A 71,857-nucleotide genomic window follows, 5' to 3' on the forward strand; every position below is an offset into this window, starting at 1 on the left:
TGTTCAAAACGACACCAAACGGAGCACTGCTTGTGAAGACCACAACTAACCCAAAACAAAATTATTACAGTTTCATCCAAACTAACAAAATTACAAAATAAAAACTGAAAGACAGTAGTTATGAATCACACCTCAGTTGTATAAAATTTATTTCCCAACTATCTAAAGACAACCGGCGCTTAAACGGAGAAGAAAACAGGAAACAGATCCTGCTAAGATTTGCGAATCCCAGACAAAGACGAACGCAAAAACTGCGAAATATTTACCTCCCGATCGCAACTCTAGAAATAGAGACCAATTTTATGAGGCTGGGCAAAACACCCACAACTCCAGGTTTAAAAAGATGCAAAACCCTCATCAAATTAGAGAACAGAAATAAGTTCCCTTAAAACACGAAAAGCAGGAACTTTCCCCCAATATTTTTCGATGCAAAGACCACAATATTTAAGAAGAACAAACAATCGCAGAAGAACACAGCTAGAATACTCTCGAACTCGAAGCCGAGATATCAACGATGACGGACGCGTGGAAAGAATGGGGCAAAACCGTCTTTCCACTGTACGAAGCAGGCAACAAAGCGGGAAGCGAGGAGAAACTGAGGGGCAAAAACGTCAGCTCATTGGTCATCCACAGTATCCAACCCCTACGAGTTTTAGTATATATGATATTTTATATTTTGAGGTGTGAAATTCAAATTTGAGTGTTTAATCTGCACTTCGACGTAACATCTTTCTTTCCAGTTCTGGATGTATCCAGAGAAGTATGGGGGATTTACCATTTTGTTTTGTTGCCGCATCTCGATTGCGCCCCGACAAAAGACATGAACTTGCATGGATTTGGACTTCCTATTACAACCACCAATTTTCTAATTTAACCCATAATTTCATCCTCCAAAATATTTCCATCACCCGTCCAACTTTCACTGGAGATCTTCTTTTGGCCAGGCACATTTGATGAGCGAAAGAAAAATCTTACCACTTTGCACGTTGAATATTTTTTTCTCGGGTAAATTATACTTTACTATTTCAGGTTTGAGGTTGATTTCAATTTCATACAACATATTTAAAACATTTCACTTTCATACCTCAAGTACTATTTTATTTCAATATAATACATCCGTTACATTTTCCATCCATTGATTCGTTAAGAGTTGACGTGGCTGCCACATTTGTGCCACGTGGCAAAAAAAATATTTTTTAAATTTATAATATAAAAAAGAAAAAGAAAAAAGAGAAGCACTGATCCCCGCACCCCCGCCACAAGCAAACCAATAAACATCCACCACCCCCCCCCCCCAAAACTCGGACCCAGTGCTCCCCGACGCATTGCCGAGTGGGCTCATCGGTTCGTTGGTCGGCTCAGGCAACGAGGTATGTATTCAAATTTTAAATTTTTTCGGTGCTTGGTTGGTGGTGGTTTGAATGGAGTTAGGTTTGCTAAGGGTGGGTGGAGTTGCAGATAAGAGAAGGTCAAAGAAGGTGGGGTAGGGGTGGGGTGGGATGGGATGAGTTTTTGGATGGGAGGGGAGGTGAAGAAAGTGGAGGAGAGGGAGGTGGTTGGGAGGCTTGGGAGGGAGAAGAGGGGTGTGGTGGGTTTCTGCGTTTTCAAGTTTTTTTATTTTTTTATTTTTTTTTAGGTTTAAAAAAATTAAAAAATTATTCTTTTTGCCACGTGGCACACATTTGGCAGCCGCATGGCACAAATGTGGCAGCCACGTCAGTACTTAACGGATTAATGGATGGAAAATGTAACGGAGGTAAAGTAAATAGTACCAGGATTGACATTTTAGTGTAAAAATGTGATTTTTCATTAAAATGAACAGTACCATATACTTTTCGTTAAAATTTCCTTTAAATTATGGAACCCGTAATTAGTATTAACTTTTGAAGTACTATTACATGAAAGGAGAGTTCTTCCACACTCGCTTGGGGGCGAGTTCCTTAGCATTTCCCTTTCTTTTGTCGTTGCGATGGGGGTGGCTCACCAACTTGCCAGGTTTGCTCTAGACATTGATCACAATGTAATTTGAAGGGAGTATCTTTTCAAGATGTTTTTCTCCAAAAGTCTAAGTTGTGGTCATTTTTCTATCGATTCTCTTTCAAAAAAATATACAAAAGTACGTAACTACTTTGAGATTTTATGACTCACTCGCGCATATGATACTTGTGTAAACTGTTGGAAAATATTAGTATTTATGATTACTTTAATGTTTGGTTTTCGAGGCTTAGCCGTTAGCTCTAGGGTTTATGTTTCTTACCTTTTTAAGGTTATGGTTAATTTATTATAAATAACATGTTTGTTATTTAGTCGATAATAAGTTAGTTACAATGTAGTCTCTTCAGTTCATGTAGTATTCTTGGCAATACTTTCTAATAAATCTTTATATTCAATTAGTTCGTTGCATACTCTGATATTCAATTTGGTATCAAAACAAGTTAAATCCTTCGAGAATTAATTTGTTTTGGGGTTGATATCGATTTGTTTGTTTGTTGTTCATTATCAGTTTTTTTTTTTGTTTGAAAACAAAAGAAAAAAGTTGAATCTGTTTGCTTGGGAGGCACACCGCGCAAAACCCAGAACCCAAACTTGTTGCGACCGTTCATAGTTTGTTATCTGCTAGAACCCAAACCGTATCAAAGCTGCCATTGGCACCCATTACAAGTCCGTCAAATTTTATGTAGCCACCACGGCACTGTCGCACCTAAAACCTCGCACACCTTCTGTCCTCGCTGCCCCGAAACCACCACTGTTGTTGAACCACTGCCATTTAGACCTTTTTGAATCCGTCCTAAGTTTGAGACCACCACCACACCTAATCGATTCCGCTTATACCCTAGATCAGCATCACCATCGCAGAACCAAAACTACCCTGGCCGTCGTCACAGCTGCCTTATATCTTTGTCTGAAACACCACAACCAAACCCTAGCATCCACGAGTTTGATCCTCTTGCCTCAACCTGTAACCAGAAGTCCAGAAATTCCCGGTGATCCTACATGCTGTTATTGACCAAGGTTCTAAAAGACGTTAGGTGCTAGTCGGGCTATGGGCTAGGGCCTAGGACCTAGGCAGCTAGGCGAACGTCTAGGCAGACTAGACATATTTAAGTAAATCTATTATATTTTGTTTAAATAAATGTTTGCTTATACTTCAAAAATATATAATTTCATCACAAACTACAATATAGAATGACATATATAATGAAGTATTGGAACATAATGAAAACATAGGGACAAACATATAATGTGTGTTCATGTAAGTATGTAACAAGTCTTTTACAATTTATTGAAGAAAATAAAATAAAATGCAAAATGAAAGTTATCTATTTTCTGTCTAAGTGAGTCGAGACCAAGGCGGGTGCCTAGGCGATCTAGACTGCCGCCTTAATAGGTCTAGACATCATTTCTTAATCTTCAAACGTCTAGACATTAATTGGGACAGTAACCAACCGCCTAGCGCCTAGATGGAGATTTTTAGAACAAAGCCATTTACTGAACCACAATTGCTGCATTCCATGGTTTGCATGATCGGGGAGAAGACCCCCCACCAAGAAAAAAAGGAAAAAAAGAGGAACAAGAAAAAATAAAAGAGAAGGAAAAAAAAAAAGAAAAAAAAAAGAGGTTTCTTTATGAGATAGGCCCACACGGGCAAGGAGAAAAATTGTTAGTTTTTGAGTTTCTGAGAGGCCCACACCAGCAATGTGGCATGTTGTTGAAATCTTCTGTTGTTGGTGTTAGTCTATTTGGGATTTTTTTTTAACTGTCACTTGAGTGCTTGGACCTGCGGCCATTCGAGTGATAGTATTTTGTTTCAGTTTGTTTGTGCACTTGGGATATGGAAATCTCGTCTATTTAGTGACGAGAGCACTTATATGCTTATTTCGCCAATTTGCCAGTCAAGTTCGCCAGTCTACCTAACGGAGCCAGTCCACCTAATGGAGCCAGTCCGCCCAATGGAGTCAGTCTACATCTGCTTGTTTAAAACCCATGTCATATATCGACATGAGTTTGACGAGGGTGTTGAAAAATATTAGTATTTAGATTTACTTTAATGTTTGGTTTTATGGGCTTAGCCCGTTAGCATTAGGGTTTCGGTTTCTTACCTTTTAAGGTTAAGGTTAGTTTATTATAAATAGCATGCTAGTTATTCACTCAATAATAAGTTAGTCACAATGTAGCCTCGTAGCATTCTTGGCAATACCATCTAGGTGCAACTTGGGTTAGGCCAATCCGAACCCGCCCATGTCTAACCGGACTTTAAACCCAAACAAGTGAGTATTTTTTTTTTAGTTATAACCCGCCGGAACCCAACCCAATTTCAACATATTCATTGATTGGGTTGAGTTGGATTGCTCATTTGCCCATCTATCCCCAACCCAACCTAACCCGATTAACCAGACCCTATCTAATCAGATTGTAACCCGTATCAATTAATTCTCATACTACACCCAAGTTGACTAAGTCCAAAAATCAACGCCTTTTCTAATATTTTTTTAATAAATTACCCTTTATAATTACTTAAGTTTTAGAAAATAAGAGGCTTTGATTAGTCAGCTCATATTTGTAGTCTCTAAATCCTAAAACTTTATAGTAGATTCTTAGTCTCCAAAACCTAAATTTTTTGTGTCTCAAAGCAATTGCTCAGTAGCTTTGATTGATTTATGAAATTAAAGTTAACTAGCTTTGATGCCACTTGGCTTAATTTTTTTAGGAATTCTTGAAAACTAAGTTGTTGCAAGATTAAACTCGAAAAAGTTGGGCTACCTGAACCGAACCCAAGTAAACCCGAACCCAATTAAACCCAAGCCCAAAAGAACCCAAATAAAACCCAACCTAAACCCGAGCCCGAATTATAAAAGTTGAGTTAGAATTGGATTGACCTTCCAACCTGCCCAAGTTGCACCCTTAATACCGTCTAATAAAATTTTATATTCAATTAGTTCATTGCGTAATATGATATTCAACTTAACAACTTGTCAAATCCATTCTCGACTATTGGATTTTCTTTTTGGAAAATTGAAAATATTCATTACCTCGACAAAAGCCCAAGATTACATAGAAACCCAAAGAAAGGCTGACAAACAAACGCAAGATAAACAAGAACATAGAATTCTAGCAGATGTTGCCGTTGCTAACCCAGACGTCTAGTTGGAAATATTCTCAACTGGTCATTAAAGTCAACATATTTTCTAGAAGACTAATATTAGGGAGATCAAAATTTTTAAATCAAATGATGTGTCATCAATTAAAAATAAGTACGTTAATCGATACTTAATTAATAATTCAATAATTTACAACTACATCATTTAGTTTACAAATTTAATTAAAAAAATTTAATCTCTCTAGTATTACTCTTCCTAAAAATTAAACTCCATAATATCCAATGCATGCTCGAAAATAAATCATAAAAACTTTCAAGATCTAACTTACAAACATCACATGATCATGAGGATAGTGGAAGACTAGACAATGTGTAGACATCCAAATTGTCGGGGTGAGGGGTTTTACCGCCGAGGCATAAATCATCAAAATTTCCGTTAATCATTGTATAGAGGCCACTTTGCAAGTGAATGAGTCGGCAGCGCGTGATTCGGTTGCTGCCGTCGGGAGTTCCGACACTCTCAACCTTGAACAATGTGCACTCCCAATTGTCTATATTTTCATTTCGGTCGATAGCCGCGGCTAAGATCTGTACCCTGTTTTGGTCCGCCCTTCTCAAGTAGTTGTCGTTGTAGGAGCATTTTGTTGGAAATTCAAATCAAAACAGGTTGCTGCTAGCTATTGTTGAAAATCAATGTCAAAGTTAGGCAATGTTAGGTATGGTTGAATAAAAATTATTAGGTGCAATTAATGTGTTTTGTGTGGTAATAAATAATCTTAGTTTAATCATTTGGTTTGCTATAAATACCCAAGTTCTCAAGCATTGTAAATCATCCCATCCGAATCCCACTTCCAATTGTGAAGAAGCTTGTAAGCTTTCTTATTCCAACAGTTTGTAAACCTTTTTCATATATCAAAGTCCAAGTGTTTTGCCAAAGCTTGTTGCTTCCCTCTTTTCTCTATTTCTTTCTTTGTCCAATTTTATTTGAGAGTGCAAAGTGAAAGAAGTGTGATAGAGTTTGTAAACTTATCACCCACATATTTTGGTATTGAGTTAGTAAACTGTAAAATACCAACAATTGGTATCAGAGCCAGAATACCATTCTGGCAGGTGCAGCAGTTATGGCGTCCAACTTAGTGCAACTCCAAGTTCCCACATTGAAGAAAGAAAATTATGAAAGATGGTGCATCCAATTCAAAGCATTGTTTGGATCACAGGAGCTATGGGAAGTTGTCAGTAGTGGGTATGTTGTACCCACTGCCGAGCAAGAAGCCGTATATACTGCGGATCAAAGGAACACTCTCAAGGACTTACGAAAGAAGGACCAAAAGGCGCTGTATCTTCTATACCAGGGTTTGGAAGATTCAACGTTCGAGAAGGTTGCAGAAGCAACAACGAGCAAGCAAGTATGAGATACACTCAGTACAATCTACAAAGGAGTAGATCGAGTCAAGAAAGTGAGGTTACAATCACTTCGAGCAGATTTTGAAACTGCTCATATGAATGAAGGGGAGAGCATCTCCAACTATCACTCAAGGCTCATTGTGATAGTAAATCAGATGAGGAGAAATGGCGAGAGACTCGATGAAGTACGAGTTGTGGAGAAGATACTCCGGTCACTCACATCTAAGTTTGAGCATGTGGTGACTGCCATTGAGGAATCCAAGGATTTGGAGGTGATGAGCGCAGAAGAGCTACTAGGATCCCTCCTGGTTCACGAGCAACGCATTCAGAAGAATGCAAGCCCCACAACGCTAGAGCAAGCTTTGGAGTCAAAGTTGAATATTGACAAACCAAATAAAGGTCGTGGGCAGTGGAACTCACGTCGTGGGAGCTCATCCAACCGTAGCCGAGGACGAGCCCGAGGAAGAGGTCGAGGCTATGCACAAAATCAAGGTCAGTCTCAGGAGTGGAGATCTACTCGAGGAAAGGCACATATCCAGTGTCACAACTGTAAGCAATATGGACATTATGCCAATGAATGTTCACATAAAAATGGTGAGCATGTCAACATGGTAGAATCAAGTGGAAATACTGATGAAGAACTTACAGTCTTACTAGCACACCATGATTCCAGTAGCCAACAAGATGTTTGGTATTTGGACTCTGGTGCAAGCAATCACATGTGTGGAAAGAAGGAGTTTTTTGCCGAACTCAAAAAAGGGGCCTATGGATCTGTAAGTCTTGGTGACTCTTCAAAGTTGCCAGTTGAAGGCAAAGGGAAGATCAAGATCATCCAGAAGAATGGAAGAGAAGAATACATCTCCGATACCTACTACATACCAGGTATGAAGAGCAACATTCTGAGCATTGGTTAACTGCTCCAGAAAGGGTACATTATACATATGGAGAACATGCTTCTCACTCTCAGGAATGCAAGGAGAAAGCTTATTGCACGTGTTCGAATGTCAAAGAACCGGATGTTTCCGTTGAATTTGAACACAAGGATTGGAAGCTGCAACATCGGTGTAATGGAAGATGAGTCATGGAAATGGCATCTTCGATTTGGCCATCTTAATTTCAATGGCCTAAAGTTGCTGTCAAGTGGAGGAATGGTTCGTGGTCTACCCCAGATTGAAGCCACACGCCAAGTATGTGAAGGTTGTGTGCTTGGCAAGCAAGCACGACTATCGTTCCCTGTTGGTGATACATGGAGAGCAAAGGTACCACTGCAGTTGGTGCACACAGATATATGTGGTCCATTGGATCCCATGTCTTATGGAGGTAATAGGTATTTTATTACCTTCATTGATGATTTCAGTAGAAAGACTTGGGTCTATTTTCTCAAGGAGAAGTCAGCTGCCCTAAAAATTTTCAAGGAGTTCAAGGCACTCACAGAGGCAGAAAGTAATCACAAGCTTGTGGCTGTGAGATCAGATAGAGGTGGAGAGTACACCTCCAATGCTTTCCAAGCATACTGCAAGGAGCAAGGAATTAGGCATCAACTTACTGCTGCCTATACCCCACAGCAAAATGGGATAGCCGAAAGAAAGAATCGAACCATCCTTGACATGACAAGGTCCATGCTTAAGGAGAAGAATTTGCCAAAAGAGTTATGGGCAGAAGCTGTAGCTTGTTCGATTTATTTGTTGAATCGATGTCCAACAAAGAGTGTCAAGAGGATGACACCACAAGAGGCTTGGAGTGGATACAAGCCGAATGTTACACACCTAAGAATTTTTGGGTGTGTTGCATATGCTCAAGTTCCAGAAGCCAAGAGGAGGAAACTTGATGATAGAGGTGAGAAGTGTGTCTTTGTGGGCTATAGTGAAGAGTCCAAGGCATACAAGCTCTACAACCCACTAACTGGCAAACTAGTGGTTAGTAGAGATGTCATCTTCAGTGAGGAAGAGACATGGACGTGGAACAACAAAGAAGTCAGTAAAGAGAAGATCGTCTCCACTGATTTTGAAGAACCAGAAGTTGTACCACCGATTGAGCAACAGCCTGCTCAAACAATCACAACAACTCCAGTGCACAGAATTGCAAGGAGTGGTCCTACATCTAGTGAGGAAAGCAGCTCCTCAACTGCAGTGAGGTTAAGGAGTCTCACAGAGATTTATGGACAAGAAGAAAAAGAAGAAACCAACTTTTTCTGCTTGTATGCAAACCACGAGCCTTTCTCATTCAATGAAGCTGTGGAAGAAGATTGTTGGAAGAAAGCCATGGAAGAAGAGATCCATGCCATCGAGAAGAATGACACTTGGGAGCTGACAAAGCTCCCACCAAATCAGAAGGCTATTGGTGTCAAGTGGGTTTACAAGATCAAACGCACTGCAGATGGGAGTGTGGATCGATACAAATCAAGGCTTGTAGCAAAGGGCTACAAACAGAAGTATGGAGTGGACTATGATGAAGTCTATGCTCCAGTTGCGAGACTTGACACGGTAAGATTGCTAATCTCTCTTGCCGCACATCATAAATGGAAAATTTATCAACTAGATGTCAATTCAGCTTTCCTTAATGGAGTACTTGAGGAAGAAGTGTACGTGGAACAACCGGAAGGCTTCCAAGTACAAGGAGAAGAAGATAAGGTGTATCGTTTGAAGAAGGCTTTGTACGGCCTCAAGCAAGCACCACGAGCTTGGAACTCAAGGATCGACAACTACCTTCACCAAAATGGATTTCAGAAATGTCTATACGAGCATTCAATTTACATGAAGAATGGTGAAAAAAGGGAGTTCTTAATTATTTGTCTCTATGTAGATGATTTATTGTTTACAGGAAACAATGAGGCAATGTTCCATGAGTTCAAGCAATCCATGTTCAGTGAATTCGAGAGACTGACAATGGATTAATGTCATACTTTCTTGGCATAGAAGTGAAGCAAGAAAGTGATGGTATCTACATCTCTCAACAAAGGTACATGAGAGACATATTGAAGAAGTTCAATATGGACAAGTGCAACACTGTCAATACCCCAGTCGCAACTGGATTGAAGCTGTCCAAAGGAGGAGAGGGTGAGTTTGTAAACTCAACAGTGTACAAAAGCCTCGTTGGAAGCCTAAGGTACCTTACAATCACAAGACCTGATATAGTTTATGGTGTTGGACTCATGAGTCGATACATGGAAACACCAAGGGAGTCTCATTGGCTGGCCGCCAAGAGAATTTTGAGGTACATAAGAGGTACTCTAAATTATGGTCTATTTTATAATTTTGGTGAAGATGCAAAATTATTTGGTTATTCAGATAGTGATTGGGGAGGTGACCAAGATGAAAGGAAAAGCACAACTGGCTATGTGTTTTTTCTAGGATCAACAGCTTTCTCATGGACTTCAAAGAAGCAATCAATTGTTGCTTTGTCATCATGTGAAGCCGAGTATGTTGCTGTAGCCTCAACTGTGTGTGAGGCAATTTGGTTAAGAAATCTGTTGAAGTCAGTGTGTCATCCACAATTGGAATCGACTGTGATTCATGTAGATAACGTGTCTGCAATCAAACTTGCAAAGAATCCTGTTCAACATGGAAGGAGCAAGCACATTGATACCAGGTTCCATTTTCTAAGGGACCATGTGAAGCAAAAGACAATTGAACTTGTCTACTGTCACACCAAGGAACAAGTGGCAGACATCTTCACAAAGCCATTGCCAATTGAAACATTCCGGCTACTGCGTGAAATGCTAGGAATGAAGGCGTTTTGATTTGAGGAGGTGTGTTGGAAATTCAAATCAAAACAGGTTGCTGCTAGCTATTGTTGAAAATCAATGTCAAAGTTAGGCAATGTTAGGTATGGTTGAATAAAAATTATTAGGTGCAATTAATGTGTTTTGTGTGGTAATAAATAATCTTAGTTTAATCATTTGGTTTGCTATAAATACCCAAGTTCTCAAGCATTGTAAATCATCCCATCCGAATCCCACTTCCAATTGTGAAGAAGCTTGTAAGCTTTCTTATTCCAACAGTTTGTAAACCTTTTTCATATATCAAAGTCCAAGTGTTTTGCCAAAGCTTGTTGCTTCCCTCCTTTCTCTATTTCTTTCTTTGTCCAATTTTATTTGAGAGTGCAAAGTGAAAGAGGTGTGATAGAGTTTGTAAACTTATCACCCACATATTTTGGTATTGAGTTAGTAAACTGTAAAATACCAACACATTTGATATGCACAAAATTCTTGTCAGCGTAGTTCTCATTGTTTGGCTTTTCGGTGGTGAACTTTATGAACTGGCTGTTAGAATTTTCTTCAGAAAATCGGAGAATCTCGTTAGTGCCGCTTTCTACATCAAGTTGGTAGCATAAATATTTGTTGTTGGTGTCAGCTTTCAGAACAAAGGAGCTTAGTGAATTTTCCTCTGTCACTACGCCGAGGCACGATTCGAATTTTCCTTCAGTAATTGGCCTTACATAGAGCCCGCTTTGCACGTGGACTAATCGGACTTTGTCGTTGTCGTGGTATTCTTTTCCGGAAGGCTCAAGCTTGAACAATGTGCACGTCGGTTGGTTTCTGTCTTCAACTGGTTGCTCGGCCGCGGCCAGGATCCATGGCGTCCCTTTCTCCGGAGCCTTTTTCAAGTATTTGCGGTTGGAAGAACATTTGATATGCACGTACTCCGGATTGGTGTTTGACATCTCCACCAGGAACCTTGCGTCCTCGCCGTTCTGATCATTTCTGGAGAACTGGAGAATCCCATGAAGATTTTCGATAGGTTCAGGCACGTGCCTCAAGTACATGCTGCTCTCGTTTGATTTCAGCGCATAAAATTCCATCCTCTAAACTCCAACGATCTCTCTCTCAATTTTTGACGTGATTTTCTAGCTTTCTAATGTTTGCTCCTTAGCTCCAAGTTAACCTGGTATATGTCATATTTTAGAGCCAGTACAATCCCCCATGCGATGCAACCGTCTATTTCTCTTTCTATTTTTTTATTGACAGTTACGTTTTAACAATCCAACCATTCAATAATTTGTATATTTTAATGACTCATTAAAAGTATGACTTGTTCATTGACATTTCAACTTGTATTATGTTTTTTTATCAACAAGAATTATGTTAAAATTTCTTGACTTAAACGTCTTTACTCGTTATCATTGAAAGTATAAATCTCATGTAAAAAAAAGAATAAATCATGCGTGTGCTTTATAAAAAGTTGGGCTCTTTATATTTTTAATATAAAATGTATACATTGTTCGAAATCTTAGTGAGGAGTATGACAAAACCATTTTCAACTTATAATTACATAGTACCATTCATAAGTACGCACTCATGCTGGACAAGTAAGTGAATATGTAATTAAGTTGAAAACAATATTAGTGTAAGACCGTGCACCAATCCCCGATTCTGCAAAACCTCAATGAGACCAATTTCCAGAAGGTTAATGACGTATAAAATTGTGACGTAGCTACAGAGTTTAATTGACTTTGTAACGTGCAGTCGATAGCTGAGTCATTGTATAAACTTTCAATATTACAGTTGGAAGCTGTCAAGTTTGATTGAATCTGAGGCACATCTAAAAGTATCCTCCTAGCTGTTCTCTCACAACATTTCCTCATTTATCTAGCAACTTGCAAATAATTAATCATGTGCAACACACACACATGTATAGTTTTAATGTCTGGCATGCACTTAGGAATTAATGAGTTCTAAAAAAAAAAGACTAATGGGTTCAAACAGAAAGAAAACATTAAGAAAAGACAACCGAGTTCTAAAAAAAAAAAAAAGACTAAATGTAGAGGTATTCAATCAATATTTTAAAGTGATTATTTGAAATTCAACATGTATTCAATTAGAATGTTAAAATAATTTATTAAAATCTTTAAAAATCCGGGTATAGTCAATAAGAACTTTATAACACTCCGGGTGTATTCAATTAAGAATTTATTTGAAAGAATTTAAAAAGTTGAGGAATTGGAGAAAATTTGAGAGATTTCATATCATTCACAAATCTCAACTCCTTTATGAGATTTCGAGGGAATTGAATCAAAATTTCATATAGAATCTCTACTAATCAATTAAATTCTAACAAAATCCATATAATTTATAAATCCATTAAAATCTCTCAAAATCTCAATTGAATACACACCCCTAATGATGGACAAGTTGTTTATCAACTTTACAAATTCAAGGGTATTCAATCAAAATTTTAGTAATTCTTTGAAAGTCTAGATGTATTCATTCAGGATTTTAAATGAGTTTTTAACATCCTAGGTCGATTTAATTAGAAACTAATTTTTTTTAAATTTTTAAAAAATAGGGAATTCAACAGAATTTAAGAGATTTCGTAATATATTTTAAGTCTTCTCAAATCTGATATCTCTCTCCTAGGAATTTGAGGAATCAAAATCTATATATTTATAAATCAATTAAAATCTCTCAAAATTTTCATTGAATATATGCCCCTAAAGTAGTAATATTATTTGTAATAAAAAAAAAATATTTGAACTCATAACTTTTATCTCTATACCCAACATATTATTTACACCCATATTTAAATTGACTTATTTATCAGTATCTTTCTACACCAGTGGTGGGTTCCTAAACCGCCATCACTTGAATTTCCTCGTCTAAACGAGTCACTCCAAAAAATAAAAAAGAATAATAAAATGACAACTTGGGATAAACTAGTGAAACCCCGCCCCATGACGTATGTTGATCAAGTTTAGACGTTAGTTGGACAACGGGTTGGAACTTAGTGTTTAGATGGCTAGGTAGGTTCTAGGCAATTAAGCCGATTTAAGTATCATATAAATTATAACTTATTTATACTTAAAAAAATACATAATTGTTTTGGAGGACATAAATTGTAAAATAAAATTACATATAAATTATAAAGTATTAAAATATATTGAAAACATAAAAAACAAGCATATAGTGAGTGTTCACTCTCGAGTACTCAACAAGTTTCTTACATTTTATTGAAAAAATAAATGCAAAATGAAAGTTATTTATTTTGTATAATAGTGAGAGTCGCGAGTTAGACGGGTTCCTAGGCGGGTCTAGATGCACCATTTCTTAATTTTTAAACGGCTAAAGATTAATCGGAACGGTGGCTAGACGGAGGATTTATAGAACAGTGATTGTGACTTGTGAAAAAGACAGAGACAATGAAATTTTGTTAGCCATGAAGTTCCGGTACGCCATGGTGTGTTCGTCGAACCAGAACTGGAGCATAGAGGCTCGCTCACTCCTCAAGCGACAAGGCTTCTACGTCGATTTGTACGGCACCGAAGCCTACGTCAAGCTCCCTGGTCCATCTCTAAGACCATCTCTAACCTTTGGACTAAAAGTTAAAATTTTTAGCCTAAAAAATTTAGCTTTTAGCTCAAAATTAACTTTTCTACTCCAATCATTCTAGTATAAAATTTTAGCCCCAGCTTATTAAAGAATGAACTTAGGCTAATTTTTTTCTTAAATTAACTTTAAAAAAAAAATTATGTAGACTATCGTAAATTAATTTTATGAACATTTTAATTTAAAAATATTTAAATTTTGATAAATATTGAAAAATCACTAAATCAATACATGAAATTCATGAAACACTATAGAAGAATATGAAAATCATGATAGAGATGTATAAACACTGACGAGAGAGCTTTTTGAAAGCATCTTGAACGCAGTTGTCAATCATGACCATTGATTTGAAAGGAAGATAGATGTCGTACACCGACAAAGTCTATCACCTCATCAGAAGCTCACATCTGCATTTTGGATGCTAGCTAATAGGTGCTCTGCAGATTCAACTGACGAGTATTGCCGACTTGCAGAGACTACTACTATTGAGAACCTGAAGCGCTTCTGTAGGGCAATTGATGTCACATCTCGGCCCAGGGTCCACCACATCCCGGGCCCGCTCTACCACCGTAATACGATATTGTCCGCTTTGGGCTCCGACCACGCCCTCACGGTTTTGTTTCTGGGAACTCACACGAGAACTTCCTAGTGGGTCACCCATCATGGGAATGCTCTCGCGTGAACTCGCTTAATTTCGAAGTTCCGATGGAACCCGAAGCCAGTGAGCTCCCAAAAGGTCTCGTGCTAGGTAGAGATGAGAATATACATATAACGCTCACAGGATCCAGATTGCCACATGAGAAATGGTAGAAAGAAAATTGGAGGAATTGTAGGAGAAAATTGAGTTTTGTGTAGATGTTTGAACAAATACATAGGTATTTATAGAGTTTTTAAGTGAATTTTGAGTTAAATAAATCAATAAATAAATTTAATTATTTTAGGCGTTGGATTTAAATTTCAACCGTTAGATCTTTTTTTTTTTACCGTTAGATTGATTATATTTGATCCAACGGTCCAAATATATCAGTCGTTGAATGCAAATTAGAGCCATTGGGCTCCTGCAAGTGGCCGATTGCTGCCCTGGCAGTGGGCCCCCCCATGTCGGACGCTGAAGGCTTGATGCCGCGTGGGGCAATTAGGGCGAGTGGGTGGGCTGCGGCTGGGCTTGTTTCTAGTGAATCCACTTGCATTTGGGCTAATTTTTTTAGGAGAATTTAGCTTTTGTTTGGTTTTTAGCTTTTTGTTCACATATCTGGCTTGAGTTGGGTTAGGTTTTTTGGTGTTTTGTGGGCTGACATCTACGACTTTGGCACTCCTTACAAGCAGATGTTCGACGATCTCCGGCGAAAAGACCCCGAACCGTATCCTCCTCTAAACTTATTCTTCTTTCGATTTTATTCAATTGGGTTTTTTGGAATTCTGGGTTTGGGGACTTTGATATTTTAGTGATGAAATAAATTCCTATAAATATCCAGAAAATATTGCAAATAAAATTTTTTGTAGGAGCTAATTGGTTAACAGAAAAGAAAAAGAACTTTGAGATTCTCTGTTGAAATATGCAACTGGGATTGTAGGCTCAAAGCTTCAATCTTTGGAAATTAAGTGGGCAGTCTGATAGATTTTGTGTGATGAACTTACCCTTGTGGCGTTTATGCGCAAAATTCGATATTTGTGGATTCTACGTGTTTATCGAATAGTTTAGTTGATGACAACTATTGATTGGTAGGTCTGAGTAGCAATGCTCTTGATTGGTAGGTCTGAGTAGCAATGTTCGAGTTTTGTAGGGTGTATGAATTGAAATTTATGTGCGTACATCGCATTCTGAACTGTGTTTTCTATATAACCAAAATGAAACCTTGACGACGATTACAGGTACAAAGCGTAATGGTATCTTGCCTATGCTTAAAAGAGACTCGGGAGTCAAACTGGCACATCAGCGATGGCAGGACAATGCTGCCGACAGTTCCTTTGATGTGGTGATAACATTTGAAGAAAAGGTTTTTGACATGGTTGTTGAAGGTTGGTTCTAACTCCCTTCTCCCAAGTTTTGGCTGGTATCTTTTGGATTTCAATAGTAGCAATTCGAAAATCGATCAATTATTGCTCTTCTTGTGTTGGTAATTTTGTTTCTCGGCAATCTCTTTCTATTGAGCCGTTGGAATATGAATTGCTGGTAGAGTTGATTTTAGTTACCTTTATCAGTCTACGTGTTTTAGACTAGCAATGTAGATGATTTGATCAATTGCCAAGTTAACCTTGAGCTCTTAAGTTATACGCATACGATTCCTCTCAGCTTAACGTAATCATTGGAGATGGTAACGAAAGCAGGGCAATGATTGATATTTTGAAATGGATTCTTTTCCAAGGGGGAATTGTAAGAAAGTAAGAAACTTGGAGTTTATAGGTTCCCAGGATTATTGGAACTTATCATACAACAGAGTTGCTGGTTTTAGAATCTTATGCTTAAATGAATCTCAAGGAAACGTAAATTTTAAACCTTGATAGAGTTTTTGATAAAAATCTTATCGGATGGTTGAAATTATCTGTTTCTTTAGTTGAGCTTGTGGCAGAATATGTTTTGAACCGGATTTTGAACTTGTAGGATAGTGTTAAACCAGAACTGGACAGTCGGGGAGAAAGTTGAAATTTTGTTGGCTTGAGACTGCCTGCTTCAAACTTGATGCAAGAAGGCTGTCGGTGTGAGGGACTACTCTTCTTACGATTAAAAGATGACAATTTAATAACTTAATGAGACTGGATTTGTTCAGAGTTCTCTACGAATTTGATTTCATTAATCTTTCGCTTGAAAGACCTCACAAAACCAAATCTTTCCATGTTTAGTCTTCTACTTTTGGTAAATAATCTAACTGTGAACGGTTCTTTAATTTAAATTGATCAAAGCTGTTGTTTTAGGAGTTGCTTTTATGTTAGTTAGAAATGAATCATGTGGAACTTTGAACTTGTGTCCCAAAATCTAATAGAAGCTTCAAGAGTTGTGGTACCATTTGCTTTTGTTTATCTTTTAGTTTATGAAGTTTATCTGTAACTCGAAGATGCCATCCTTGTTTGCTTGTCTGACCCGTGTGCAACACAATGTATAGATCTCAACAACCGGGACCATGTTCTTAGGAAGTGTGTACTGATACTCAACTTGGAGGTAAAAGATAAGCACGAGGAGGCGGCTGTAGGAGCTCGTCTTGCTTTCGATCTTTGCTCGGAGGTCTGTATTTATGGTTGCATCGACTCCCAATAATCTGTAACGCAAAATAGTAATGCTGACGGGTACATTGTCGTTGAATTTTTCCAGATTGAAGCAGCTGAATCGTGGGAGGAAGCAATTGATGACATTGTGTCCGGTTTTGAGAAGCAGCAGCGGCAGAAGTTAATGTATACCATCTCATTTTATTGAAACGGCACTAATGCCATGTTAGGGAGATTTCCACCAACGAAGTCCAATTGTTGGTGATAAGTACCGTACGGCTACTCATGACGTGTCGACCTACTAAAAGAGTAGTATAACTCAATGTATAAACTTAGTGCTCGTTTGGATGTGCTTTTAAAATAGCTGAAATCGTTTTTACATAAGATGTTTTTGGGTTCCAAAAGCACTTGAAGTGCTTTCGGTACCAGTTATATACTTCTTTCAGGAAACACTTTTAAATGTTTTTTTAAAATTTACTTGTATTTTTAGTAAAAATTAATTCAAAAATATTTTTAATCATTTTAAAATCATATTCAAATAAGTCGTACGCTACCTCGCCGTCCCGTGCCAAGTTTTTCCTGGTGTCAGCCGTCGAGGAATATTGTCTGTCAAATTATCTCTCTCTTCAAAATTGATATTTTATTTGTAAACAACCAAAAACACCAATTTGAAATCTCAAAAATTGTCGTCGTTATCGTTGACATCTCTCCACTCTTCTGTTAGTAACGGAAACGGAATCCCTCCATCCTCCACTCTCCCTCCACCAACTTCCCCCCAACTGCTCCGCACAGCAAAGCAATCACCTTTCGTTTCATTCTCCCGAGCTTTTTTTCTCGGGAACCAAGCACCCCATGGCTTCCGAACCGGAGGACGAGAAGAGCTGGGAGGGCCTCCTCAGAAAGATGCTGCCTGCCGGCGCACCATTTCCCGACGAAGAGCACCTCGATTACTCCATCGCCATCGAGTACGAAGGTCCCCCGCTGCCCTACGACCTCCCCGAGGTCGATCCAGTTAACATCGACTCTCCCAATCTTCACTCTTCTTCCGTGGCCGCCGGTTCGGTTGAAGCCGCGTCTTCGATTCCGGTGGCTTCCCCGGTTGGTCAGAAGGTCTCGCGGTTCAATCGGGCGAGGAACGGCGGCGTTGTGAAGGAGACAAGTAGAACGGTGTCGTTTCCGACTCCGAGGAGGCAACCGGAGCTGCGGAACAGCAAGGAAGGATCGGAATTTGAAGGAGCGGAGGAAGGTTTCAGCTCTGAGTTGCCGGTTCAAGACTCGAACTTGGAGCAAAAACCGATCGGCGGCGCCACCGGAGGAAAGAGGGCGGCTGTCGTGACTTTCAATGAACCAAGAGATTTGGAGAACGCGGACGACCGCGAAAACGATAACGACGGCGGTAGGTCGTCGTCGCCGCAATCAAGCGCCGCCACCGAACAGGTGGGGTCGCCGGTTGCATGGGCCTCTTCGCCCGGGAGGCGATCGAGTAAGAGAGGAATTTGCAGCAGGTGCGGGAAAGGGAACAGATTGAAGGAGAGAGAGTGGTGTTTGGTGTGCGACGCCAAGTACTGCAGTAATTGCCTTCTGAAGGCGATGGGGTCGATGCCGGAGGGCAGGAAATGTGTAAGCTGCATTGGGCAGCCGATAGACGAGTCGAAAAGGTCGAGCTTGGGCAAGTGTTCGAGGATCCTGTCGAGGGTTTGCAGCCCTTTGGAGATTGGGCAGATAATGAGGGCCGAGAAGGAGTGCCACGCCAATCAGCTCCGGCCGGAGCAGTTGGTTGTGAATGGGAGGCAGCTGAGGGAAGAAGAACTGGCCGAGATTTTGGGATGTGAATTGCCTCCTCAGAAGTTGAAGCCGGGGAGGTATTGGTACGATAAGGATTCTGGTTTTTGGGGAGAGGTGAGGTTTTTTTTGCTAATGGATGAGCATTTTGCAGTAGGGTTTTGTGTGTTTTGTATGTTTATAGTTCTGTGTGTTTGATTTCAGGAAGGTGAGAAGCCGGATAGGATCATTAGCTCGAAACTCAATGTTGGGGGTAAGCTTCGGTCCGATGCTAGCAATGGGAACACCAAAGTGTTCATGAATGGTCGAGAGATCACAAAGATTGAGCTTAGGGTGTTGAAGGTATGCTAATGATTACCTAAAATTTCATAATGAATGTGTCTGTCTGTAGTACAGCTTCGTATTCAATACAAACAAATGCAAAGCTAATTTGGAAATCTAAACCCTAAACCTCTACTATGAAATAGTGAATCCGTCATTCCAACGGTTACAAATGTGTTTGTATTGAATGTGAATTCGTACTACAGGATTTTCCCATCATAAATAATTCTGTAAGATAATCATGTGTTTAGGTTAAAAGTCTTCTCACAAAAGTTAACAATAAGATGACAATTCTTGAAATTTTGTGGCGACTACATAAATCATTTGATTACAATACGACAAAGCTTATGATTTTCCATTTCAGCTGGCCAAAGTGCAGTGCCCTCCTGATACTCATTTCTGGGTGTATGATGATGGCTCTTATGAGGAGGAAGGTCAAAATAACATTAAGGGGAATATATGGGGAAAGGTTCTTTCGTTACCTTGAATGTTGGTTATTTGTTGTTTGGTGCATGTTTGAAATTGTGTGTGACGGATGATTTTGAGTCGAATTTTTATACAGTTGCAGTTTGGTTTTTGGTAGGCAGGCAACCACTCGTTTCATTTGTTCATTATTCTCATTGCCCGTACCATCTGGTAATCAAAGTGGGGCAAAAGAAGATCCTACGACACCTTCAAGCAGGTCAGTTCTGGAATACTTGGAACAGGGAAGAGTTCAGAAACTTCTGTTATTTGGCTTGGAGGGATCTGGAACTAGCACAATCTTCAAGCAGGTATTAGTCTTTTATTTTCAAGTCCCTTCCTCTTCAGGGTGTCTGCATGGCACGTCTTTTTGAGTTTACGTGTTTTGTAGTTTCTGCTCCAGTCAACCTAGACTTTGGAATAGACTTGCTCTATCATGGTTCCTTTTTGGTTTACAGTTGTCCAACTATCAAGTATTAAAAACTTTCTTCACATAATGCAAAGATGTTAATAGTTGCATTTGCCTTCTATTCTTCGTGACTCATTAATTGACGATTAAAATGTGTTTCCTTTACCGTTATAGTGAAATTACCTTATCTTCCCATATGTCATTACCTAGTTTGCAATCTTTCCTTGAAATCATTGGCTGTTTTTGACTGAACAACCTCAACTAGGAATTTAGAATGTGTGATAAAACTTCTATCATGCTGCATGTATGAGTGGATTGAGATTATTAATAGAAGCCGGGGAAATCCAATTAGCTGAATTGTTGATATATTGCAAGCATGGTAAGCGTGGGCATTCACCTTGGAAAACATTAATTTGTACATCAACATAGATGTGCTGACGTATAGCTTTGTCTGTCATTAGGTTTTGTGTGAACAGTTTAGATTCAAAGCAAGGGAAAACAAGGATATAAAATAGGATTGGAGTCCATTTAATGTACTAACTTACCTTTTGTGGATAATCAAACTGCATGATACCCTGAAGACCAGTTAGCGAAAAGCCCCTAGGGCTCTGTGCTTTTGTTTTTGTTGTATATTATTTCATTTGCTTTTTTTTTTTTTGGGTATCAGAAGCTTTATTTCTTGGACAGTATAACATCCTAAAAATGCTTATGTTATCCTTCTTTTTCCCTTGGAACAGGCTAAGTTATTATATGGGAACAAGTTCACTTCCGAAGAGCTGCAAAACATCAGACTCATGATTCAAAGCAATATGTATAAGTATCTAAGTATTTTACTCGAGGGCCGAGAACGTTTTGAAGAGGAAGCATTGACAGAGAATAGGATATCTTCGTCAGCTGCTCATGATTCCCCTTCAGGTCTCTATTAGATAATGAACATGGATTTTCTCTTTTTTCTGATTACAAAATTGATAGGTGACTGCTTGCTATGTTCATGTCCATCTTTTGCTACAAAACTCTAGATCCATGATTCTTGTAGTTGTTTCTAACAAAGTTACATTGCAATATCTACTGACATTTTTGGATACTTTGAGATTACTGGATGGACGGTGGTCATGTCAATAGGAATTGTCTGCTTTTATTGATAGACAGATCAACCTTTCTCTTAGTCTGATTATCTGCTGCTGCTGCTGGTCAACTTTGTCTTACCGAAAGTGAAAACTACTGTCCCTTTTGTCATTTTTTACCCAAGGGAGTGGAGTTAGTGTTATTGGTTCCATCTTATGCCTAACATAACTTAAACTCATAATTGTCCCGTTGACATTGATGTTAAAAAAAAAAAATATTCTACTGGTTGAAGTGGAAAATGTTTACATCTTAAGAGAGATTATTTTGCTTATTTGGTTCTCTGCTTCTAGGCATGGATGAACCTTAGTGGTTGACTGTGAAATGAATTTATGTGAAACAGTAGTTGATGAAAGTGAGCGAAGCATCTATGCAATCAACCAAAGGTTCAAGCACTTTTCTGACTGGCTACTGGATATCATGGCAACCGGAGACTTGGATGCATTCTTTCCTGCTGCCACACGTGAGTATGCTCCTATTGTAGATGAAGTGTGGAGAGATCCTGCCATCCAGGAAACATACACGAGGAGGGAGGAATTACACTGTCTTCCTGAAGTTGCCAAATATTTCTTGGATAGGGTTAGTTATTGCTCGTTTTGGCCTTACATATTTCCTCCCCAAATTGCATGTCTGTTAACACTTTATTTGGAAGATCAAATTTGTTAATCAGAGGATTGGTAGTATTCCACTGATGGTATTTTCATATTTAGCTTATGATCTTTCACATTTACTTTGAATTAATACTAGATATATTTGGAATAAATGTGGTTTAATTGATTGATATATACGTGATGACATTTCAAGCAGGCTTGGATTGCATTGCTTTGTCGCTAGCTAAACTAAATTTCCAATCTTCCATGTTTTATTCTTATGTACGTGCGGTGTTTCATTTCTAACAGGCTATAGAAATATCAAGTAATGAGTATGAGCCTTCCGAGAAGGACATTTTATATGCTGAGGGCATTACTCAGAGCAATGGACTTGCCTCTATGGAATTTTCATTTGATGACAGAAGTGCCATGTCTGAGCTATACAATGAAAACCATGAATACCCCCTTGCCTTGACTAAGTAAAATCTTCATCCTTTCATACTCAATCGAGCTTCCTATCTTCTGCTCTTACTTTTTCTTTTGCTCATTGGGTTTCCTTGTCCCAGGTATCAACTAATTCGCATCAATTCCAAGGGACTGAGTGAAGGTTTCAAATGGCTGGAAATGTTTGAAGACGTGAGGGCAGTGATATTTTGTGTTGCGTTGAGTGACTATGATCAAATGTGGGCCGACGGCAATGGTCTTCTTCGTAATAAAATGCTGGCAAGCAGAGATTTGTTTGAGATTTTGGTACGGCACCCTTGTTTCAGAGACACTGCGTTTGTGCTCTTTCTTAACAAATATGATGCCTTTGAAGAGAAGATAAACAAGGTTCCGTTGTCTGCCTGCGAGTGGCTAAAGGACTTCAGTCCTGTTAGGCCCCATGGTAATAATCAGTCTATGGCACAGCAAGCATATTATTACGTGGCAGTGAAATTCAAAGAGCTCTATTCATCCATAACTGGCGAAAAGTTGTTTGTGGCACAGACCCGAGCTCAGGAGGGTGCCTCAGTTGACGAGGCATTCAAGTACGTGAGGGAGGTCCTTAAGTGGGATGAAGAAAAGAATGACAATTTCTTTGCAATAAACGGGGACGACTCATTTTACAGCACAGAGATGAGTGCTTCTCCTTTTGTCAGGCAGGAATAGACCAGGCTACTACTTGGCTCTGCAAGTGAGCACCATTCGAAGTGAAAGATTGAAGGTGTGAAATTGTCGCTGTGGAAACACCGAAACAGCTCCAACGGACATGTGGGGTTCCTTGCTGCCATTTGATTAGCTGATGGAAAGACGATTAACGGAGACAGTCGGCTGCATTTCTTTGTTTCTTAATTCTTTTCCTTCTTCTTTCTCAGGCCGGACTTGTTTTCGACGTAGGCCGGATTTGTTTTCAACTTAGGTCGGACTTGTTTTCGTCTTAGGCCGGATTTGGTTTCAAGGTTCCTTGACAATCTTGCTGGTTAGGTACAGGGCTAAAAATTGATTTGTAACATAAGCTCATTTTCAAAGGAGTGGTTTTCTTTTCTGTACAGCATTTCAAAAGTGAATAAAAAAGCAACTTTCTTAAAATTTTCACTTTTTGGTTAAAATGTCCATTTGCTTCGTTCGAATTAACCTGGTTTAATTATTTATTTCTATTTTAAGGGGAACGTATAACATGCACACGTGGCATCATTTTTTTTACCCAACTTTTGACACACTTTTTTGTAGGTCCGTTTCCTAATGTACTTTAGCTATCTGAACCGTTTATCGCTTAAGTTTTCTTTTAAAGATCATTTCTACCAAGGATTACCCAAACTTAAAATCATATGCATGTTACATTAAGAGTTTAAGATCTCTTTGTAGAACTGTATTTATCTATTTTTTCACTAGAGATGAATGTTTTAGGATTTGTCTAATTTTTTGTAAGGATGATCTATGAATGATGTTTTAAAAGATAAAACGGTTCAGGTCATTAAAATACATTACGAAATGGACTCTACAAAAACGTGTAAAAAATTGCGTAAAATAAGTAATGCCACATGGAGGCCAAGATGGGACCAGCCCTATCTTGAAATTATGTGCGTTTGTTGCATCGGATTATCTCGGATTGGATTAGTTTCAGGGATTAAGCTGGATTGACTTAGTGAAGCGTTTGGTACAGTGTCAGACTAAAAAACAGAATAATTAACGAATCTTAATATTATATTATTTACTCTACATATATGAATATTATATTATTTAATTTATATTATTAGGATATTCCATTCTTTTTTTTTTGGGTAAAGTACAAAAAACTACTTTAACTATTGGTGTCACGACACTTTTATACCTCATCTTTTAAACTTGACAATGTCATACCTCATCTTTAGAATTTGGTCCAATGTTATACCTTCCGTTACTTGACCGTTTACTTTTCAGTTAAATGCTGACGTGACTTGATTCAGAGCCCATTTTCTATTAAAAAATCATTAAAATTTTATTAAAAACTAAAAAAAAATTATTTAATATTTTTTAAATAATAAAAAGTAAAAAAAAAAAAAAAACAAAAAAAAAACCCTCAGTTCATCCCTCCCTTCCTCCTCTCTTTTCTCCCCATCTTCATCTTCTTCTCACCACCTGCAAATCCCAAAAAAAAATTTGAAAACCCATAAACCACCCCCCCTGCGGAAGAAGAAGGAGAAGGAGGAAGAAGAAGAAGAGGAAAAAAAGGAGGAGGAAGAAAAAAGAAAAAAGAAAATCCACCCCCCCCACCCCCCCGCGCCCCTCCCCCCCTGTGGGCGCGAAAAAAGAAGGAGGAAGAAAAGGAAAAGGAGGAAGAAAAAAAATAAAATTTTTTGAAAATCATCAACCATTCTGCGCAAGAAGAAGAAGGAGAAGGAGGAAGAAGAAGAAGAGGAAAAAAAGGAGGAAGAAATTGTGTGGGGATGGGGATGGGGGAAATTGTGTGGCTGTGGGGGAAGACAAATTGGATTTTTTTTTTTTTTTGGGGGGGGTGTTTGCAGGTGGGGGAAGAAGATGAAGATGGGGAGAAGAGAGAGGAGGGCGGAGGGGTAGGGGAGGGACGAAATGAGGGTTTTTTTTTATTTTTATTTTAATACTTATTATTATTATTTTAATATTTAAAAAATATTAAATATTTTTTTTTAGTTTTTAATAATATTTTAATGATTTTTTTAATAGAAAGTGGGTTCCGAATCAAGTCACGTCAGTATTTAACTAAAAAGTAAATGGCTAAGTAACGGAAGGTATAACATTGGACCAAATTCTAAAGATGAGGTATGACATTGTCAATTTTAAAAAAATGAGGTATGAAAGTGTCGTGAAACCAATAGTTGAGGTAGTTTTTTGTACTTTACCTTTTTTTTTCATAACAATTCTCCATTTTTCTATTCTCTCCCTCCCTATCTATCTTCTCCGTCCAAGGCAACCCAGTCCCCAGATCATCCCAATCGCCATCCAAACCCAGAAATAGAATCTTGGCCTCCCTCTGCCACAACCCGTAGAAGCAGTCCAACAGAAACATGGCGGCGACTGATTCTTCTCCAGGAGCAGATTGGTGGAGTTATGAGTGAAGGACCAAAATACCCAAAATGAATCGAATGAGGAGAGATCGAATACAAAAGTTGTCTGGCGAAGCATTGCAAGTTTGTTAGATCTGTGTTTGAAAATTGTTTTGGGAGAGCAAGATTGGGAGTCGATGAAGCCGAGGAACTAAGTAGAGAAGTGTTGCCTCTCGACAATGAGCTCGGCAATAAAGCATCTCGGTGATGGGCAAATCTGAGGTCTTGTGATTGTGGGTTCAGGGCGAGGGGGGAGAGGGTGGTGGTCGTTTGGTGGTGTAAAAGGGAGAGCGGGAACGATGTGGTTGACATCTTGTGAAACAGAGAGCAGAGAGAGGTCTTAGCTAGTCCCATGGTTTCCAGGAACTCTCGCTAAGAACCTCTAATGATGTCCTTAGTCTAGGCTAATCCCTACTAGTCTCATTAACATTAGTCCCGTGCAACAACAAACACAGGACTAGACTAATACTTAGTCCAGTTTAGTCCAATCCTACTTAGTGAGGGCAAACAAACACCCCCTTATATAAGTATTGGCTGCCTATTTTAAACGTGAAAGCCGGTGGCCTATTACTCCTTTGAAACTTGCTTGAGCCAAACATTTTGTTTTGTTTTTTAATCGAGCCTTATGTTTTACCATATAAAAAACATGGTCTATATTGACTCTATCTGTTGAAAGGAAAACAGGAATAGTTTTGATTCTTGACAATAAAATTTTGTTCAAGCCTAATGTGTGGATCATTTTTTTTTTATCAAAACCCATAAAAAAATGTCTATTCTTATGATATAATTTTCTCAATACCAAATTTTTCATACAATTTTTAAAGCTCCATCACATTTGTGTGATTAAAATTTTCCATACCAATAAAAAGAACCTTTAATTTTTCTCCAATTAATTGTATTGCTATATTATGTAATTTCTCATACAGCTTAAAGGCGATTGATTCTTAACTCCGCCATTGACTACAAATGTGCCATATATATATATATATATTATATATTTGCCTTGTCAAATTATGCAATGGGAGTTTGAAATTGAATGGCCTATGACTCCTTCAAAGTCAAAACTGCTGTGAAGAAGGCAGCTAATACCTTAGACTGATATGAGGAACCTGGCTAGCTCGGACTCGTTCTTACATTGTTGAAGACTTGAGGCGACCGACTTTGTATTCCTGTACATCCGACTGCAAACAAAAAAAAGACGAATATATATAACATAGAGGAGGACTCGGAGCAAATGAATAAACTAATGACCAATAATTCTAGTTGTACCATATCTATTCCTATCATTATTATTTTCGTTGAAATGAGAGAAACTTGCTAACAACATAATATGTTATTTTGTTAGCATCTTTCTTTGACAAAAGTCGTGTTGGGAGAAAAATTTCAGTAGAAAAAGTCGTGTCGACATACAAATTTCTATATGGTAATTTGACAAACTACTCTCTCACAAAAGATAAGACCGCGTGCATTGAGAATTGTACTTAATCTAGATGGATCGTTCCCTTGTGAGAGTGTTAACCATTCATATAGTGAGACTCTTTTGATCAACTTATTTGAGAAGTGATCAAGAAGATACTAATCAATAAATGTCATCTTCGTTATTTAAAAAAAAAAATGACAAGGTAATTATACTAAATTCATTTAAACTATAAAGAAAAAAAATAAAAACTCCGCTAAATTCAAATTTGAACTTCGACTAAATTCAAGTATATTGTTAGCTATTCCTCTTTGTTGTTATCTATTAATTTTACCAATTCCTCCTAAAAAAAGGGGCAAGATAATTATACTAAATTCATTTAAACTGTAATAAATAAATAAATAAATAAAACTTGGCTAATTCGAACTTGACCAAATTCAAGTATATTGTTAGCTATTCCTCTTTGTTGTTATCTATTAATTTTACCAATTCTTCCTAAAAAAACGACAGGATAATTATACTAAATTCATTTAAACTGTAAAAAAAAAAAAAAAAAAATTTGGCTAAACTCAGATTCGAACTTGACCAAATTCAAGTATATTGTTTTTTATTTTTATTTTTATTTTTTTAAGAAAACTAATGAAAAGGGATTGAAAATTTTGAGTTTTAACGATAAAGAAAAAATAAAGGGTAAAGTGAATAGTATCAGGATCGACTTTTTAGTGTAAAAATGTGGGTTTTCGTTAAAGTGAACAGTACCGAAAGCTTTTCGTTAAAGTTTTTTTTTTTTTTTTTCCTGAGTACATCTATATTTTTACACTAAGGGGAGGGGAAGTTCGGATAAGCCACATTATTTTTATTTTTTTAAGAAAACTAATGAAAAGGGCTTGAAAACTTTGAGTTTTAACGATAAAGAAAAAATAAAGGGTAAAGTGAATAATATCAGGATCGACTTTTTAGTGTAAAAATGTGGGTTTTCGTTAAAGTGAACAGTACCGAAAGTTTTTCGTTAAAGTTTTTTTTTTTTTTTTCCTAAGTACATCTATATTTTTACATTAAGGGGAGGGGAAGTTCGGATAAGCCACATAGCGGGCAACCTAATTTGGTATTGAATTCACCATCTAAGAGATTCGAACCTTTTTTTTTAAGAAAACTAATGAAAAGGGCTGGAAATCTTTGAGTTTTAACGATAAAGACAAAATAAAGGGTAAAGTGAATAGTACCAGGATCGACTTTTTAGTGTAAAAATGTGGTTTTTCCTGAGTACATCTATATTTTTATACTAAGGGGAGGGGAAGTTCGGATAAGCCACATAGCGGGCAACCTAATTTGGTATTGAATTCACCATCTAAGAGATTCGAACCTTTTTTTTAAGAAAACTAATGAAAAGGGCTTGAAACCTTTGAGTTTTAATGATAAAGACAAAATAAAGGGTAAAGTGAATAGTACCAGGATCGACATTTTAATGTAAAAATGTGGTTTTTCCTGAGTACATCTATATTTTTACACTAAGGGGAGGGGGAGTTCGGATAAGCCATATAGCGGGCAACCTAATTTGGTATTGAATTCATCATCTACGAGATTCGAACATAAAACCTTTCAATTCCAAGTGAAAAGAAATACAGCATATTATAATACAGAGTGGCATATTGTTAGCTATTCCTCTTTGTTGTTATCTATTAATTTTACCACTTCCTCCTTTGACGATTTAAGATTTAAAATTCTTTCAAAGCTTCAACGGTCAACATTCAAATCCTACCCCCACATCTGGAATTTCCTTTCTTTGTTGTTATTGAATACTATTACTAAAAAGAGAGAAAAAGAAAACCTATTCCTCCCCCCCACATCTGGAATTTCCTTTCTTTGATTCCCACTTCTCATACTTTGAACGCCGCGTGTTAAAGCCTCAAACTTGTAGTTTGGACAACAAATTTTTAGTATATAAACTACATCATCTCCCTCCTAATTTTTCCACAACCAAAAAATCAAACACCAACAAAAACAAAAGAAACAAATTCTCTAGTTATCTTCTGCTTTTTCGTTCGTGATCTCTTTAACCTATAACTTCTGTTGTGTCAGTGTACGAGCTTGTACCAATGGGTTTAGGCTGGAGAAGGAGGAGAACCGGCCACCGCGCCGCGAAAAACCAGCCAGGGGACCTCGACATGGAAGTCCTGATCCCGGACCATTTTCTCTGCCCTATATCGCTTGATTTGATGAAGGATCCGGTCACATTGTCATCCGGAATAACCTACGATAGACAGAGCATCGACACTTGGCTCGAAGGTGGGAACTTTACTTGCCCTGTGACAAATCAGGTGTTGAGAAGCTTTGATCAGATTCCCAACCATAGTCTCAGAAAAATGATTCAAGAATGGTGCACCGAAAACAAGCGCTACGGAATTGAACGTGTTCCAACGCCGCGAGTTCCTGTTATGCCGATCGAGGTCTCCGAGAATCTTTTCAGTTTAGCGGGCTCAGCTCGAAGTTTGGATCACCAAGGGTGCTTCGAATGTGTGCGCAGAATCAAGAATTGGGCCGCTGAGAGTGAGCGAAACAAGCGGTGCATATTGGAGAACGGGGCTGCATCTGTACTCTCTGCCGCCTTTGATTCTTTTGCCGGCGATTGCGAAAAGAAAAATGCAGTTGTGTGCGAAGAATTACTCTCTGCGTTGAGTTGGATGCTTTCAGCTTTCGATGAAGAATCACACAAATACTTGGGATCGAAGGCATCGTTGCGTTGCATGGTTTGGTTTCTCAAGGAAACCGATGATCTTTCGGTCAAGCAAAACTCCCTTCTAGTATTGAAACAGCTTCTTTCTTGCGATGATCACACTAAACATGCTGAAGCGTTGGCGGAAATTGGTGGGGTGAATGACATTCTGTTCAAGCTCATCAGAGAGAAAATTTCGCCGGCGATTACCAAGGCATCTCTGATGGTAGTTTTCTACTTGATTTCATCATCTTCTTCCGCCGGTGAGAAGATCAAGTTATCATATTTGGAGATGGGATTGGTTTCTGTGTTGCTGGAAATGCTTGTGGACTCGGAAAGGGGCGTAAGCGAGGGGGCATTGGCAGTTATCGACAGTCTTTGTGATTGCGAAGAAGGGAGGGAAAAGGCGTACGCTGATGCGCTAACCATACCGGTTTTAGTGAAGAAAATTTTGAGGATATCGGAAATGGCGACTGAGTATTCGATTTCAGCGATTTGGAAGCTGTGTAAATGTGCAAGCAGGCAAGAAGAAAGAGTGCTGGTTGAGGCCCTTCAAGTCGGTACATTTCAGAAGCTCTTGTTGGTTTTACAGGTTCGTTGCGGGGACGATCACACGAAGGAGAAGACGAACGAGCTTCTGAAGCTCTTGAATCCTTACAGAGCTGGATTGGAATGCATTGAGTCTGTAGATTTCAAGAGTATTAGAAGGTCGTTTTGATGATCCTTTCAAGAGAAAACATACATATTCTTTGTGTTAATTAATTCTTAATTTTGGTTTCATCAAATGATGAGCTCTTGAAATGGTAAACATTAATTAATTTGTTTTCCATTTTGTTGATGCAATTCTGCAAGTTGAATTGGGAAGTAAAAGAGAGTTTCAATCTGTTCTTTTTACATGTAACAGTATTATATCAATGATCATTTGGAACCCGTTTGAGACTTTCTACAACACTTTGCTCATTAGCGCTTTTGAGAGAAGTGCTTTTATAATAAACACGTAGGGCTCGTTTGAGAGTGCTTTTAAAATGATTTAAAACATTTTTGATAACAATATTTTTGGAACCAATTCTTAGTAAAACGACAAGTGAATTTTGGAAAAACACTTTATTGCTTTATGCAGGAAGTACGCACTTTAAGTGTTTTTGGAATACAAAAACATATTCTCTATAAGCGGTTTTAGTCATTTTACAAGCAGTTCCAAACAAGTCCTTGTACCTTGACAAATTCAAGTGCTTACAAGAAAAATACACCTCCATAAAAGTGCTTTTACGACCTATAAATGCTTGTTAAGTCTTGGATCAAACGTTTTTTGAAAGCACTTTCATTTATCAGAAATCACTTTTTAATAATTTTGAAAGCAGTTCATAACATGTGTTTCGATTAAGATGTCGCACCAGCTGGTCATGGTTATATCAATTTAAGTCTCCTTTGCAGAAAAAGATCAAAACACATCTTTTTTTGTGTGTCAAATTGTTGGTGCCGACTGATGGACTCATTTTTATGCACCTGTTTAAACTAAACCAAAACTAGTTGTATAATAAGGACATAGTTTCATACCTACCAAAAGAAAAAAAAGATGGGAACACTTTGTACGATGTGAGTTGGGAACGACAAAGATGTCAATTTGCTGCACATTAAGAATGCGTTTTCCTTTTCAATCTTTTCAACTTTTTTAGCTGTACGTGTTTTAGCCCTTCCTCCCCTCCGAGTGGGAACTATGCATAGGACACAGTCCGGCCGACTCGAGGCAGCACATTCTTAAAAGACATGACGGGTTGAAAAAATCTCGTAAAAATATCATTTTCTCAGTTAACATGTCAAATATTTAAAAATTAAAACAATTGCCAAAGAAAACATTATCAAGCGGCATGTGTGCCAACAGTCAAGATGAACCGTTACGAGGTGGTGTAATGGTTAGAAACGAATTTTAAATTCGTATTTCATATGAAACGTCTTATGTTCGATTTCTAGCGCTTGTGAATCACACGATGGTGGTCATGGACAGGCTAAAATGCATTTGTGAGTCTTTTCGACCTTTGAAAGTATAGATTGTGGTGGCGAAACCACTGACTGTCCTCTTTTTTACAAAAAAAAATTTAAAAAATCATGACGTGTAAAAAAATGATTGTTAGGTTTTCTCAAGATATTTTACAAACTTGATAAGAAAAATTTCATAAAGTCATCCTGAAACTTATGTTGTGGCAAAAATGATACGAAAACAACTTTTGTGATGGTTTCTACAAAAATTCTTCTAGTGTTATTTTCGCTCTCCAATTGGTTGATTTTGGTCCTTATTGGTCTCTTCGTACGCAATGGTTTATTTGTTTGAGCCGCATTCAGTAGATGACTTTCTAAACCTCTCACATTTATCGTGAAGGAAATGTTGTTCTTGACAATTTTGCTAACATGGGATGAGATTATTCCCCTTCACCGGTGGCTCGTGCTGCGTTGTTTTCGGACTATGTTGGCTTGCCTGGCTTTCACTTTTCAAATTAATGTGCATCTCGACATACAGGTTTGTCTCATGTTTTTTTTTTCCTAACCTTGTGTGGTTCAACTTATTTTGCAGGTTTAGACCTTTTAGGTTTGGCTTTGGAGGGGTTAGGTTTCATGATGTTCCCTCTCTTTTCTTTGTATCTTCTTTGTTTTCGTTTCTGGAGGGATAAGGTTTATGTTCCTCCTTATTTTTCATGCATTTTTCTCTTTTTTTTTTCTTGTTTTATGAGATGTAAAATTTATGTTTCCTTGACTAACTGTAACTTCTTGTTTCCCTCGTACTATCAAGGTTTAATTAAAAAAAATTATAAATCAAATCTTGATTGTTGAACTAATCAAAATTAAAAAAATCATAAATCAAACCAAAACATCATCATTCAAGAGTGAAAAGAAGTTTCAAGAGCAATTGAGATGAAACGAAAGCGTGCGTTTGATGGGTCAATGTCAATGCAAACGGTATGTGAAAACCAAGTCAGTCTACGCTGCAATTCATTCCAAATGACCTCATGAGAACAATTCAACTGAATTATTTGAATTTCGCTGGCATGAAGTGTAAACGAAACTTGCAGCAAAACATACGCCAATGAAACAAAGACCATGCCAAAAAGCATCTGATTGCGATTGCTCCATCAACGAAATTCAAATGTCTAATTGGACCTAGACAGGAAACCGCCTGTTCGTATTGCCCCATCACGCGCACCATCTTTTGATCCTCATCGAATCGAGGGACATTGAAATTTCATATACTCAACAGCGATCAACGCCGTAGTTTTCATATATAGTAGAAAACAAAGTGTACTTCAGCTACACGAACAATGTACCAACAACAACAAACTAGATGGCTACAAATTACGCACACAAATTCAAGACACTACAGTATTACTAACAGTAGCATCAGTTTCTCATTTATGATGAAAAAGTATTAACTCGGTTGTTTCCGCTCCCAAAGAAGAGCCTCCGTCGGAAAACCTATTTGTCCTTGTACCTCTTCTCCACTTCCTCCAAGTTCTGAATGTCCTTGTAATATTTACAGATGCGAAATAGACACCTGCGCCCAAAATTTGTAGATTGCTATCAAACGACATGAAATATAACAAAGGCCTTTAAGTTTATCTTCTTCTTCATTTTTTTTTTTCTTTTAAGAATTAAAGGCAAAAGGACGGGGGCATTTGATGTCTGGCCAACGTACCAGTAAAGCAGACATGCTGAAGCACAAAGAATTACATTCCTTTGAGCCTTGTACAGCTGCATGACATATTGTTCGCAACAAAGGAAATGAGTAAAAAACAATTGAATATAACACGGATATAGACCGAACTTGATTTTTGTCACTTTAATGGCAGAGGGCTAAATATGCAATCATTAGACTGAGCCGATCAGCTCTTTTATCACCTAACCAATTTAAATATGACAAGACTAATCAAAATACGTACACAAAGTGAAAGTTTGAATAAATTTTCCATGCATGAATGGTGCAAAGACAATGCACGAGTGGTTCCAATTTCCCTAATAAACAAAGAATCCCGAAATTTGCACATTCTAAACCTAAAAAGAACGACGATGAACTTGGCTAGGAAACCTTTGTATCTTTGATACCTAGGAATCCAGAACAAAGGTGCGCGTCGTTTTAGCAGTGGCATTAAGATGAAATTTTTTCAAACACCGTTTGCATTGACATATCTATTCTCGATCTCTCTAAGACATCCCAAAGCTGAATGTGCAACAACTTGCGACAGAAGAACTGGACCACATATAAAAATTTCACGACATGTACAGCCCAAATGTAGAGATATCTCCTACTAGAATATTTCAACAAGCATAACCCCTTCCTTCACCCCTCATTCACTAGTTCCCACGAAGCTCCAACAAAGAAAGTCCAACAAATGATAAAGAAGCAGGATTCAAGATACCATCATAAACAAAAGCCGAAACAACCTAACAATCTAATACCCTATATACATATGTGTGTGTATTACGGAACACAAGTTTCGGAGGGCTAATTTAAGACGCAGTTATGGATTATTGAGCATTATGATTGAGTAAAAATAATCAGGAACTTGTGATGAACCCAAAGCCCCCTAAATTATTACTATGTTAATCTTTAATAAAGCTGCAAAGCAGCATTCGTCAACGGGGAGATCAAAACGTAATTTTCTTTTTGTCATATGATTTCTACTTCAACAAGTTAATTTAGGTGGCTGATCATGAATCCGAAGGCATCATCTCATCAATTTGATTAAATATTGCAACTTTAAAAGCAATGAAACCAGAGAGAGAGTGAGTAATGGGAACTGACGGATTTCTCATAGCGGTCGCGGTCAGAGGCGGTGCAAGTCTCAGAGGTGCAGGCCAAGCGGTGCTCATTCTTCCAATATATATCTACACACAATCGATCAAAAGGAACACAGAAATAGCAAAGTCAAAGATCAATTGGAAACCCATTGAAACCAAAAATCAAAGAAAAAAGATCAATTGGGAAATCCAATGTTATACAATGCCCTAAGAACGAGAAATTCGAAACCTCATTCGATTAAAAGGCCAGATCGCAGAAATGATTATAATTAAGGACAATATAAGTGTGAAGAGAAACCGAAACGGGAACGAAATCGAGAAAAGAAACGAACCCAGCAGCTGAAATCCGGCGAAGGGGACGATGAAGAGGGCGGGTTGGAGGATTAGAGAGACCAGCGACACGAATCGATTCTTCAACCGCTTGGGCGCCGGAATGGTTAGCAGGAAGGCCAACGCCGCCTCTGCCGCCACTACGTACGTCAGTATCATCCACTGCAATGCCATCTTCGGCTCCAATTTCTCTGCTTTTTGCTTACTTCGCTATTTCTTGCTCTACTTCTTCCTCTGATTTTGCAGCTCCCTCCCTCTCTCTCTCTCTCTCTCTCTCTCTCTCTGTGGTGTGGTTTACTTTGTGGCGGATCGGATCGGTTGAGTTGGCCCAAAATTAACACCATTTGGGCCACATCCATTAAGCAGCTATATGGTCCACTTAAAGCCCAATCTATATATCCAACTATATATGGCCCCTAGGCCCAAATTAGTCAACCAGTGATAATGAAAACGAGACTTTAACGATAATTTTATTTAGACACATAAAAATAACTCATTTGCAACGCACTCTCCATTAGATGTGTATCTTGCCAACTTATCACTGTATCGTGCGAAATTCACTTGCAATAGAATTATAACTTTCAGGGATTCCTAGTGTAAAAGTGCAAAGTTTCTCTAGATGGAAATAGTGTGCAAAGAGCTCAAAATATTTACAATGAGCCATCTTATCAAATCAACTGCAGAGCGTTTTCAAGACTCCTTACCTAGTTTTCTTGACTCTTTATGTGCGTGCGGTTGAGTAGGCATTTCGTCAAACAGTTGTGGGCACAAAAGAATCTTGTCCTTGTTTGGAGCATTCTTGGAGGTCCTTCACAAACGTGTTCCATAGGCTTCTATACGTCTTGAAACCACATTAATTTAGATATGGATTCACTCATGGTCACTTATATTAGAAAGTGCGTGAACAAATGTATCAATGTTGACCCTAAATAGTAATTTAGTAATGTATTGTTTCTTCTATCTCTGTGGAGAAGTCTAGATATGACTTTAATTAATATAGTTTCAAGGACATGGTATTTCTTTTGTCTTAGGGAGATTATGTTTCTTCGTTGTTTCATATATCTCAAGTATAAAAATTATGTTTGTAGATCATATATATATACCTCAACGTGAGTTGAATAACATATTTGTCAGAATTAAACAACGTCATCTTCTATTACTACTCAAAAAGATTGTTTGATGTGGGACAATATCTAAGGGACTTACAAATATTTTAATAAATCACCAATGATGAAAACTCAATTCAACCCCTTGAAATATAAAGTCATTGAATTCATATGTTACAAAATTTTAATTTTTACCAAAATACTTCTTCCCCACAGCCATATGCATATGCATTCATTCCTCATATGTTCCAACCGGATTCTCTTCCGATCCTTTTGGTGAGGATCCTAGGAATCTGTAAATAGTGTTATTTTATCGTACATCAGTTTTTGTCAGGTACTGTTTGTGTTTAATTTTAAATAAAAATATTTAAAATAATTTTTGATCGCACGATATTCGATAAATGGATACGATTCACGAATTCTTAGAATCCTCACAAAGATGATCCGACGAGGATCCAAACTCTCATGTTACAAAGTTTTCAAACAAAATACTCCGCAGCTATGTACCTCATGTATGAAAGTTATTTTTTTTTTTTTTTTGCACTGAAAGCCAAAATACCCCTATTGGCTAGCAGCTAGTAGAAATAGTTTGAGAATGATAAGAGTACTGTCGCAACTGAGAAGCTCTGGTTATAATTAAAAATAATTCCAAGAAGACCATAGATCAGTCACCTAATTAACAAGCCAGATGAGATCGTTCAAATCGTACACCTGTCCTTTGATAGAACACTCTCTCCTATTTTATCTGTATACCAAACATGCATTTGTTTTATCTGTGTACGTGGCGTTGTGCCTGCAGTTCGGTCAGTTGTTCAACCAGATCTGGCGTTGGTCCAATGACTTGAGCTAATTAAACAACTCGCTGTTCAACCAGATCTGGCGTTAGTCCAATGACTTGAGCTACTTGAGCTAATTAAACAACTCGCTGTTCAACCAGATCTGGCGTTAGTCCAATGACTTGAGCTAATAATACACGTAGACATATACCTCGTCGACTTTTGATTAGTTATTTTTTGGAAGGAAAGAAACTGAGAGAAAGATTCATTAAAGACCAAAAGAAGCTATTACACTTGCATAAATCAAAATAACTTTTTCCTTGGATGTAAACTTTCAAAGTTTCACTACAGGATCCACCTTTCAAACAATTCTAGAAGGGAAAGCATATCTTCTTTCTTCGAGTCCTTATCTCTCTTTTTTATTTTTTATTTTTGTGAATGCTACACAAAATATATATTAGTAATCTCAGTCATACAACAATGGATAGGGTACATGTGAAAACTTAAATTCTCGTTGAATTAATTTGAGGTACTAGAAGACATCAATACAAACGATGATAGCTAGATAATCATTACAAGTCTCAATCCTCACACAAGTTTATGTCTCCTCCCTGCCTAGATGTAACTTATTTTTTCGTTATTAATAAAATTATCCTCGTACCGTAAAGGTTTTCAAAAAAAAAAAAAAAAAAATCATATTGCATCCGTGCTGTGGGCTTATCCTTGCTTATAAATAGAGTAGCAGTTAGTTAACATGGCAGAACTTGTCAGTCATACTACGTCCCAGTTAGTTGACATGGCAGAACTTCCAAGGTTTTTTGCACTGAAATCAAACCACAGCAAAAAATGCTTGCGCATCATAAATCAAAACATCGGGAAATATCATGGGGTGGTCCAGTTCTCGGGGGATGATGTTAAGAGCTCACAAGCAGGGTTCCAAGTGGAGAATGCCGACGGTAACGGAGAACTTGTGCATATTAAATGCACTACCAATGGAAAATACTTGAGAAGAGGAGACGAACGGGAGTGGTGGATTGTGGCAGCCGGTGATGAACCGGAGGAAGATCAAAGCCTCAGGTTGTCCATAAAGACAACAAAGCAGTCATCCGTTTACTCCACGTGCAACTCGGGCGTTATGTAAGGTTTGTTGTGCTAGGAAAGCACCAAACCACGCGGAACCAAATCAAGCTAGCCCACAGGAAATTTATCAAATGGAAATGCAAGAACAAAATATAAAAGACACAAAGATTTTAACGAGGTTCCTCCACAGTCAGTGTAACTGGAGTACGTCCTCGGAGCAGTAGGAGCTCACCCAATAATCCACTATCAACCAAATGGGAGTTTACAAAGTGTTGGCAATCTCACAACCCAAAAGCCCAATACACCCAATAGCTCTCACACACCAAAGAAACAAATAGAGAAAGAAATATAATGAATAATTTCTTCTCTATACATATAGCTCAAAGCTATTACAACAACAACTACTTTGGTGGATGATTACTAACCAATTGAAGCAACAACTTTCTTCTTCTGTTTTAGGCTCTCTGCAACTCTCCCTTTTTCTCTGCAACTCTCCCTTGCTCTCTGAAGAAAAGCTCTCTTTTCTCTCTTCTTTTTTTTTTCACAACCGAACCCAATGAGCTCTCCCATATTTCTTTTTCAAAAGACACGGATGTAGGAAGAGAACAAAAAAACTTTTCAAAAAACAACCAAACTTTTCCCTATTTTCCTCCCCAAAACAAGGAAGACACAATGATGTTGTCCACCTTTTTTTCTTTTCAACAAACATCATCATCCACTTGGCCACTAATTCAACAATCTCCACCTTGGCCAAGTTCCGAAAACGCCATGATAAGCCAACCAACAAAATTGATAAAAAAAAAACACTCCCAAACACTAGCAAGAGAATAACTAATGCCGAGCCAAATGCTCCAAAACTCCTACTGCTCAACGCCTTCTTTATATAGGCAAAATGTGAGCCAAGTTCAAGCAATGAACAAACTTGGCTACACCAACAACCTTAGTCAACATATCAGCGGGGTTGTCTTTAGTTGGAATCTTTTGGAGAATGATCTCCCCTTCACCAACTACTTCACGAACAAAGTGATAACGCACATCTATGTGCTTGGTCCTCGCATGATGAACCTGATACTTAGCCAAATAAATGGCACTCTGACTATCACAATGTACCTCCATCTGCTTCTGATCAACCCCCAAATCTCTAATCAGTCCATGTATCCAAATGGCCTCCTTTATAGCTTCAGCAACTGCCATATATTCAGCCTCTGTAGTAGACAAGGCAACAGACGACTGCAAAATGGACCTCCAACAAACTGGCCCTTTAGCCATAGTAAATACATAGCCTGTAGTAGACTTCCTTCCATCCAGATCACCTGCATAATCTGAATCAACATAACCAACAGCAAAATGACCAATACCAGAGTCATCCCTCTCAAAGCATAAACCAACATCTCGAGTACCATGGAGATACCTCAATATCCACTTAGCTGCATTCCAATGCTCTTTACCAGGATTATGCATATATCGACTCACCATGCCAACTGCATGAGCAATATCCGGTCTAGAGCATACCATTGCATACATCAAACTACCAACCAAATTTGCATATGGTATATTTTTCATTTGTAGCTTCTCTTGATCAGTTTTAGGACATTGTAGAGAACTCAATTTAAAATGAGGAGCCAAAGGGGTACTAACCGGTTTAGTTGAATCATGAACTCCAAACTTCCGAATCAACTTCTCAAGGTATTGTCTTTGATTCAAACAAACCAAACCCTTCTCTCTGTCTCTAGTGATCTCCATGCCAAGGATCTTCTTTGCTTCACCAAGATCCTTCATCTCGAACTCATTTTTCATTTGCTTCTTCAATTTCTCAATCTCTTCGACATTCTTTGAGGCAATCAACATATCATCAACATATATCAATAAATAAATGAAAGACCCATCTTGCAACTTCTTGAAGTACACACAATGATCATATTGACTTCTAGAATAATTTTGGCCTCTCATAAATTTATCAAACCTCAAATACCATTGCCTTGGAGATTGCTTCAAGCCATAAAGTGATTTCTTCAATTTGCAAAACAAATTTTCTTTCCCTTTCACTTTATACCCATCCGGTTGACACATATAAATCTCTTCATTCAAATCACCATGTAGGAAAGCCGTCTTCACATCAAGTTGCACAAGTTCAAGATCATATTGTGCAACAAGAGCTAACATAATGCGAATTGAGGAGTGCTTCACAACTGGAGAAAAGATTTCATTGTAGTCAATGCCCTCCTTTTGTGCATACCCTTTAGCAACTAATCTTGCTTTGAATCTGACATTGCGTTTCTCATCAGCATCTTCCTTCTTGGCATACACCCATTTGCAACCAATAGCTTTCTTACCCTTAGGCAATTTAGCTAACTCCCAAGTCTTGTTTTTCATGAGAGAATTCATCTCGTCACCCATGGCATTGCACCACTTCTCCTTTTCCTCACTCTCAATGGCTTCCTCAAAATTGGATGGAATCTCATCAGTGATAATAGGAAGAGCAAAAGCAACATAGTCACTATACCGAGCTGGCTTGGTAATTTGTCTTTTTCCTCTGTTCTTGGCAATAGACTCTTGAGGTGAAACTTGCTCTTCAACTTGAATAGAATCTTCAAGTTCAACTTCTTCAACATCCTCATGGTCTCCCACTTCTTCACTTGTAGTGGCTTCGACATCAGCGGAAATAGGATTTGAAGTACTAGAGGCAACTTTCTCAAGCTCCACCTGTTGGACATCTTTCACATTCTTTTCAGAGTCTCTGAACATATTTTCTTCATCAAATGTCACATCTCTGCTGATTACAAGTTTCTTCATCTCCGGGCACCATAACCTGTAACCTTTGACACCACTACTAAAACCAAGAAAGATAGCCTTTTTGGCTCTAGGATCAAGTTTATTTTCAGTTACATGAAAATAAGCAGGTGAACCAAAAATACGAATATAATCATAATCAGTAGAAGGTTTTCCAGTCCATACCTCCATTGGCGTCTTACCCTGAACAGCAGCTGAGGGTAATCGGTTGATGATGTGACATGCATAAGTAACTGCCTCTGCCCAAAATGACTTGCTCAAACCCGACTGAGACAACATGCATCTAACCTTCTCAAGCAAGGTTCGATTCAATCTTTCTGCAACTCCATTTTGTTGTGGAGTTCCCCGGACACTAAAATGTCTCACAATCCCTTCCTCTTTGCAAACTTTAAAGAAAGGGTCGGATGTGTATTCACCACCATTATCCGATCTCAAAATCTTAATCTTTCTCCCAGTCTGGTTCTCAACCATTTTCTTCCAACCCAAGAAAATGCTCAACACCTCACTCTTGTGCTTCATAGTGTAGACCCAAGACCTTCTTGAATAATCATCAACAAAGGTCACGAACCAATGTCTACCACTCAAAGAGGGAGTCTTTGTAGGACCCCAAACATCCGAATGCACATAATCAAGAATGCCCTTCGTCTGATGTACAGCAGTACCAAACTTCACTCTAGTTTGTTTTCCCAAGACACAATGCTCGCAGAAATCAAGCTTACAAGTCGTGGCACCTTTTAGAAGACCTTGTTTCACAAGCCCTTGTAGAGCTCTCTCACCAGCATGGCCTAACCTCATATGCCACAATCTAGTAGTATCAGAATCGGATGTGCCCATATTTTCTGAGACTACAGACGCTTCACCTGTCACAGTGCTACCTTGCAATAAATACAAATGGCCACATCGAGGAGCTTTCATCACAACAAGTGCACCATAAGTCACTTTCAATGTCTGCCCATCTGAATGAAACCTGAAGCCCTTGGCTTCCAAAGTTCCCAAAGAAATAAGATTTTTCTTCAAATTCGGTACATACCGAACACCTGTCAACTCTTTAACCATGCCATCATGCAACTTCAAACGAACTGTACCAATCCCTTTTGTTGTGCAAGGATTGTCATCTCCCATGAACACAACACCGCCATCAAACTCTTTCAAGCTTGAAAACCAATCCTTGTGAGGAGTCATATGATGAGTACAACCCGTATCCAACACCCACTTAGTAGCACAATCAAATGATGAGGAAGTGGTTAAAGCAAAATCAGAAAAATCTGTTTCAACCTCAGCAACATTAGCTTCAGAACTTTCTTTGCCTTTGGTCTTCAATCTAGGACAATCTTTCTTCCAATGGCCCTTATTACGACAAAAGGCACATTCATCCCTTTCCAAAGGTTTTCTACCTTTAGAGTTTCCTCTAGGTCGAGACTGTGATTTTTTCCTGCTAGAAGAGGATCTCCTCTCCGATGATCTACCTCTAACAAATAAAGCTTCAGAGGTACTATCATGATTTTTATCTCTATGCCTCATTTCATAATTCATCAAGGCATTTGACACATCTTCAAATTTCACAGTTTCTTTACCATGCATAATAGTGGTAACAAAATGCTCATAAGAGTCCGGCAAGGAATTCAACAATATTAAGGCCTTATCTTCATCCTTAATATCCTCATCTAAATTTAACAAGTCGGCAATCAACTTATTAAAAGCATCAAGGTGTCTAATCATTTTTGTACCTTCTTTGTATTGGAAGCGGTAGAGCTTTTTCTTCAAGTGTAGCCGGTTCTCTGCACTCTTCGTCATATACTTGTCTTCCAATTTTTGCCACAACACACTTGCCAAAGTCTCCCGCATCACAAAATACTTCTGAGTTTTTGCAAGGCACAACCGAATTGAAGAGCAAGCCCACAAATTTAATTTCTCCCATTCTAGTTTCGACATAGCTTCAGGCTTCTCTCCCAAGGCGGCAAGAAGATCTTGTTGAGCCAACACATCTTTAACTTCACATTGCCACATCCCGAAGTTGTTTGTGCCATCAAACTTTTCCACTTCGAACTTTGCATTTTGCACCGTAGTTCTTGCAAACCCGGAGCTGCTTCCAAAAGGATTCTCATCTTGCCCGTCTGACATCTTTGGCAACTAGACAGTACCCAAGAGCAACCAGTGCTCTGATACCAATTGTTGTGCTAGGAAAGCACCAAACCACGCGGAACCAAATCAAGCTAGCCCACAGGAAATTTATCAAATGGAAATGCAAGAACAAAATATAAAAGACACAAAGATTTTAACGAGGTTCCTCCACAGTCAGTGTAACTGGAGTACGTCCTCGGAGCAGTAGGAGCTCACCCAATAATCCACTATCAACCAAATGGGAGTTTACAAAGTGTTGGCAATCTCACAACCCAAAAGCCCAATACACCCAATAGCTCTCACACACCAAAGAAACAAATAGAGAAAGAAATATAATGAATAATTTCTTCTCTATACATATAGCTCAAAGCTATTACAACAACAACTACTTTGGTGGATGATTACTAACCAATTGAAGCAACAACTTTCTTCTTCTGTTTTAGGCTCTCTGCAACTCTCCCTTTTTCTCTGCAACTCTCCCTTGCTCTCTGAAGAAAAGCTCTCTTTTCTCTCTTCTTTTTTTTTTCACAACCGAACCCAATGAGCTCTCCCATATTTCTTTTTCAAAAGACACGGATGTAGGAAGAGAACAAAAAAACTTTTCAAAAAACAACCAAACTTTTCCCTATTTTCCTCCCCAAAACAAGGAAGACACAATGATGTTGTCCACCTTTTTTTCTTTTCAACAAACATCATCATCCACTTGGCCACTAATTCAACAAGGTTGTACACTGCAAACCAGGGCACCGCATTCATCGGCCGAAGACACCCCACGACAGTGGGAAATCTTGTAACGTCAGCCACTGCAAACGACTTCCATGAATGCCTCTACGCAGAGGAGACAGCCCCCAACCTCGAAAACCGTATGGATGAGTACACAGTCATCGACTTGGATCCACTCGCACTACCTAACCCTTTTGTGCTGAAATCAAACAGCTGCGACAGATACTTGAGGTACATACTTGATGAAGAAAACCACAATCATGAGATTGTTCAATTCTCCGGAGAGGATCCTAAGAGGGAGCAGTCAATCTTCCAAGTAGAGCAGGCAAACAATAAAGACCATCACTAGACAAGCAATTGATCATGGCAGTGGCTGACCGACGAGACGAAAGTACAAAAAGTTGGGGTTGCACATTGTTCAAGCCCGAGCGTGTCGGACAGGCCAGCAAAAACCACAACAACGTGCTCTGCCGATTGCGCCACGTGCAAAGCGGCCTCTACACAAGGCCATTTGTTGAGAATATATTCGAATTACGCCTCAACGATGAAAGACCTGACTCTCATGGAGTGGATGTCTACACAGCCATCTGCGGCCTTCCATGATTATCGATTCATCATGATCATTTGATGTTTGTGGGTAACGTCTCTGGAAACCCTCACGAAACTCCACTCATCCCATCAAGGTCACCTATGGGTTTAAAAGACATTTCCTTATCCTATAATATGCATGTTCCTTGTGAAATTGATTAATAAAGCAATAAAAACAAATTCTATGTGTGTGGAAAGGCATTTTGTGTATGTTCTATGTGTATGTAGAAAGGTATTTGTGCACTAGTGGTTTTAGTTAATAATACTAATAGTGCATGTAATGAAATAATTTACATTGCATATAATCAAATAACTTTGTAAGGTTATGTACGGTAATAAAGTTGTACTTAATGGGAATTATAGCTTGCAAGGGAGTACATATGCTTTTAGTTGTGAAAAAGGTGAATTTACAAAACTTTTGAAACAATTTTCAAGTATTTTACGATGCATATTAATGGAGCAATATTCCTTGGTATTTGCCTGTTGATTGGAGCAATTGCTTGTGACAGATTTGGCATATACATGTTTTTGTTTTCCATATTTTTCACGAGGGCAATTGTGTAGCCGATACCTTAGCCAACTTTGGTGCAGATCATGATGCATATTATTGGTGGTCTAACGTTCATTCATGTGCAGCGTTTGCTTATATTCATGATCTTTCTGCTTCTACCAGCTATCGTTTTAGATGATTTTTATCATATGTTTTCTTTGTAAGTGAGGTTCCCTTATCATGTTACTTGCTATGTTATTTCCATCAATCAGGTTTGGCTTTATGTCCCCCTCATTTGTGTTCCTTCATGTGCAGAGTTTTTCCTAACGTGAACCGCATCAAGGATTATAAAAGGGTGATTATCCATTAATAACTAACTCCGTTAAAAACTTCCTAAGCCATTTCGTAGAGTTTCATATAATTATCTATCGTGAATTTTTACAACTTCAGATAGTTTTGCAAATATTACTTCATGTTGGTTCTCTGTGAGTGGAGGCCAAATTGAGGGGAACTCTAATGCAGTTGATGCTCTCCTATCTTTTGCGGTGCTGCTCTGCCACTACAAAAAAAAGAAAACACCTTGCCAGACGGATAACTTCCGTCGGCTAAACGCTTGTTTCGTCGCCGAAGTCTTTAGCTGACTGAGGTTTGTCGGGAAAAATTAGTCAGGCAAAACCTATCGACTGAACGCTTCAACGACAAAAACACAATTCTATCGAGCAAAAGTTAGTTAACGTGTTGGAAATTTTCATCGGCCAAACAATTGACCTGAACAAAATTATCTTGCCCGATGAAAATATCTCATTAGCTAGCAAATAATTAAATAATGTAATGAATTTGACCCGACGAAAGAGTTGTTGGGCCAACTCTAAGAAATCAAACTTAAAAATATAGAAAATTTTGCACGACGAAATATCTGTTAGGTTAACATTTTTCAATTTTAAAAAAATATTAAATAAATTGTAATAAATATTTAAAAACAATATTTACAATCAAAATAAAATTGTTCTTATAATTATATTACAAAAACTAAACAGAAAAAAACGTTAACTATTAAGGTGATTGGGGGAATGGCTGCAAAAGCTCGCCCGGGACACCAGGAATCTTGATGCCAAAAACTGACGAGGACGGGCTATGACAGGGAAGTACATGGGCACTAATTCTTGATTTCGCAGCAGCTTGTGCCAACCGCGCTACCTCTTCTTGTAGGCGCTCAGATTCTTCCTTTTGGCGCGCTAGCTCCATTTCCACCTACTGAAGTTTGGAATTAGTCTCGATCGATGAATAAAGCTCGCTGAAGAAGTAAAGCCCCCAACTTCCTGAACTCGACTCGCTTCTAGGCCACAAACTTTCTTGGTTTTCTGTCGCCTGATTCCGTCCATTAGCAACTAGATAGACACCTATGAATCAAGTATCAGCTCCTCCATAGGCACATTCAATTATAATCTTGCACGGATGATGGGATACAAGTGTGAAAGTCTTATTTTATATGTTATATAAACTTTTTGTTTCTTAATTGAGTAAATTGTAGTAATGGTCCTTTAACTCTAACTCAATTGGAGCAAGGGTCCCTCAACTAAAAATTCATTACCATTGGTCCATCAACTCATCAAAACGTGCATCTATGGTCCATCAGATAAAAATCCATTACCAAATGTCCCTCAACTTTAATCCAACTAGAGAAATGATCCCTCAACTTTAACCCAATTGGAGCAATGGTCCCTCAACTCTAACCTAATTGTAGCAATGGTCCTTCCAACATAACTCGTTTTGATAAAATTCTGATGAAGTTGACGAAAATGACCATAGCTACGCTTTTTGATGAGTTGAGGGACCCCAATTATAGCCATGGTCATTCTAATATAACTTATTTTGACAAAATTCTGACGAAAATGACCACAGCTACACACTTTGATGAGTTGAGGGAACAATGGTAATGAATTTTTAGTTGAAAGACCATTGCTCCAATTTGATTAAAGTTGATGAATCATTGTTACAATTTACTCTTCTTAATTTTATACAAGTGTTGGCTTTAGTTTATATTATTTTGAGAATTATATCCTTAAGTAGCATTGACAGGAAAAGGATCCTCACCGGATCATTTTCCTAGGGATCCCGTGATCCTGACCGTTTATCGTATATCGTGCGGTCAGTTTTCATTAGGTACTATTTATATTTAATTTTAAATTTTAAATTTTGAAATGATTTATGATCACACAATGTACGATGCACGGCTACGATCACAAAATCTCTAGGATCCCTAGAAAAAGAATCCAGGGATGATCATTTTCCGCATTGACATGAGTTATACAAACAAATCAATCAATGTCAACTATTTTAACAAATCTTGCATCACACCAATGAGAGCTATGTTCATATCAATGAGAGAGATGGGAAATAGATTGAGGAAATTAATATTAATTATGCTCCCCTCAAGGGGATATAGAGAATTGATATTATCAAACAGCTATTAATCATTGTCTTTATAAATTGCTCCTTCCTACATTTCTTCGAAAGTACAATTAGCGGATCTGTTCACGAAAGAGTAATGTTAGGAAAACTAAATTTGTAGACTAAATTTGCAAATTACATGATGTGTCATCAATAGGAAATGAGTTTATCAACGTTTAAGTAATAATTTAATCACCAACTTCCATATTATTTAGTTTACAAATTTAGTCTCTTTAACATTACTGTTCACGAAAACTTTAGTAATTTAGTAATATTAATTTATAACATTCACTATTCAACTTGGGGGTTATAGAGAGTTGATCTGATCAAATCATTTATTTTTATTTTTATTTTTTTTTACAAATAATAGCGTTTGTAGGTTAAATAATTAATTGTTAAGTGGAAGGAAAATCTGTGGGGATTGAAGTTGCACTAAGGTGCATAAACATTATTATTTTTCATCAGTGCAGAGAAGCGCGGTTAAGATATGATAAAATCATATCATCATAGCATATTCTATTATTTTTTTATATTTACTATAAATAGAAGCCAACCCCACTGATTGAATAGTGCATAAGATGATCAAGCAGAGGAAGATGGACTTCGCCGAGAAAAAGGCATCACACACCCAAAACACATTGTTACATATGGTCATGACATATGTGTTTATTGTAAAACACTTCTGCTTCTCCCTGAAGAAGCAATCGCATATGAGCCTTAGTTTATATATAAGGCTTATCAAGTGAAGGCCCTCAGCGCTAAGAGATGATAATGTAAGGCACCCTTTTCTCAGGAAAATCATGCATCAAGTCATAAAGCACAGGCCCACAAGAAAACTATAACAAATTGAGAATTCGAATAAAGTTTTGATGTAAGTTAAATGGGATTCTGTTTATAGGTTGATCTGATGGCATTGTTTACATGATAAGTTGATAACCACAATTTGCTATTTGGTTTTTATGTGTTGATGATTATGAAGTTGAGTTTATTTGAGTAGTTAACTGGCATATTGGATGAAAGGAGTGCTCGCAGCAGTACAGCTGCCATCTCGTATAAAAAAATATGCCAATGGAACTGGAAGAGTTTTGATTCATACATTGTACTCGCAATTGTTTATTTCTTTGCTCGATCAATCGTGAGAGCTATAGATCTACATCCTGAGTCGGACTGAGAGAATGGTATACATAAAGCTTGTGGAAGGAAGAGTTATTTGATTAATCAGGGCGTCTTATGATTTCTGGTTGATAAAATAGATCCACCATCACTGATTCACTATGATTCATAGAAATCAAGAAAAGAAAAGAAAATCAGATAAACCAGTTTTTGATCCTTATGCTTTACTTTCTTGGGCTTTTTTATTTTGGAGGTGGATTGTCTACCCTTCGATTTCCATACTCTCCTCATGCCCTCCTGTTTGTTTGGTCACGGTTAAACCATATCAATATTTTATATTAATTTTTTTATAAAAATAATAAAACAAAAAGTAATAAAAATATAAAATGTTGATGTGGTTTAACGGTGACCACACAAACAAAAGGGCATGAGGAGAGTATGAAAATGGGAGAGCAGACAATCCACCTCCTTTTATTTTAGTATATTTCCAATTATATTGGAAGGTTTTGAAGATTGAACCTAGCATATATAATGCCCATTATATATGATATTCGTACCCACCCACCCACCCTTACCATTACAATTCGAGTAAAATAGTACGCCATGTCGCTATATCCAGGTAAACAAAAAAAAAAAATTCTAGTTAAAAATGCCCAGAATTTATTTTAAATAAATCACAAATGATAGAAACAAAATTGAACGCTTAAAAATCAAGTCTTTGAGTTTACCATGTTACAAATTTCATTCCTCATCATAGCTATAAGTGGCTGCATATCTAGGTAAACCACTCTAATTAAAAATGCCCATAATGCATTTGAAATAAATCACAAATGATAGAAACTAAATCCAAAGCTTCGAACATCGAGTCGTTGAGTTCACCATGTCACAAATTTCATTCCTCATCATAGCTATAAGCCACTTGCTTAAAGAAATTTATTACAAAATGCTCCACACCTATCCACGTTCTTTATGAAATTTGACAATCTATTGCTCATTTAGTTGTTTGCAATATAAACTATTCCGATAGACCAGGCTACAATGGAACAGAATAGTTTGGAAAAGATATAAACCAACCAATTAGATCAAGCTATTTTACCAAATCTCGCGTCACTCCTATGAGGTCAGCCATGTTCATATGAACCAAAAATATTACCACGTGCTTATAGAACTATTAAGCAAAGACTAAGAATGTGAAGGAAATGGGACACAAGACAAAGTAAACGGTCTCAAGCTGTGTAGAGTTGGTTGCATTGCACGCAAGGTGTGGGCTTATAAATAGGATAGCTGGTTTGGAGCAAGGAGAAAGCAAAGAATAAAACAAGAGAGAATTAAGAGAGGAGAGAGATATATCATCCCAGTTAGTTAAGATGGCAGAACTTCCGAGCTTCTTTGCGTTGAAATCAAACCACAGCAAAAAATGCTTGCGCATAATAAATCAAAACATTGGGAAATATCAAGGGGTTGTCCAGTTCTCGGGAGATGATGTTAACAGCTCGCACGCAAGGTTCGAAGTGGAGAAAGCCGACGGTAATGGAGAACTTGTGCATATTAAATGCACTACCAACGGCAAATACTTGAGAAGAGGAGACGAACGGGAGTGGTGGATTGTGGCCGCCGGTGATGAACCAGAGGAAGATCAAAGCCATTGGACCTGCACTTTGTTCGAGCCTCAGGTTATCAATAAAGACAACAAAGCAGTCATCCGTTTACTCCACGTGCAACTCGGGCGTTATGTAAGGTTGTACACTGCAAACCAGGGCGCCGCATTCCTCGGCCGAAGAGTACTCCCCGCGGGCGTGGGGCATTTTGTAGAGGAAGCCGCTGCAAACAACTTCCATCTATGCCTCTACGCAGACGAGATAGCCCCCAACCCCGAAAACCGTATGGTTGAGTACACAGTCATCGACTTGAATCCACTCGCACTACCTAACCCTTTTGTGCTGAAATCAAACAGCTGCGACAAATACTTGAGCTACATACTTGATGAAGAAAACCAAAATCATGAGATTGTTCAATTCTCTGGAGAGGATCCTAAGAGGGAGCAGTCAATCTTCCAAGTAGAGCAGGCAAACAGTAAAGACCATCAAGAGAATCATTACGTGCACATCAAATGCTTGTACAACAACAAGTATTTGAGAAGGATGGACGTAGACAAGCAATTGATCATGGCAGTGGCTGACCGACGAGACGAAAGCACAAAAAGTTGGGGTTGCACATTGTTCAAGCCTGAGCGTGTCGGAAAGGCCAGCAAAAACCACAACAACGTGCTCTGCCGATTGCGCCACGTGCAAAGCGGCCTCTACACAAGGCCTTTCGTTGAGAATAGATTCGAATTACGCCTCAGCGATGAAAGGCCTGACTCCCATGGAGTGGATGTCTACACAGCCATTCATGGCCTTCCATGATCATGATTTATCATTATCATTTGATGTTTGTGGGTAACGTCTCTGGAAACCCTCACGAGACTTCACTCGTCCCATCAGGGTCACCTATGGGTTTAAAAGACTTATATATGCATGCGTCGTGTTCCTTGTGAAAGTGATAATAGCACTTATCACTAGTTTTATTCTTGTTTCTTGTTTTTAATTTAACTTTAATTGGTCCGTATTAAAGCAATAAACACAAATCCTATGTGTGTGGAAAGGTATTTGTGTAGTAGTGTCTTTTTTTTTTTTTTTTTTTTTTTTTTATATTTTAATTTTTATCCAATCAAGTTGTGTCATCTAACATTTTAATTAATAAAAGAATTGATGTATTATTCAACCATTCCTTTTTATATCACATGTTTGACAACGTTTTTCTTTTATAATTCACTATAAATTCATACGCTCTCTTAAAAGTATTTTGTAAAATACTACGAACTTGTAATCACTTGAACTTTCATCGCATACCATCAAATTCGCTAAAATACTAAAGAAAAGCCTATGATATTTTTGTATGATATATAGTAAATAATAAACCTAATTAAAATAATAGACCTAATTCTCAAAACAAGTATAGTTTTTTGAAGTGTAAATAGGCACTTATTTATATGAGACATGGTAAACTTACTTAAGCCCCCAAGTTTGTCTAAACCCTTGCCTAAGCCCTGTCTAGGTGCATAGGCGCTATATAGGCTCCAGTCATTTGCCCGACTAGCACCTAGTGTACCTTGATTAGGACCACCAAATATTACAATCTTGACAGGGCCGACCATGAGAATTTGGGGCCTTAGGCCAGCCTTCGGACCCTTGACTTTTGTACATTGATATATATAAAAACAAATTTGCTAAATACATGAAATAGTTTATTTCTACATCAAATATCATTAAAAATTAATATCAAAAGAAGAAAGATATATGAACACTACTTAAATATTACACACCTCGCGTTTTTAGACACAAATTAATGTACTAATTAAGTTTACATAATATAATTTTTCAACCTAATCTTTTTTCAATTGATAAAATAATTAATCCCTTCACTCTTTCTTGTGAAGTATATAGTTGATCGAAGATAAGATTTGATCAACTTTAATTTTGAATTTTTTTTTCTGCAAAAGCAATTAAACTGGTATGGTTAACAAAGTTCTATAAGCAACCCATGCATTCGGGAAACAAACATCCATTTGCCTCAGATATTTCAACACTTTCCATTGCCCGATTTATTTCATTCAGTAAAGTTTCTCTCAAGAATCTTGGCTCTAGAAATAAGGTTTTCCCATGAATATCAGAATGCTCACCAAGTGACCGAGAGAGGAGTGATAGTTTTTGGGAAAAGAAGAGAGAAAGCGATTGGGGTTGCATCGAAAAAAAGGTTTGGCATTTTGATATTTAAATGTTAATTAGATTTGAAAGAGTAAAACTGCAGTTACATCTGGGTGAGAACAAGGAAAAACAATAAAATTCTTTTTGTAAAAAATTATATTATTGCCTATGATTTTATTTTTTGATATTTTTATTGAATTTAATTTGTATATATATATATATTTAATAAAAATATCAGGGCCCCTTCGGAGTGGTGGCCCTAGACGGATGCCTACTTCGATCGGCCACCCTTAGGGCCGGCTTTGATTCTTGAATCCGCCATTGCTCATCATAGCTATAAGTGACTTATTTAAAGAATTTCTTACAAAATACTCCACATCTATCCATCTTCTCTATGAAAATTGACAATTGCTCGTTTAGTTGTTTGGAAAATAAACTATTCCGACAGACCAAGCTACAACTGGAACAGAATAGTTTGGAAAATATGTAAAAGAACCAAATAGATCAAGCTATTCTACCAAAGGGGTGTGCTATCCACACACCCCATTTTACTTTTCACATATCTTTTTAATTTTTGTTCATTGATCTTCTCCTAATCATCTGATCCCACAACCATGAATTGAAAGGGTGTGTGAGAAGTAAAAAGGAGATGTGTTGATATAAATTGCTTTTAAAAACTGCTTTCATAAGATGAGTGGAGCCTTTAATGAATATTTTTAGTTATTGTAATATCCTCATTAATTTTTTAATGATATTATTTATCATCCTACACATATTTTATATCTCTCGTAAAAAGAAAATTGACTGCCACCACATACAACTACAAGCACCTACTCCAGCTCAAAGCAATTAAAATGGTTAACTGCCCAAAAGAAAAAAAGTTACAAGTTTCTAATACAAAACCTTCCTATAAACAAAGCTACAACTGGAACACGATAATGTCGAAGAGGCAATGCACAATGGTTGGCAAGTAATGAAAGTGATAGTATTTAAATTTTGTTGGGAGGGGAAGAAACTTAAAAGTTTGAAAATAACGGTAGCCAAGGATAAGAAAAATGGACTCACCATCACCTACCCTCCAGCGAAGTCCAAAGCGTCTTTACGCCATTATAACGATTAAAAAGTTCGAGCCTTGTAGTCAACAATATTATGCTTTTTTTTTTGTCATGCGCAAAGGCAATAGAAGATTGAGTGTATTTTTGTTCATTATTCTCAAGTGGTGGTAATACTTACCATCATATTTATCACCATTATAAGAGTTATAATTTTTGAGATTTGTGCCTATCCACTATACAAATCTCGAAATTTAAACTCATCTAATGGTAATAAATAAAGTTACGAACATACACCATAATTTATAGCTGTAAGAAAAAAAATGCTATTATAGAAGATTAGGCGGGTACGACTACACACCAAGACCAAGTCATTTGACCACTACAATAACCTGAGCTATTAATTATAATCCTGCCACACTTAACGAATCGAATTCCCAAATAACAGGTTTTCTAAGTAAATTTAAAACAAAATCAGTGTTAGTGTCTATGAATCAATATCTTCCATGAAGGAGTCTTGGTGAATTGGATATGGAAGATGCAATACACAGCATATATTCACTCAATATTTCTCATGGACCAAATGAATTCACATGTTACCAAAATTTTAATTTCTAACAAAACACCTCACACTTATAGCCATATGTTTTATTGTGCTTTATGAAAGTTGACAAGTGGTCAATTAATAGCACTTCCTAAAAGAGATTAAATTGAAGGCAGAGGAACACCCAATCTGTCGATTTGTTGGTGTAACTAGCTATAATATGGTACAGATGAGTTATGTTTCAAATACAAAACCTTCCTACGAAAAGCCTACAGGTGGAACATAATATGTCGAAGAAGCAAAATACACAGCAGTTGGCGGGGGAACCGAATCCCCTCCTTAGCATTGTAAACTAAGTCTCTTGAGTAAAAGATTTGGACCGTTGAAATTTGATCCAACGACTGCAATTATTATAACTTTAAAGGGTCCCCTGTTTGTAGCCGTTCGATCAAATTTCAACAATCCAGATTCTTTGCTCAGGAGGCTCAGTTTACAATGCTCAGGTGGGGATCCGGTTCCGTTCGCAGGTAATAAAAGTTACTGTATTTAAAGTATTTTTTTATTATGGAGGGCTAGTACCATAGTGAAAGTTAAGCACCTTTGTGGCCCCATCCTTACCCACATATGAGCTCCCTGGCGGAAGAGGATCTAATGCGGATCTCCCCCATCAAAGGTCCAGGATTAAGTGATTTGAGCCGTTGAAATTTGATTTAACGGCTACAAACAGGGGGTCTTTCTAAAAGTTATAATAATTATAACCGTTTGATCAAATTTCAACGGTCTGCATCATTTGATCATGGGCCTTTGATGGGAAAGATCCGGACCGGATCCTCTTCCCTCCCCGGCCATCCCTTTCTCCTAAGCCTTAAAGGAGGGCTAGCGCAATAGTGGAAATTAAGCACCCTTAGCCCTCCTCACACAATTTCGAGGCTCCCCAGGGCCTCACCCCATTCCCTCTCTCCCCTCAGAACTCTACCTAATTATTGGAAAAAAAAGAGTCTTTTTATTATTATTATCGTATTTAAAGTCTATAATCAAATGGTTTAGAGTAATAAATACTATCCTTATATTTTTCTGAAAAAGAAGCCTTGTTTTATATGCTATAAAAATCATTCTACTTAATATTAAGTAAATAGCGTACAAGGAATCTTATAATTTTTAATTCTAACAAAATTTGAATTGCCAATAAAAACTTTTTACAACCATCATAGGGTGGCCAAGAAATTTTAAGCCTGTGTTCTATACGATATGGCTCTGAGTTCAATTAAAAAAAAAAAAAAAAACAAAGACTTTCTACAATGTGGTTTCACATACGTTACAAAAATTTGAATTCTATGACAAGTCTTCGAATTCACATTGTTAAGTCTTTTTCTATAATCTTAACCATAAACACATGCTACCCAAAATTCCTAATAAACGGTCCCATACCTACATCACTTTGCTTGTTGAATGTTGACAGTTGCTAATTTAATCGTACTTACGTCCTCTATATCTATTTTTCATGGAGACCACGAGATTTTGTTACAAAATTTTTAAGTGTACTGTTAGAAAGATCAAAATTTTAAATTAAATTTTGTAAACCAAATAATGTGAATGTTGATGATTGAATTATTAGTTAAGTGCTGATTAACATGCTTATCACTTATTGGTGTCACATCTTGTGATTTACAAAATTTAATTTTCCTAACATTATCCAAACTTTAGTATCACACTTATAGCCATATGCTTTTACTCCTCATTTTAACTACACACTCATATCCTACAAACAAAATTTTTAACAAAGGACTCCACACCTATATCTATGTGGTTTATGAAAGTTGACAATCGCTCATTTTACCCGCACTTAGAAGATTATTGAAGAAAAAGAAACACCCGTCAGTGTGTTCGAACATGTAATTATAATCTTGTACGGATGGGATACAAGTTTGAAAGTCTTAATTTATATGCTATAAAAAGTCTTTATTTCTCTTATATGAATTTTGGCTTTTTATAAAAAAAAAAAAAAAAAATTATATAATGAGAATTATATTCACAAGTAGCAGAATTAGCAGAAGAGGTTAAAAAAGATACAAATTAACAAATCAATCAGACAGCTATTTTAACAAATCTTGCGTCACACCAATGAGATCATCCATGTTCACATGGATATGAAAGAGATAGGAAACTGAGATTGAGGAAATAAATGTTAATTAAAGACCACAACATATATATATATATATATATATATATATATATTACAAGTCCCTATTTAATTATACTCCCATCGTTTATATATTACAAGTACCTATTCAATTATACTCCCATCCTTTATATATTACAAGTCCTTATTTAATTATACTCCCATCCTTTAGATGTAGCTCTCATGAAACCAAGTCAATTACATGTTACAAAACTTTTAATTGCTAACAAAAGACTCCACGCCTATAGCCATATGCTGTCATTTTACAAATATTTTTAATCAAAGACTCCACAAATGTAGTCATGTCCTTTGTGAAAGACTACAATATATTTGTCATTTAGTTGCACTTTCGGTCTCTAAATCTAGTTCTTCTAGAGACCAATCCCTTGATGGACTTGACATTAAATCCATAATTATAACAAAAGACTCCACACCTATATATGTACTTATGCTAGTTGACAATCAAATCTGTCATTTAGCCGTAATTCATTAAAGAAAAGAAATTGAAGGGAAAGGCACACCCAATCTGTTAGTGTTTCACCCCTTTATAAACTTGTACAAGTTTGACATATACAGGTGGAGTGCAACATTTTATTAGTGTGATTTTAATTTGGCTTATCGGTCAATATGTAATATGTAATTAGTTAAATATTTTCATGTAAATTTTAAGCCTATAAATAAGCACTCTAATAAGAAGGAAGATACTTACATTTTCTTCTACTAATCACTATTTTGTTTTTCTCTATTCTCTCGTATTCTCTGTCTATATTTTATTTTCAACAAAAGTCTTTCTTCTTTTAATTGAACTATTATTAGGAGGAGAGTGGAGAGTTCAAAATTATTATAATAATTTGAGGGAGAGTTTGAAAATATTAAAATAAAACATCTTTATTATATTAGTTGTAGCTTTTTATTTTAGAATGAGAGCTATACTCACAAGTGAATTTTCAAGCCTAGCTAACACGTGGACAACACTACGGGGCGATGTGGTGCGTATACCATAAAGAAAGTTGAGATTTACAAAACCAATTGACAATATAGGGAGTGTGGATGCAAATTTCCACCATCTTCTCCTTTGATGAAAATGCACCTGCAAAATAATAACATCTAAGATTAAGGCCAAAAGAGGGGGGGGCGGGGGCTTTGGCTGAAGAATTTTTTATACCAAAGTTACAATTATGAAAAGAATGTGTTTAAGAGTTTATGGGTAGCAAATGGCTTTCCTTTTTAGTGGGATAATATGACTATTTATAGGGGAGTGGCCGGCCCTATTTGGAGACTAATGGTCAGCCATATATGGTGTAATTGGAGAATAATTGCAAGATATTATGTGAATAATTAATCCTAAATTAAATAGGAAATTTGGGAGTTACCTTTTGAATATGGATTTGATGAAGAGTGATGAGAGGAATTTGAATAAATACCATTTGGATCACCTTTGATTCTTCCTTGATTGAGCCGTTATTATCCGTTGCATGCACGTGAGAATCCAGGTGTGCCTCAAGGGTAATTTTGTTTTTTTAACCAAAAAGTCCACGTGTCACTTCCATAATCTTCTTGATTATTTTTTGCTCCACAAATGCCCCTACACCTACTGGGTTGCTCGCAGGAAAGGGCAGTAGGTGTAGAGATCTCGAACTTTGATGCAAATTCCCACTTGGACTTGGAGTTAGATTCTTTTAGGAAAGGGAAATAAATCGCCACCAAAGCCTATTTAAGCCTACCTTAAGGAGGGGATTAAATCAACTTTGGAGGACAATTATTTATCCCTACAAGAAAGAGAGAAAGCTAGAAGATCTTTGTTCCCCCTCCCCTATCATTCTTCTTCGCTTACCTGTGCAAAGAACTGTCTTCTGTTGATTTTTTTATCTTTTCCGCATTGTACCAAGGTAAGAAAAACTTAATTTTCTTTGTCTTCTTCTTGGGTGGTGCTGTCGCGGGGCAATCGTCGAGGTGGTGGGACACATCAGCTGGTAGGGGCCAGGAATTGGCTCAGCATGAGTCGATGAGATGGTGTGGCAAAGGCCACAACTTAGTTGGAGCCAAAGGTTACATTGGATAGGTCGAGGAAGTGTCGTGGCATGGGCCGTGGTTTAGACTGCTTATGTTATCCAAGCTGCTAAATAAGTAGTATGTTCTATTTAGATCACTGTTCTAAAAATCTTCGCCTAGCGCCGCTTAGGCCCCACCTAGGCGCTAGGCGGCTGATTACCGCCCTGATTAATGCCTAGGCGTTTGAAAATTAAGAAATGATGCCTAGACTTGCTGAGGCACCCGCCTAGACCGCCTAGGCACCCGTCTAGCTCACCTCCCAGACCTGCCTAGACACCTGCCTAGGTTGCAACTCACTTAGATAGGAAATAGATGACTTTTCTTTTGCATTTTATTGTTTCCAATAAATTGTAAGAGACTCATTGAACACTTAAATAAACACACATTATATGTTTGCTCTCCATGTTTTCATTATGTTCTAATACTTCATAATATATGTCATTCTATTTTCTAGTTTATGATGAAATTATATATATTTATAAATAAACACTTATTTACACGAAATACAATAGATTTACCTAAATCGGCCTAGTCCGCCTAGGCGTTAGACCCCAGTTCGCCACCCGACTAGCGTCTAGCGTCTTTTAGAACCTTAGTTTAGATTATGTCAGATTTTAACGACCTTCGTATAAGTTTATCAAGTTGCTAGAAATAACTGCTTTCTTTGCTTTACTCTAGCTTTGTTTTTCTTGAAACTTTGCTTACTTGAAGCATCTTGCAAAACTTTTAGCCATAGAACTGTTGGTTGGGCACGCTGCTTTGAAAAATGCTAACGATCCTACAAAGTCACTATGGCTGTGAGTTTTGGCTTATTAGGCGTTGAGGTGAGTTTGTCGCCAGCTTCTACCCTTTGACCATTTACTGCTTAGCTGGTCTTCAAGTATTCGATTATTTGAACTATGTGGCCTGCATCACAACATGATAAAGATCTGTGGAACATGAAAATGGTTAACTAATCACATCAAAATGAGTAGTTGTGCGGAAATTCATGGGCAGTTTGCTCCATTCCGCTGAAGAGTATACCTAAATGGGTGTCAGAGAATTAGTTTATCCTTTTGCATTGGAGAGCTTACCCAGATGGGTGTCAGGGGATTGGTTTACCCTTTTGCACTGGTGAGCAATTAGTTTATCCTCTCGCACTGAAGAGCTTACCCAAATGGGTGTCGGGGAATTGGTTTACCCTCTGGCAATGGAGAGCAATTAGTTTATCCTTTCGCACTGGAAAACAGACCTAGATGGGTGTCAGGGAATTGATTTACCTTCTCGCACTGGAGAGCTTACGCATATGGGTGTTGGGGAATTGGTTTGCTTTATTTCAATAAAGAACAATTAGTTTACCTTCTCGCACTGGAGAGCAATTCTATAACAAGTCTTTGAATTCACATTGTTAAGTCTTTTTCTATAATCTCAACCATAACACACATGCTACCCAAAATTCCTAATAAACGATCCCATACCTACATCAATTTGCTTGTTGAAAGTTGACAGTTGCAAATTTAACTGTACTTCCGTCCTCTATATCTATTTTTCATGGAGACCACGAGAATTCGTCACAAAATTTTAAGGGTAATGTTAGAAAAATCAAAATTTTAAGTTAAATTTTATAAATCAAATAATGTGGATGTTGATGATTGGATTATTAGTTAAATGCTGATTAACGTGCTTATTATCTATTGGTGACACATCTTGTGATCCAAACTTTAATATCACACCTATAGCCATATGCTTTTACTCCTCATTTTAACTACACACACACATCCTACAAACAAAATTTTTAACAAAGGACTCCACACCTATAGCTACGTGGTTTATGAAAGTTGACAATCGCTCATTTTACCCGCACTTAGAAGATTTTCAAGAAAAAGATACACCCGTCAGTGTGAACATGTATTTATAATCTTGTACAGATGGGATACAAGTTTGAAAGTCTTAATTTATATGCTATAAAAAATCTTTATATCCCTTATATGAATTTTTGTTTTGTTTTGTTTTTTTAAATTTTATAATGAGAATTACATTCACAAGTAGCAGAATTAGCAGAAGAGTTCAAAAAAATGCAAACAAATCAATCAGACAGCTATTTTAACAAATCTTGCGTCAGACCAATGAGATCATCCATGTTCACATGGATATGAAAGAGATGGGAAACTGAGATTGAGGAAATAAATATTAATTAAAGACTATAACTTTGAGCTAGCTTGTGCTTAATTTCTTATAAATAGGATAGCAAGGATGACTCACAGAAAGCAAATTAAATCATCAAGAGAGAAGAAAAAAAAGAGAGATCATCCCAATCCCAACCATAGTACACAACATGGCTCCACCTGTATTGCCAAGCCCCTTTCTACTAAAAGCAGAGACCAACAACAAATACTTGCGCTATCAACTTGATGCAGAAAGCGATCTTAATGAGATTGTCCAGTTTTCTGAAGACAATCCTAACAGCCGATTCATAAAGTTCACCACCGAGAAGCCAAACAATGAGGACTATGCCGATAAGAATTATGTGCATATCAAATGCTCCTACAACGGCAACTACTTAAGAAGGGTTGACCAAAACAGGCTATTGGTCCTGGCCGCTGCTACCGACCGAAATGAAACCAAAGACAATTGGGCTTGCACATTGTTCAAGGTCGAGCCTGTAGGACCACCTGATGGCAACAACTTAATCACACGCTGCCGATTACGCCACTTGCAAAGTGACCTCGTAACAAGGCCGTTCATTGAAAACAGATTTGAATTACGCCTCAACAAAAAAATACCTGACTCTGGAGGTGTGGATATTTACTCAGTCTCTTGTGGTTAATGTTAATTATCATTACGCATGATGTTTGTGGGTAACGTCTTTGGAAACCCTCACGAGACTTCACTCGTCCCATTTGGGTCACCTGTGGGTTTAAAAGGCTTGTTGCATGCGCTTGAATGCAATCGTGTTCCCCGCGAAAGTGGCATTTGTTTTCATTACTACTTTTTTCCTTGTTTTTGGTTTTTGAATTTCGCTGTAATCCGTGTGTTTAGCAATAATAATGTCATGCCGTATCTTTGTGTGTAGACAGGTCATTTGAATGTGTATGATTCATGACTAGCTCTCATAGTGTAATCGTGTGTTTGTTGCAGTAATAATAAACATTGGTAATTCAGATGTCTAACTACTCCGCATGTTTAAAACTCCACAAGTTTAGAATTTCTTGCTTTGCCCAAAAGTGGAGAACATAATGGATAGAATGAAGAACCCCAGATATCTTATTTACATATCCACTAAAAGTGGAGAACACAATGCTCAGAGACCTTTCCAGTCATGACTAAAGTGCCGGTGAGATTGCATTGAACTGGAGAATCCAGTTTCTGCTACTTGAATCTTGCCGGCCTGTATTACTCAAAAACCTACGAGATAAAACAAGAGTTTCAACCTCTTAACCGTAGGACTAACCTCGTTTTAGAATACAATAATTTCTTTGTTTGTATAATAACAATTCAAGATAAAAGAAAAAGGATAATTCTTTTTTTCCAAAAATATAATTCCTTTGTCATTCTGTTCTATCATTTAAAATTTTTATGATTCTCAAAAGATAAATAAAAACTGGGCTCACTGCCGCACAGTTTACAGATATGCCCAGTTCTGCTGCTTTCTTTGCTGTATATATAAAATACCCAACAGATTGTGCTCTCTCCCAATTTCCAAATCAATAACCAGTTGTTAATTTCACCTTATTTTAAATAAATTAAATAGCCATGCCAAATCACAATTGTATTTCTAACAAAAATTTTAAGCCAAATACTAATAATTAACTGAAAATATAGTAGTGAGGTTCAAAACATTGCTAAAATGGGGTTCCAAACTTAAAAATATTAATGGAAAGTGTTATGTTAGTTTTAAAAAAATCACGGTGAGACGAAGGTTGAAACAAATAGATTTAATAATAATTTTTGTACAATTTCCAAAACTGACTAAAAACTGTGAGTGTTAACCCACTTTTTTTTTTGCGAACAATGCAAATTTTCTAATTTCACAAAATATTTTACATGAACATTAAGAAAATCTTTATAAAGTATCTGACAGTAGATCTACCAATTACTGAGTCACAAGTGTATTTCTAATAGAATATTTAATTAAGCCGAAACCGAAAAAATAAGTGAAAAAAATTGTAGCCCAACATTGCCTAAACAGGGTCTATACTCAAGAATATTAATGAAAAGTCTTACGTTAATTTTAGAAACATCATGGTGAGGTGAAGGTCAAAACAAATAGATTTAATGATGATTTTTTTTTTTTTTTTTACGAATTTGCAAAACCAACAAAAAACGATGAGCACCATTTTTTTGTGAGAAATGTAAATTTTTTATTTTCTCAAAATATTTTCCGTTAGCATGAATAAAATATTTTTAAGGCATTTGGAAGAGGTTCTACCAAATTTTAAGCCACAAATTTAGTTTTAAAATATTTGAGCCAAAAACTAAAAATAAATGAAAAAAATTGTAGTGAGGTCCAAATCATTGGTTGAACAAGGGTATATACTCAAGAATATCGACGAAAAGTCATACATTAATTTTAAATACCTCACAGTGAGGTGAAAGTGAAAACAAATAGATTTAATGATGATTTTTATACAAGTTTACAAAATAGACTAAAAAACATGACATCGACAGATTTTTTTTTTTTTTTTTTTTTTGTGAAAAAAGTAAATATTTTATTTTCACAAAATATTTTCATTGAAATTAAGAAATCTTACATTTGGAAGTGGTTCTACCAATTATTGAGCCACAAATATGTTCATAATAGAATATTTCAGCCGAAATCTAAAAAATAAGTGAAAAAACAGTAAGGAGGCCCAAAACATTGCGGCATGGGGTTGGGAGTGGGCTAGCCTCACGATGAGCCAACAATAATGTAGTTCAAATTCGTTTTTTGGCGAGAATCAAACCTAAGACCTCTCATTTACCAATGAAGAGGAATATCACTATACCGACGAAAGTGCAATGTCACATCCCGCCCCGGGCTCCCACCACATCCTGGGCTCGACTCCACCGTAGCATAATATTGTCTGCTTTGGGCCCTGACCACGCCCTCACGGTTTTGTTTTTGGGAACTCACACAAGAACTTCCCAGTGGGTCACCTATTCTGGGATTGCTCTTGCGCGAACTCGCTTAACTTCGAAGTTCCTATGGACTCCGAAGCTAGTGAGCTCCCAAAAGGCCTGGTGCTAGTTAGAAATGAGAATATACATATAAGGCATAGAGGATCCACTCACCTGAGCGATGTGGGATGTTACAATCCACCCCCCCCTTAGGGGCCCGACGTCCTCGTCGGCACAGTTCCGGCCAGGGATTGGCTCTGATACCAAATTGTCAAATCCTAGCCCGAGCCCCTACCACATCCCGGGCTCGACTCCACCGTAACACGATATTGTCTGCTTTGGGCCCCGACCACGCCTTCACGGTTTTGTTTCTGGAAACTCACACGAGAACTTCCCAGTGGATCACCCATCCTGAGATTGCTCTCGCGCAAACTCGCTTAACTTCGAAGTTCCGATGGAATCCGAAGCCAGTAAGCTCCCAAAAGGCCTCCAGCTAGGTAGAGATGGGAATATACATATAAGGCATAGATGATCCACTTCCCTGAGCGATGTGGGATGTTACATGAAAACAAATAGATCTAGTGATGATTTTTGTACAAATTTGTAAATGTTCAAAGTTTGGTACCATAATCTAGTTTTTATTAATGCAACTATCAAGATTTTTTTTTAATTATATTTTTAGTTTGTATTATATTGATTTTGTCAATCTCTTGACGTTTTTGAATCATGATATAACAATGGCAAGAGAAATAGAATTTGTATTTCCAGTTATCAAGAGTTTGGCTTTGAAGAGCCTTGTGAATTTGGTAGCTTATAATTTCAATACTTGGTTGCATTTTTTTGTTTTTTGTGTGTTTTTTATGTCATGCCCACTATTATTGAGGCTATTAGTTTCGTCAAGTTGGTATTGTCTATTATGTTGAAGTCTATTTTGTTAATTACAAGTCCCCATTTAATTATACTCCCATCCTTTAGATGTAGCTCTCATGAAACCAAGTCATTTACATGTTACAAAACTTTTAATTGCTAACAAAAGACTCCACGCCTATAGCCGTACGCTGTCATTTTACAAATATTTTTAATCAAAGACTCCACATATGTAGCCATGTCCTTTGTGAAAGACTACAATATAGTTCTCATTTAGTTGCACTTTCGGTCTCTAAATCTAGTTCTTCTAGAGACCAATCCCTTGATGGACTAGACATTAAATCCATAATTATAACAAAGGACTCCGCACCTATATATGTACTATGCTAGTTGACAATCAAACCTGTCATTTAACCTTAATTCATTAAAGAAAAGAAATTGAAGGGAAAGGCACACCCAATCTGTTAGTGTTTCACCCATTTATAAACTTGTACAAGTTTGACATATATATGGAGTGCAACATTTTATAAGTGTGATTTTAATTTGGCTTATCAGTCAATATGTAATATGTAATTAGTTAAAATATTTTCAAGTAAATTCTAAGTCTATAAATAGGCACTCTAATAAGAAGGAAGACATTTAGATTTTCTCCTTCTAATCACTATTACAGGGCGACGTGGTGCGTATACCATAAAGAAAGTTGAGGTTCTTACTATAAAACTAATTGACAATGTAGGGAGTAGCCCAATTTACTTATAACTCATGCAAGGTCTCTCCTCCTATTAATGTGAGACTCATTTTCAACACAAACAAATCAATTAATATCTATTTTAACAAATCTTGCGTCACACCAATGAGATCAGCCATGTTCATATCAATGAAAGAAATGGGAAACTGATTGAGGAAATTAATATTAATTAAAGACCATAACTTGATCCATCTTGATGGATGGGGAGACCGCAATGAATTCCTTCAAATCGGCGATAATAGTAAAGTTACAAAAAGGTTCAAATTTAGAGTAGGGTTCTTGGGAAAGGATTTGAATAAGGGATAAGAAGAAAAAAAAGGTGTGTTTATAGTAATCCGTGTCTTGGGAAAGGATTTTCAACAAAAGTCTTTCTCCTTTTAATTTAACTACTTTTTTTTTCTTCTTGTTTTTAGTTTTTGAATTTGGCTGTAATCCGTGTGTTTATAGTAATAATAATAAAGTCATGCCGTATGTGTGTGTGTAGACAGGTCATTTGCATGTGTATAATTCACTAGCTCTCATAGTGTAATCATGTGTTTGTTGCAGTAATAATAGACATTAGTAATTCAGATGTCTAACCACGCATGTTTAAAACTCTATACGAAGTTAGAATTTCTTGCTTTGCCCAAAAGTGGAGAACATAAGGGATATATAGAAATGCAGAACCCAAGATATCTTATTTACATATCCGCTAAAAGTGGAGAACACAATGCTCTGAGACCTTTCCAATCAAGGCCAATGTGCCGGTGTCATTGCAACCGGAGAATCCAGTTTCTGCTGCTTGAATCTTGCCGGCCTGTATTACTCACAAACCTAAGAGATAGAACAAGAGTTTCAGCCTCTTATCCCTAAGATTAACCTCGTTTTAAAATACAATAACAATTCAAGATAAAAGAAAAAGTATAAAAAAAATTCCAAAATATAATTCCTTTGTCATTCTTCTATAATTTGAAAATTTCTATGATTCTCAAAAGATAAATAAAAAATGGCCTCACTGCCGCACGGTTTACACATATGCCAATTCTCATGGTTTCTTTGTGGTTTATATATATAATAATACCCAACAGATTGTGCTCTCTCCCAATTTCCAAATCAATAACTAGTTGTTAATTCCACCCTATTTCAAATAATTAAATAGCCATGCCAAATCACAAATGTGTTTCTAACAGAATATTTAAGCCGAATACTAATAGTTAATTTAAAATATAGTAGTAAAGTTCAAAACTGAGTATATTTAACACAAACGTATTTGTAACCTGAAGACTATTAATGTATGGTATTACATTAATTTTTAAAACTTAACGGTGAGGTGAAGGTGAAAACATATAGATTTAATAATGATTTCTGCAAGAATTTGCAACACCTACTAAACATCGTGAGTGTTAACCTAAGTTTATAGGGGAAAATGAAAATATTTTATTTCGTAAAATATTTTCTGTGACATTATAAAAATCTTACACAATATTTGGATGTGGTTGGACCAATTATTGACCACAAATGTATTTATAATAGAACATTTAAGCCAAAACCTAAAAATAAGTAAATTTTTTTTAATGAGGCCCAAAATATTGCCCAAATGGGACTTCAACCTCAAGAAATATTGATAGAAAGTCTTACTTTAGTTTTAAAAATATCATGATAAGGCGATGGTGAAAACAAATAGATCTAATGATAATTTTTGTATGAATTTATAAAGGTTCATAATTTGGTGCCATAATCTAGTTTTTATAAATGCATGCTGTCAAGAATTTTTGTTAATTATAATTTTAGTTTATATGATATTTGATTTTGTCAATGTGTTGACTTTTTTGAATCATGATAATATAATGGCAAGAGAAATAGAATGTGCATTTTTAGTTATCAAGAATAGAGTTTTGCTTTGAAGTGTCAGTTCAGTCTTATGAATTTAGTAACTAATAATTTCAAAACTTGGATGCATTTTTTTATGTTTTTAGACATGTCATGCCCACCAATATAGGCGCTCTTAGTTCGACAAGTTGGCATTGTCTATCATATAAAAGTCCATTTTGTTTTAAGAAATTGATGTAGGTTAACATATATATTACAAGTGCCCATTTAATTATACTCCCATCCTCTAGATGTAGCTTATGAAACCAAAATATATTACATGTTACACAACTATTAATTGCCAACAAAAGTCTAGCCTATAGCCATATGCTCTCATGTTAAAAATATTTTTAATCAAAGACTCCACATGTGTAGTCATGTGCGTGAAAGACTACAATATATTTCTCATTTAATTCCACTTTCGTTCTCTAAATCTAGTTCTTGTAGAGATCAATTACTTTAATGAACTAGAAATTGAAGGGAAAGGCACACCCAAACTGTTAGTCTGTTCATCCATTTATAAACTTGGAGGAACTTTTTACAAGTTTGAAATATAAAATTACTCCTTTTAACAGGACTACAGCTGGCACAAAATAGTTTGAAACGGATTCAAACAAATTTATGCGAGCATCTCTAGTGGAAAGATCGATGTAAAGATAAAGATGAAGACATTAATATAGAGTAAAGACTAAACACCAATAACACCATTAATAGCAAGTGACCATTTACCACATTGGTGGAAATGTTGTTTGAATTTACATTTTGACATTCGGCTTTGTAACAATGAAGCCCCAAAGATGCAAAAGCAAATAGAAAGCTGGGCTCGGGCAAGTCGATAGGCCCAAGAAGAATTAGAAGCTATTTTAGTAAAGGCATAGGCCAATATTCAGGTTTTTTGTTAATATTTTAAGTGTACTGTTAGAAAGATCAAAATTTTAAATTAAATTTTGTAAACCAAATAATGTGGATGTTGATGATTGAATTATTAGTTAAGTGCTAATTAACGAGCTTATTACATATTGGTGTCACATCTTGTGATTTGCAAAATTTAGTTTTCCTAACATTATCCCAAAATTTAGTATCACACTTATAGCCATATGCTTTTACTCCTCATTTTAACTACACACACATCCTACAAACAAAATTTTTAACAAAGGACTCCACACCTATAGCTATGTGGTTTATGAAAGTTGACAATCGCTCATTTTACCCGCACTTAGAAGATTATTGAAGAAAAAGAAACACCCGCACAAAAGACTCCACACCTATATATGTACTATGCTAGTTGACAATCAAATCTGACATCCAACCGTAATTCATTAAAGAAAAGAAATTGAAGGGAAAGGTACACCCAATCTGTTAGTGTTTCACCCCTTTATAAACTTGTACAAGTTTGACGTATACAGGTGGAGTGCAACGTTTTATTAGTGTGATTTTAATTTGGTTTGTCGGTCAATATGTAATATGTAATTAGTTAAAATATTTTCATGTAAATTTTAAGCCTATAAATAGGCACTCTAATAAGAAGGAAGACACTTAAATTTTCTTCTTCTAATCACTATTTTGTTTTTCTCTATTCTCTCGTATTCTCTGTCTATATTTTATTTTCAACAAAAGTCTTTCTTTTTTTAATTGAACTATTATTAGGAGGAGAGTGGAGAGTTCAACATTATTATAATAATTTAAGGGAGAGTTTGAAAATATTAAAATAAAACATCTTTATTGTATTAGTTTTAGCTTTTTATTTTAGAATGAGAGCTATATTCACAAGTGAATTTTCAAGTCTAACACATGGACGACACTACGGGGCGATGTGGTGCTTATACCATAAAGAAAGTTGAGGTTCCACTATTTATAGGGGAGTGGCCGGTCCTATTTAGAGACTAATGGTCGGCCATATATGGTGTAATTGGAGAATAATTGCAAGATATTATGTGAATAATTAATCCTAAATGAAATAGGAAATTTGGGAGTTACCTTTTGAATAAGGATCTGATGAGGAGTGATGAGAGAGATTTGAATAAATACCATTTTGATCACCTTTGACTCTTTCTTGATTGAGTCATTATTGTCTGTTGCATGCGCATGAGAATCTTGGTGTGCCTCAAGGGTAATTTTGTCATTTTAACTCAAAAGTCCACGTGTCACCTCCATAATTTTCTTGATTATTTTTTGATCCACAAATGCCCCTACACCTACTGGGCTGCTCGCAGGAAAGGGCAGTAGGTGTAGAGATCTTGAACTTTGATGCAGATTCCCACTTAGACTTGGAGTTAGATTCTTCTAAAAAAGAGAAATAAATCGCCACCAAAGCCTATTTAAGCCTACCTTAAGGAGGGGGTTAAATCAACTTCGGATGACAATTATTTATCCCTACAAGAAAGAGAGAAAGCTAGAGGATATTTGTTCACCCTCCCTTAGCATTCTTCTTCGCTTGCCTGTGCAAAGAACTGTCTTCTGTTGATTTTTTTGTCTTTTCCACTCCGTACCAAGGTAAGAAAAACTTAATTTTCTTTGTCTTCTTCTTGGGTGTGCTTTCGCGGGGCAGTCATCAGGGTGGTGGGACACGTCGGCTGGCAGGGGCCAAAAGTCAGCTCGGCATAAGTCGATAAAGTGGTGTGGCAAGGGCCACAGCTTGGCTGGAGCCAAAGGTTAGCAGAATAAGTCGAGGAAGTGTCATGGCATGGGCCACGGTTTGGATTGCTTATGTCATCCAAGCTACTAAATAATTAGTATGCTCTGTTTGAATCACTGTTCTAAAAATCCCCGTTTAACGCCGCCTAGGCGCTAAGTTGCTGACTACCACCCCGATTAATGCCTAGGCGTTTGAAAATTAAGAAGGGCACCTAGATTTGCTGAGGCGCCTGCCTAGACCGCCTAGGCACCCGTCTAGCCCGTCTACACCCGCCTAGACACCTGCCTAGGTTGCAACTCACTTAGATAGAAAATAGATGACTTTTCTTTTGCATTTTATTTTTTCCAATAAATTGCAAGAGACTCATTGAACATTTAAATAAACACACATTATATGTTTACTCCCCATATTTTCATTATGTTCCAATACTTCATAATATATATGTCATTCTATTTTCTAGTTTATGATGAAATATTATATATATATATATATATATATATATATTTATAAATAGATACTTATTTACACGAAATACAATAGATTTACCTAAATCGGCCTAGTCCGCCTAGGCGTTAGGCCCCAACTCGCCGCCCGACTAGCACCTAGCGTCTTTTAGAACCTTGGTTTAGATTGTGTCGGATTTTAACGACCTTCGTATAAGTTTATCAAGTTGCTAGAAATAACTGCTTTCTTTGCTTTACTCCAGCTTCGTTTTTCTTGAAACTTTACTTGCTTGAAGCGTCTTGCAAAACTTTTAGCCATAGAACCGTTGGTTGGGCACGCTGCTTTGAAAAAGGCTAACGATCCCACAAAGTCACTATGGCCATGAATTTTGGCTAATTAGGCGTCGAGTTGTTATTCGATTATTTGAAATGTGTGGCCTGCATCACAACATGATAAAGATCTGTGGAATATGAAAATTGTTAACTAATCACATCAAAATGAGTAGTTGTGCAGAAATTCATGGGCAGTTTGCTCCATTCCGCTGAAGAGTAGACCCAAATGGGTGTCAGCGAACTAGTTTATCATCTCGCATTGGAAAGCTTACCTAGATGGGTGTCGGGGGATTGGTTCACCCTTTCGCACTGGTGAACAATTAGTTTATCCTCTCGCACTGGAGAGCTTACCCAAATGGGTGTCAGGGAATTGGTTTACCCTCTGGCAATGGAGAGCAATTAGTTTATCCTTTCGCACTGGAAAACAGACCTAGATGGGTGTCAGGGAATTGGTTTACCTTCTCGCACTGGAAAGCTTACCCATATAGGTGTCGGGGAATTGGTTTACTCTCTTGCACTGGAGAGCAATAAGTTTACCCTCCCGCACTGGAGAGCAATTCTATAACAAGTCTTCGAATTCACATTGTTAAGTCTTTTTCTATAATCTTAACCATAACACACATGCTACCCAAAATTCCTAATAAACGATCCCATACCTACATCAATTTGCTTGTTGAAAGTTGCTAATTTAATTGTACTTCCGTCCTCTATATCTATTTTTCATGGAGATCACGAGAATTCGTTAGAAAATTTTAAGGGTAATGTTAGAAAGATCAAAATTTAAGTTAAATTTTGTAAATCAAATAATGTGGATGTTGATGATTGAATTATTAGTTAAATGTTGATTAACGTGCTTATTATCTATTGGTGACACATCTTGTAATCCAAACTTTAATATCACACCTATACCCATATGCTTTTACTCCTCATTTTAACTACACACATAGATCCTACAAACAATACACCCGTCAGTGTGTTCGAGCATGTATTTATAATCTTGTACAGATGGGATACAAGTTTGAAAGTCATAATTTATATGCTATAAAAAATCTTTATTTCCCTTATATGAAATTTGGTTTTTTTTTTTTTTTTAATTTTATACGAGAATTATATTCACAAGTAGCAGAATTAGCAGAAGAGGTTAAAAAAGATACAAACAAATCAATCAGACAGCTATTTTAACAAATCTTGCGTCAGACCAATGAGATCATCCATGTTCACATGGATATGAAAGAGATGGGAAACTGAGATTGAGGAAATAAATATTAATTAAAGACCATAACTTTGAGCTACCTTGTGCTTAATTTCTTATAAATAGGATCGCAAGGATGACTCACAGAAAGCAAATTAAATCATCCAGAGAGAAGAAAAAAAAGAGAGATCATCCCAATCCCAACCATAGTATACAACATGGCTCCACCTGTATTGCCAAGCCCCTTTCTACTAAAAGCAGAGACCAACAACAAATACTTGCGCTATCAACTTGATGCAGAAAGCGATCTTAATGAGATTGTCCAGTTTTCTGAAGACAATCCTAACAGCCGATTCATAAAGTTCACCACCGAGAAGCCAAACAATGAGGACTACGCCGATAAGAATTATGTGCATATCAAATGCTCCTACAACGGCAACTACTTAAGAAGGGTTGACCAAAACAGGCTATTGGTCCTGGCCGCTGCTACCGACCGAAATGAAACCAAAGACAATTGGGCTTGCACATTGTTCAAGGTCGAGCCTGTCGGACCACCTGACGGCAACAACCTAATCACACGTTGCCGATTACGCCACTTGCAAAGTGACCTCGTAACAAGGCCGTTCATTGAAAACAGATTCGAATTACGCCTCAACAAAAAAATACCTGACTCTGGAGGTGTGGATATTTACTCAGTCTCTTGCGGTTAATGTTAATTATCATTACGCATGATGTTTGTGGGTAACGTCTCTGGAAACCCTCACGAGACTTCACTCGTCCTATTTGGGTCACCTATGGGTTTAAAAGGCTTGTTGCATGCGCTTGAATGCAATCGTGTTCCCCGCGAAAGTGGCATTTGTTTTCATTACTACTTTTTTCCTTGTTTTTGGTTTTTGAATTTCGCTGTAATCCGTGTGTTTATGGCAATAATAATGTCATGCCGTATCTCTGTGTGTAGACAGGTAATTTGCATGTGTATGATTCACTAGCTCTCATAGTGTAATCGTGTGTTTGTTGCAGTAATAATAAACATTGGTAATTCAGATGTCTAACTACTCTGCATGTTTAAAACTCCACTAGTTTAGAATTTCATGCTTTGCCCAAAAGTGGAGAACATAATGGATAGAATGAAGAACCCCAGATATCTTATTTACATATCCGCTAAAAGTGGAGAACACAATGCTCTGAGACCTTTCCAGTCATGGCTAAAGTGCCGGTGAGATTGCATTGAACTGGAGAATCCAGTTTCTGCTACTTGAATCTTGCCGGTCTGTATTACTCAAAAACCTAAGAGATAAAACAAGAGTTTCAACCTCTTTACCGTAGTTTCAACCTCTTTGCCCAAAAGTGGAGAACATAAGGGATATATAGAAATGCCGAACCCAAGATATCTTATTTACATAT

At 37.2% G+C, this 71,857-nt stretch overlaps 6 protein-coding genes and 1 pseudogene across 8 annotated transcripts; 6 read left to right on the plus strand and 1 right to left on the minus strand.

The window, feature by feature from the left end:
- The first annotated feature begins 15,040 nt into the window (after positions 1-15,040).
- On the plus strand, positions 15,041-17,408 carry LOC137711625 (uncharacterized). Of its 2 annotated transcripts, none has more exons than XM_088695287.1 (4): positions 15,041-15,184; positions 15,696-15,842; positions 16,925-17,043; positions 17,131-17,408. In XM_088695287.1, the coding sequence occupies exons 2-4, from the start codon at positions 15,722-15,724 to the stop codon at positions 17,230-17,232; spliced, it is 342 nt and encodes a 113-aa protein (XP_088551413.1). In that variant the 5' UTR covers positions 15,041-15,184; positions 15,696-15,721; the 3' UTR covers positions 17,233-17,408. The 2 variants fall into 2 exon arrangements, with proteins under 2 accessions (XP_088551413.1, XP_088551414.1); XM_088695288.1 differs by lacking the exon at positions 15,041-15,184 and adding an exon at positions 15,191-15,545.
- Positions 17,409-17,536: 128 nt separating this feature from the next.
- LOC137710549 (extra-large guanine nucleotide-binding protein 3) lies at positions 17,537-23,279 on the plus strand. Of its 2 annotated transcripts, none has more exons than XM_068449613.2 (8): positions 17,537-18,923; positions 19,011-19,148; positions 19,492-19,596; positions 19,715-19,900; positions 20,736-20,913; positions 21,467-21,699; positions 22,020-22,189; positions 22,277-23,279. In XM_068449613.2, the coding sequence occupies exons 1-8, from the start codon at positions 17,877-17,879 to the stop codon at positions 22,857-22,859; spliced, it is 2,640 nt and encodes an 879-aa protein (XP_068305714.2). In that variant the 5' UTR covers positions 17,537-17,876; the 3' UTR covers positions 22,860-23,279. The 2 variants fall into 2 exon arrangements, with proteins under 2 accessions (XP_068305714.2, XP_068305713.2); XM_068449612.2 differs by having other exon boundaries at positions 17,544-18,923; positions 21,464-21,699.
- Positions 23,280-28,517: 5,238 nt separating this feature from the next.
- Positions 28,518-30,408, plus strand: LOC137711747 (U-box domain-containing protein 21). The gene has a single exon (XM_068451001.2). The coding sequence runs from the start codon at positions 28,766-28,768 to the stop codon at positions 30,098-30,100; it is 1,335 nt and encodes a 444-aa protein (XP_068307102.2). The 5' UTR covers positions 28,518-28,765; the 3' UTR covers positions 30,101-30,408.
- A 2,174-nt stretch (positions 30,409-32,582) lies between these two features.
- On the minus strand, positions 32,583-34,784 carry LOC137710419 (uncharacterized). Its single transcript, XM_068449434.2, has 4 exons — positions 34,503-34,784; positions 34,175-34,257; positions 33,068-33,123; positions 32,583-32,926 (listed from the first exon to the last, which is right to left on the minus strand). Exons 1-4 carry the CDS (start codon positions 34,672-34,674, stop codon positions 32,848-32,850), a joined length of 390 nt encoding a protein of 129 aa, XP_068305535.2. The 5' UTR covers positions 34,675-34,784; the 3' UTR covers positions 32,583-32,847.
- Positions 34,785-37,136: 2,352 nt separating this feature from the next.
- LOC148696073 (uncharacterized) lies at positions 37,137-43,910 on the plus strand (annotated as a pseudogene).
- A 15,715-nt stretch (positions 43,911-59,625) lies between these two features.
- LOC148696074 (uncharacterized) lies at positions 59,626-60,117 on the plus strand. The gene has a single exon (XM_088696149.1). It carries the CDS (start codon positions 59,626-59,628, stop codon positions 60,115-60,117), a length of 492 nt encoding a protein of 163 aa, XP_088552275.1.
- Positions 60,118-70,671: 10,554 nt separating this feature from the next.
- Positions 70,672-71,163, plus strand: LOC148696075 (uncharacterized). Its single transcript, XM_088696150.1, has one exon. It carries the CDS (start codon positions 70,672-70,674, stop codon positions 71,161-71,163), a length of 492 nt encoding a protein of 163 aa, XP_088552276.1.
- The last annotated feature ends 694 nt before the right edge of the window (positions 71,164-71,857 follow it).

The sequence above is a fragment of the Pyrus communis genome, chromosome 6, assembly GCF_041283825.1.
Source record: "Pyrus communis isolate YQ-2024b chromosome 6, ASM4128382v1, whole genome shotgun sequence".
NCBI lineage: Eukaryota > Viridiplantae > Streptophyta > Magnoliopsida > Rosales > Rosaceae > Pyrus > Pyrus communis.

Excerpts from the sequence above, each read along its gene's own strand:
- LOC137711625 (XM_088695287.1), top strand. The coding sequence starts at position 15,722 with ATGCTTAAAAGAGACTCGGGAGTCAAACTGGCACATCAGCGATGGCAG. Across the intron at positions 15,843-16,924 it reads TTTTGACATGGTTGTTGAAG|ATCTCAACAACCGGGACCAT; the intron begins GTTGGTTCTAAC and ends CACAATGTATAG. Across the intron at positions 17,044-17,130 it reads CTTTCGATCTTTGCTCGGAG|ATTGAAGCAGCTGAATCGTG; the intron begins GTCTGTATTTAT and ends GAATTTTTCCAG.
- LOC137710549 (XM_068449612.2), top strand. The coding sequence starts at position 17,877 with ATGGCTTCCGAACCGGAGGACGAGAAGAGCTGGGAGGGCCTCCTCAGA. Across the intron at positions 19,901-20,735 it reads CTAGCACAATCTTCAAGCAG|GCTAAGTTATTATATGGGAA; the intron begins GTATTAGTCTTT and ends CCCTTGGAACAG. Across the intron at positions 21,700-22,019 it reads CCAAATATTTCTTGGATAGG|GCTATAGAAATATCAAGTAA; the intron begins GTTAGTTATTGC and ends CATTTCTAACAG.
- LOC137711747 (XM_068451001.2), top strand. The coding sequence starts at position 28,766 with ATGGGTTTAGGCTGGAGAAGGAGGAGAACCGGCCACCGCGCCGCGAAA.
- LOC137710419 (XM_068449434.2), bottom strand. The coding sequence starts at position 34,674 with ATGGCATTGCAGTGGATGATACTGACGTACGTAGTGGCGGCAGAGGCG. Across the intron at positions 33,124-34,174 it reads GCGACCGCTATGAGAAATCC|CTGTACAAGGCTCAAAGGAA; the intron begins GTCAGTTCCCAT and ends TATGTCATGCAG. Across the intron at positions 32,927-33,067 it reads TCAGCATGTCTGCTTTACTG|GTGTCTATTTCGCATCTGTA; the intron begins GTACGTTGGCCA and ends TTTTGGGCGCAG.
- LOC148696074 (XM_088696149.1), top strand. The coding sequence starts at position 59,626 with ATGGCTCCACCTGTATTGCCAAGCCCCTTTCTACTAAAAGCAGAGACC.
- LOC148696075 (XM_088696150.1), top strand. The coding sequence starts at position 70,672 with ATGGCTCCACCTGTATTGCCAAGCCCCTTTCTACTAAAAGCAGAGACC.